The sequence below is a fragment of the Centroberyx affinis genome, unplaced genomic scaffold (assembly GCF_046629955.1).
Source record: "Centroberyx affinis isolate AG114_WGS23_722 - 3 ecotype Tasmania unplaced genomic scaffold, CSIRO-AGI_Caff_v1 ptg000302l_1, whole genome shotgun sequence".
In the NCBI taxonomy this organism is placed as follows: Eukaryota; Metazoa; Chordata; class Actinopteri; order Beryciformes; family Berycidae; genus Centroberyx; species Centroberyx affinis.
Window position 1 is genome coordinate 18,648 of NW_027278980.1, and position 72,089 is coordinate 90,736.

General features: G+C 39.9%; 3 protein-coding genes and 1 long non-coding RNA gene across 4 annotated transcripts; all 4 read left to right on the forward strand.

The window, feature by feature from the left end:
- Window positions 1-8,498: 8,498 nt before the first annotated feature.
- On the forward strand, window positions 8,499-18,399 carry LOC139640890 (NLR family CARD domain-containing protein 3-like). The gene is made up of 8 exons (XM_071515081.1): window positions 8,499-8,628; window positions 9,147-9,902; window positions 10,655-11,671; window positions 11,867-12,698; window positions 13,229-13,405; window positions 14,674-14,847; window positions 16,465-16,511; window positions 16,939-18,399. The coding sequence occupies exons 1-8, from the start codon at window positions 8,499-8,501 to the stop codon at window positions 17,466-17,468; spliced, it is 3,663 nt and encodes a 1,220-aa protein (XP_071371182.1). The 3' UTR covers window positions 17,469-18,399.
- Window positions 18,400-23,872: 5,473 nt separating this feature from the next.
- LOC139640889 (uncharacterized) lies at window positions 23,873-24,634 on the forward strand. The gene is made up of 3 exons (XR_011694957.1): window positions 23,873-24,004; window positions 24,230-24,346; window positions 24,518-24,634. It is a non-coding gene; the product is annotated as an uncharacterized lncRNA (long non-coding RNA).
- A 5,240-nt stretch (window positions 24,635-29,874) lies between these two features.
- Window positions 29,875-39,457, forward strand: LOC139640887 (NLR family CARD domain-containing protein 3-like). Its single transcript, XM_071515079.1, has 6 exons — window positions 29,875-30,414; window positions 31,178-33,107; window positions 33,685-33,861; window positions 35,554-35,727; window positions 37,339-37,385; window positions 37,813-39,457. The coding sequence occupies exons 1-6, from the start codon at window positions 30,018-30,020 to the stop codon at window positions 38,340-38,342; spliced, it is 3,255 nt and encodes a 1,084-aa protein (XP_071371180.1). The 5' UTR covers window positions 29,875-30,017; the 3' UTR covers window positions 38,343-39,457.
- Window positions 39,458-53,281: 13,824 nt separating this feature from the next.
- LOC139640888 (NLR family CARD domain-containing protein 3-like) lies at window positions 53,282-62,452 on the forward strand. Its single transcript, XM_071515080.1, has 8 exons — window positions 53,282-53,376; window positions 53,926-54,666; window positions 55,432-56,445; window positions 56,947-57,796; window positions 58,508-58,684; window positions 59,731-59,904; window positions 60,694-60,740; window positions 61,221-62,452. Exons 2-8 carry the CDS (start codon window positions 54,270-54,272, stop codon window positions 61,748-61,750), a joined length of 3,189 nt encoding a protein of 1,062 aa, XP_071371181.1. The 5' UTR covers window positions 53,282-53,376; window positions 53,926-54,269; the 3' UTR covers window positions 61,751-62,452.
- Window positions 62,453-72,089: the final 9,637 nt, after the last annotated feature.

Consider the following 72,089-nt stretch of genomic DNA (forward strand, 5'->3'; position numbering starts at 1 on the left):
TGAAAGCTGATTGGCTTGGAAGGCTAGTGTGAATTGTGAGTAAGACGGATAATAATAGTGTTCTTGCTGAAGCAACTAGACTAATAAAGCTACTCACCAGGATGGTCTTTGACACTGAGGCCGGGAAGACCCCGAAGAACAGTAGATCTCCTGTGTGCAGTTCAGTCTGCAACAAAGAGAGAAAGAAAGAGAAGAGGGAGAGAAGGAGAAAGAGAGAATGTCCAAGCTTGAGAAATGATCTTGTTTGAAATGAAGCACAAAGAAAAATGCCAAAAACTAGTTATGCAGAGATAAAGCCACGGAAATCAATCTTTCTTTGATTGACAAATTGATTATTTACCTGTGCATCCAGTTTCTCCAGTAAATCTTCCATGTCATTTTGTCCTGCTTGTCCTGGTTTGGCTCTGTATATCTTCAGCAAGCCCCTGGTGTGACTGTCCAAGGCTCAATCAACATGGTTAATGCATGTAAATTCTGCATACACCTGGGGAGGGATAGATAGAGAGAGAGAGGGAGAGAGAGAGAGAGGGTGATACAAAAAAGAGCAATTATATTGATTATAATATGAAAATATGTATGTAAATGTAAAATATGTAAATTCTACATAAACGTGGGGGTGAGGGAGAGAGAGAGAGAAGAGAGAGAGTTACCTGTTCCTAAACTAGCCATCTTTGTTTAAATGTTGACACCAGTGGCTGGTCCTGTAGCTTTGGTCTAGCTATACTAGGCCAAAGCTAGAAATTGATATCCAAGTGGTGGCGCTACGGGTGACACACACACACACTTAAAACTAATTTCGTGGCAGTCTGCTTGATTGTTCAATGTAGTTAAATGCCAACTTTCTCTTACAGAACGCATCTTGGTGGTTCTGTTTTGAGCTCATCTCTAACTGACGTTAGCTTATATTATCACAGAGATAAACTACTTTTCATCCGACATTTGAACCCGCAAAGGAATAACGTTACAGGGGAAATTAGATGCAATTCGTCATATATAGGCTACAAAACAAAACAGTTTGAATCAGACGTTTTACTGAATAAAATTGTACTAACTTGTGGCTTTAACGAAGGGGCTCGGGAAGCACTGTGCCCTGCTATTTCAAATGATGTAACGTTAGTTAGCTAAGGTAGCGTTACATTTAAGGTAAATCAAGCTAACTTACCTTGGAGATTCCACGGTCGGATGAAAACCAAAATGGTAAAATAAAGTGTGTTCTTCTTGAGTTACACAATATATAGACCTTACGCTGGGGTGTATTTCTGAAAGAAACCGAAGCTGAAGAACTCTGATGACTGCGTAAAGTCTGATAAAGCAGCTTGCCTTTAGTTGACTTTTCACTGGTGACGAAGGAGCGGTTATTTTCTTCCTCCTCAACGCGCATGCGCAAACCTGCGCACTTCCTCTGCTTGAATTGCATTTTGAACTTGAACGTGAATTTTTGTTTTCCCTTGTAACACAGTAATTAGGTCTACCATTTGCTTAATATAATTTGCTTCGTTTACTGGCAAAATTTACATGGTCATTACCAAAACATTTTTTTATGTTGTGATTTGTGATTTTCACATCTCATGTCAAATTCACATGTGACTTTGATACAGACTTCATTTTCACCTGTGAAAACCTTTTTTCACATGTGAATAGAGACAACCACATGTGAAAATGTCGAATTCCATGTGACTTAGTAACATACTTTATTTTCACATGTAAAAATTTAATTTCACATGTGAATAAAGCCAATCACCTGTGAATGTTGAACTCACATGTGACTTTGTGACAGACTTCATTTTTACATGTAAAAATTTCGGTTCTTATTTGAATAAAACCAATCACATGTGAAAAAGTCAAATTCACATGTGACTTTGTGACACAGACTTCATTTTCACATGTGAAAACCTTGTTTCATATGTGAATATGACCATCACATGTCAAAAAGTCCATAACGTTGTCAGACGCTTATAATAACAATCTGAGCCTGTCAGTGTCAAAAACAAGCACTTTTAGTGGATGTACATTGATGGTTCGTGTTTGGCTGACCCAATCTCGCTCAATACTGGACCAATTTCAAAAATAGTTGTCCCCATTAATTACTTAGACACAAAAAGTAGGGAAAATAGGGTCCAGGTTGAAAAATACCTAAGTTTAAGATCAGGTTGCATAACAGGATATTAGGAATAAGTATTGCAGCAGAATCTCATGTTATATCGTTGTACGCAGATGCCATTTTATTATATCTATCAAAGCCAGAACAATTGTTACCAGCTCCATTGGAATTATTAGAAAAATATGGATCGGTATCTGGGTTTAAAGTCAACTTGGGAAAAACTGAAGTAATGCCTATTTCTAACTATGACAGTAGCTCACTTCCGTGGGGGTGGGTCTAGGGGAGGGTGCCGTCCTCACAGCGACCTGGCCCCACCTCTGTCGGAGAAAACACTTTTGCAAATCCAGGGGAGGGTTGTAATGTACTGTATTTCACTGTATTGTGTCTTTTGCATATTCCAAAAAATATAAAAAATAATTTTAAAAAATGTAAATTTAAAATATATATATGTATATATATACATATATATATATGTGTATATATATATATATATATATATATATATATATATATAGAGAGAGAGAGAGAGAGAGAGAGAGAGAGAGAGAGAGAGAGATAGATATATATATAAAGAAAAGTGACAGGTCCAAGGATGACTCACTCAACTTAAGTTAAGGAGAATTAAAGACAGAATCAAGGTAGGAAACTTTGATAGTGTTGGTGTGTTGATACAGAGACAAATTCAAAGAAACAGTGAGAAAGAACATGAGTGGAAAACACGAAGTGAAACAAATTAACAAGGGACATGTATTTCACCTCAAAGCTCAGCAGTGATGTTCAAGTTTGTCAATGTAAAATTATCTCTGTGTTGAAGCCCACCACAGCAGCAGAGACCAGACCTATCTAGCAGTGTTTCCATGAACGACGACGACCGACTCAACTTCAGGAAAGATTCAGAGACTGAGCCAAGGTAGGAACTGCTGACAATATGGGTGTGTGTTGTTACAGAGAAATACAGTTCAGTTAGTGATTTTCTACATTTCCCAGAGTGCTTTTGACAACCATACAGAACAGAGCCTGAACTTGCTACATTCAGTATGTGTAGATGGAGGCAGCAATAGCAATACTGCAATAACAATAACAGCAAGAAAGCAAGTTTTTCCAGGGGAGAAAAAATGAGTGTTTGTGTGTGTGTGTGTGCCTAACTTCTTGTCGTTTTTACTACAGAAGCGTCACACATTCATCTGCAGTTCCCGGAGGCCAGTCTGCCCAGGGAGACCAATCAAGCAAGACTCAGAAAAGTATGTTTTATGAATTTGTAGTGACACTGCAATATCAGCTTCCAATCTTTCAATTTTGCAGCATTAAATCATTCAAATTGGAATTCAATAATCCAGTTTGCTTTTGAAAGTTTGTGTACTAATATGCACATTCTCAAAGAAAATCCATTTTACATTTGAATAAGAAAGACTTGCCCAGCTTTATGGTTAATAATTTTCAAATGGCAATTTTTATTTCAAAAGAAAAAAACGTGCAAATTGCGGTTACATTTCCACATTCTGATGCTGCTTCTCTACCAAAATGAAATAGCAATGGCAAATGCATTTACAGGATTATTATCATTGTCTAACGGCCCGTAAGTCATTTTCTCAGCAGCCAGAACTACCACAACAGTCATTCATCCACAGACACCCTTTCCTCTGGTTCTGTGTAACAAACCATCTGGCGCGTCAGGTTACCTTTCCTCTGGAGGTATGGAGAAAGTGGGACAATTCTGCTGCTGCTGCTGCAGGATACTGGCAAAACTTTTTTCACCTAATCTCAAATCATTAGAGTGATAGGGAGAGAAAAAAAATGGCGTGACAATGACTTTGCATAATTTTTTAATTTGCAGTGCGATTCCTGTTGTTGCTTTGGCATTCTGCATCACATTTTGTCATTTGCAACATGTTTCTGTTGTTGTATTTGCTTTGGGTTTTTGTAAGTGTTTTTGAATTTGCATCATTTCCGAAGTTGCAGCATGTTTCTCCTAATGCAATTGCTTTGGGTCGTTTAGGGCATTTGCAACCGTCGGCCACCGTTTCACGGAAAGTTTAATACATCTTATGACACTGTTTTCCATAACAGCTATAGTATTGTTCCAGAATAGGAAACATTCACTGTTTACTGTGAGGTTCCTGTATCATCTGTACTGTATGTTCTTTATTAATTCAGAAAAGAATGCAAAGAAGAAACTCAGAGCAGATCTGAAGAAGAGAATCCTGGATCAGTATGAAGAGGGACTGCATCAAAATGAGATTTACACAGAACTCATCGCACAGTCAGTCAAAAACAACCAGGAGGACCAACCACTAAAACCAATGAAATATGCTGAAATGTTTAAAAATTCAGAGGGAAAGAAAATACGAACAGTGCTAACAAAGGGAGTGGCTGGTATTGGTAAAACATTTCAAGCAAGAATGTTCATGGTGGACTGGGCAAAAGGAAAATCCAACACAAACATAGAATTTTTATTTTCACTCCATTTTGGGGCGTTGAATTCAAGACGAGACGAAGTTCAAAGCTTGGAAGAACTGCTTCATCATTTCTTCAAGGAAACCAAACAAGCTGAAATTCCCAACTATGACAAATGTGAAGTAACATTTGTCCTTGATGGTTTGGATGAATGTCAACTTCCTCTTGACTTTCACAACAATGACGACTTGACTGATATCACACAGCCAGCCTCCATGGATGTGTTACTGACAAACCTCATCAAGGGGAAACTGCTTCCCTCTGCTCGTCTCTGGATAATCTCCCGACCTTCAGCGGTTCAGAAGATTCCTCCTGAGTTCATTGATAAAGTCACAGAATGTCGAGGTAAGAATCTAGCTGCACACTGACATTTTTTCATTTGTGTTCTTCTGCCATTTCTCAAATTGCCATGAGCTGGTGAATTGCAGAGACATCAAATTTGGGCCAATGATAGATATTGATGTGCAAATGCTGTTCAAGAAATATTTACCTAATCGGCCTGATGGGAGCGCTATAACGAAAGGTCAAAATATCCAACTTTGAAATGTTATAACTCCTAGTCCGATTTACACAAAACTTACACATATCCAGCTATCCTTATTCTATAAATTTGCATCAAGGACCACTAAAGTCCACCTAGAATATTTTCAAGCCATTAGAATTTTTTGAAAAACATTTTTAACATCTGCTCCTCCACCATTTTAGCCAGTGCTTGAACTGGAAAAAAATAAGTGCCGGCTTATTAACGTTTGGCGTGTAGCTATATTGGCCAGTATCAGCAAATCATTAAGTATTACATTTTGAAGTTCTACAGTTAATTTAAGATATTATGAGATATTGCTGATGTTCAAAACATAAATGTATTTAATCAAGGAGACAACCATTTCAATTATTAGAGTAAAAAATAATTGACCATCCGTACTAGCTTCGGTGTGTGGTGCAATGAAGTCATCAGGCCTGCAATGGAGAACTGTAAGTAGCTGGGGGGGCGATGAAGACAAGGCCACTCCAGATCTATCAGAGGAGACATGTGGTGGTCTCTTGCTATTAAACTGGCACTCCGTGTTGCCTATGGACTCACACAACAGAGACAGACATGGATAGAAGAGGGAGTTAGAAAAAAAAAGAGAGTAAGCTAGTTATGCAGGTGGCAATGAATTCAGTCAAAAAATATACTGCTGTGTTAGATTAACCAAGTAGGCTATTCCAAAAAAAAAAGAGCAGACAGCTTGTCATCTGATTGAATATTTGATGGTAGCATAAATTCAGCAAGCACTAGACATTTTTGGGAGGACAAACACTGTTATTCATTTATTTTCAGGTTCTTTGACTGCTGTTTCATCAGCATCTCTCTCCTTTAAACATTTACATGTTAGGAAAGTTTGTCCACCTCCCAGAGAGTTCAATTGATGATGGCAGTTTCATAAAGTAGGCCAACCAAACCGTTGATTAGCCATTCCATTCTCTCTCTCTTAGAGAGAGGACATTGCACCAAACTGCATTTAAAACTCTTGTGTTGGCGTACTAACTGGCAAATGTACCTGGTAGACCATCACTTTAAGGCCCATTAAGAATTGTTAGGATCTCCTCTTCAATTCAGAACCCACCCAATACAACAAGAAACATTTGTTTCACTAAATGTTTAACTTTTAGTAGTGGCTTGCTTCCCTCATTCGTGAGACGTTACTGACGCTCTACCAGCCGCTGACAGGGAAAAGCAGGCAGGCGAGAGTGGAACAGGTGATGGGTAATGTAGTTTATTTAGGGTGCGCCAGTGCGCAGGAAAAAGTCAGAGTATGCTAAAGAGTAAAATGTAGAAGTGCCGGTACGGTACTGCGGTACTACCGGTGAGTACCGGCCCACTGGTTGTGCCCACGAGCAACAACAACAAAAAAAATGTTCAAATATATTGCATAACCATGTGTGCAAAGCCATTGTAAGATCGACCCATAGGGTGCACAACAAAGGCCAGAAAACTGTATCTTGTAGTCCAGATGATGAAATTTCATTAAATTTTGTACTCATGCTCTAGGACCACGTAGTAGTGAAATTCTGAAGTTTAGTTGTCATTGGTGAAAGTGGCCATGATCTATGGCATAGTAACCATGTAATAACTTGTAGATCAAAGTACATTAGCAAAATCAGTATCAAACTTGACAGCCTTGTATGGAAAGTCATTTCAAACTTGTACCAAATTTCATGCAATTTGGCCAATAACGGGCGCAACAAATGCCAACAAATTTGATTGTAACGCAAAAACTATTTGTCCAATCATCACAAAATGTACTAAATATGTCTCAAAAATATGTTGAACCATATGTGTCAAATTATTCTAAAATTGGCCAATAGGGGGCACCACAAATGCCAAAAAAGTGCGAGGGCCTAGCATAAGGTTTAGCAAATTCCTGTAAGATATCAAGTGTTACAGACAGGATTTTTTTTTCCAGTAATACAAGTTTTGTGCAAATGCTGCACAACAAATATTAACCCAATTGGCCTAGGGGCTTTAAAGGCCATAACTCCTACACCATAAGTCCGATTTACACAACACTTGCTACACATATCTTTACGCTACAGCTATGCCTCAGAACCACTAACAAATCTTTTCCAGTCAGTCAAGGTTTGAACCCCTTTCATGGCCACTTGCAGCTATGTTTTCTATATGCATTTCTATACAATGATGAGTAATGTTATTATATTTTCTTTCTTAACCTGATCATAATATGTTGAGATACAAACAAGAGGAAGAAAAGTTGGTCAAACTTAGTAAGGGGATCCTGGCAAAGCTTTTTTTTTTTACCTGTTCTCAAGTCGTTATACTGAGATAGGTATAAAAAAAAAAAAAAAAGACAGACAGACCTTAGGAATTGGATCTCAAAGACAGTGTTGCCAACTTGTTTCCAAGGAAAGTAGCTATTGGCTGCTCAAAAAGTCTCTAGAAGTCGCCAGATGATGTAATATGGTGCTTTGCATATCAATATATAACCTACAGTCTCCACTCGCAGCGGAGGGAGGGGGGCTACGCTGTGTGTGGGAAGCGCTGTGATCATCAGACCTTTCTGGATGACAAGTAAGTAGAGCAAACTGGCATCAGCCGTACCAATTTATTGGCAAATGCTTTGGGATTCAACACTTTAACATTGTTCCCCATGGTCAGAAAAAGTCGCCAGATTTGTTGCTAGTCGCTTTTGAGAAATAAAGTCGCCAGGGAGTTCTGAAAAGTCGCTAAATCTAGTGACAAAGTCGCCAAGTTGGCAACACTGCTCCAAGAGAATCCCACAGTTTTTTTTTCTCTTGCCTCTCTGGGCTTCCATACATTTAACTTCAAGTTTAATAAAAATACATCATATGACACTGTTTTCCATAACAGCCATCATATTGTTCCAGAATAGGAAACATTCGCTGTTTACTGTTTTTTTTGAGTCCCTATATGTTTTCTATTAATGTAGTGAAGGATGCAAAGAAGAAACTCAGAGCAGATCTGAAAAAGGGAATCCTGGATCAGTATGAAGAGAAAATGCATCAAAAGGAGATTGACGCAGAACTCTACATTGACCAACAACAACCAAAACCAACCAAATATGATGAAATATTTAAACATTCAGAAGGAAAGAAAATACGAACAGTGCTAACAAAGGGAGTGGCTGGTATTGGTAAAACATTTCAAGCAAGAAAGTTCATGGTGGACTGGGCAAAAGGAAACTCCAACAAAGACATAGAATTTTTATTTTCACTCCATTTTGGGGCGTTGAATTCAAGACGAGACGAAGTTCAAAGCTTGGAAGAACTGCTTCATCATTTCTTCAAGGAATCCAAACAAGCTGGAATTTCCAATTATGACAAATGTGAAGTAACATTTGTCCTTGATGGTTTGGATGAATGTCAACTTCCTCTTGACTTTCACAACAATGACAACTTGACTGATATCACACAGCAAGCCTCGATGGATGTGTTGCTGACAAACCTCATCAAGGGGAAACTGCTTCCCTCTGCTCGTCTCTGGATAATCTCCCGACCTTCAGCGGTTCAGAAGATTCCTCCTGAGTTCATTGATAAAGTGACAGAATGTCGAGGTATGAATCTAACTGCACACTAACAGTGCCTTCAAACATATTTTCATAACTCTAATATTTTATCATGACAGTGGTCAGTGATATGTTTAAGAAATATTTTGACTTGGTAGAATGTCTTCATGTTTTAGCACACACACCTCCAAGGATTGAGTAACAGTGATTACCTGATTACATCAGCATCATTTTACATCAAATAAGTCAGCAAGTGCAGGAAAAACCTGGTATCTATGACAATGACGTATTAAGGAATATCGATACTGTATAAACATATATATATATATAGTTATGAATATTTGTATTATTTTTGCACAATGGCAACATCAACAATTCAAGGGACAGAAAAGTGCATTTACACTTCGTCCCCCCTCCGTCCACTTCATTTAGATATAGTTTACCATGTTCAAAGGACCACTTTTGTTTCTTGATCCAGGCTGTTTTTCAACACTGTAGTGGCTGTTAGCTATTTTAATTTATCTTTTGTTTAGACCTGATAATAATATTTTTTTTTTTTTATTCAGAGTCTATGAAGCGCCAGCAGCAACTAGCATCAAAGCTGAAGAAAAGATTTTTTAAAGAAATCCCTCAAGTTGTAGACACACCTCATCCTAACCAGAAAAACATAGAACACATCATAAAAGAGGAGAGGAGTGGTGAGGTCAATGATGAACATGCAACGGGAGAGACTGAGGCAAAAACGAAGAGACCAGTGACTTCACCAATACAGACCTCTGATATCTTCAAACATGAAAAAGATCAAGCAATCAGAACTGTGCTTACTATTGGAGAGACTGGAATTGGAAAATCCTTCTGTGTACAGAAATTCACACGATACTGGGCTGGAAACGAGACGTCAGCTTTATCTAGGGCTATAGGCTGGCTGACAGACAAATTCTTTGGCAAAGGCAAAGATGCTACAGAACTTGTATTTCTACTCAAGTTCTCTGAACTAAATTGGAAAAAAAAGGAAAAAATCAGTTTGTTGGGACTTCTAAATTATTTCTTTAAAGAAACCAAAGAATCTGTGATCTCCAACTACGAAGAGCTCAAAGTTCTATTTATCTTTGATGGTTTGAATGAATGTCAACTTCCTCTTGACTTCAACAACAATGACAACACCTTGACTGATGTCAGAGAGCCAGCCTCACTGGATGTGCTACTGACCAACCTCATCAAGGGGAATCTGCTTCCCTCTGCCCGTCTCTGGATAACCTCCCAACCTTCAGCCGCCAAACAGCTCCGTGGTGAATTTGTCGACAGGGTGACAGAAATACGAGGTAAGCTTATGGGTGAAGATGAAGGCTGTCAAAGCTTCATCAAGCAGAGTTGAGGGTGCGTTCACACCAAGCATGTATGGAGAGGTTTAGTCAGACTCTGGAGCGTTTACCGATTTAGGCTTGTTTTGTCAGGTGAGAACAATGCCATTGGATCTCAGGTGGCACCAAATAACCACATCAAAACCACCTGAAAATACAAACTGTGGTGCAATTTATGAGTGAGAACGTAATCTGCACACACTACAGGAAACAACCCCTAAATGCAACGTTTTATGGGTATAAGGAGACAGATGTTGATATCTATAGCCAGCAGTTATTCATGCTTGCAAGGTAACAAAATGAGCCGAGGGCAAACAGCAGTGTCAGTTGATGCTTATATTCAGCTTTTTTGTTGTGTGCTATGAACTGGTATGAACACCAGAGATGGTAAATTATGGTAAAGGGCGCAGACATCATCTATCATGCACAGTTAAAGTTACAGGGACAAGAATCACATTTGTTTTGACCCCTCACTGCCAAAATCTCTAACCTCACTGAATTTCAGGTTACTAAAACTGTCCAATAAACAAGCTACTTTTGAGTCCATGTTACTTTTGTGGTTCAGCAGTGTGAACCTACACAAACCAAATACAAAAATGCAAGGAAGTGAACAGCAGGTTTGATCGCACCCTAAACAAACATTTCATCATAACTGTTTACTATTTTGCATCTGCAGTATCTCTTCATTTCCTTTATGTTGTGTTTTCATACAGAGAAGCCTCATATTGTAAGCCAACGGAATCTCAAATCTCAGGTAAAGGCGCAATTTCACCGTGTGTCAGAGGGGATCGCTAAGCAGGCAAATTCTGCTCTTCTGAATGAGATCTACACCGATCTCTACATCATAGAGGGAGATGGTGGAGAGGTAAATAGTCAGCATGAGTCCAGACTGACTCAAGAGGCATTATTCAAACTAGTGAGACAAGAAACCTCTATAACATATTCTGACATCTTCAAACCTGCATCTGGACAAAATAAAGAAATCAGAACTGTGCTAACAAATGGAATAGCGGGCATTGGAAAAACAATTGCTTCACAGAAGTACATGCTGGACTGGGCTGAGGGTGTGGCCAACCAGGACACATTTTATACATTTCCATTTCCTTTCCGGGAGCTGAATTTGAGAAAAGAGGAAGAACACAGTTTGGAGGGACTTATTCATCAGTTCTTCCCGGAAATGAAGACATCAGAAATCTCCAACTATGACAACTACCGAATTCTGATTGTCCTGGATGGTCTGGATGAGTGTCGGCTTGATCTGAACTTCAGTGATAGTCAGCCCTGGACAGATGTGACAAAACCAACCTCAGTGAACACTCTGCTGACAAACCTCATCCAGGGAAATCTACTTTCCAAAGCTCAAATCTGGATCACCTCCCGACCTGCAGCATCCAATCTTATCCCTGCTGAAAATGTTGACCGTGTTACAGAGGTGCGGGGATTCAATGATGAACAAAAGGAGTACTACTTCAGGAAGAGATTCAGCGATGAGGACCTGGCCGAGAGAATCATCTCACATGTGAAGAAATCAAGGAGCCTTTACATTATGTGCCACATCCCAGTCTTCTGTTGGATCACTGCAACAGTTCTGGAGGGCTTGATGAGCAAAAAACAAGAAGTGGACTTGATGAGCACAAACCAAGAAGAGGAGATGCCCAAGACTCTGACTGACATGTACGTGTGCTTTCTTTTGTTACAATGTGGACAGCGTAATGTCAAGTATAGTACAGGTGAGACAGATGAGAAATCTGAGACCAATGAGAGATCTGAGACAGATGAGAGATCTGAGACCAATGAGAGATCTGAGACAGATAAGAGATCTGAGACCAATGAGAGATCTAAGACAGATGAGAGATCTGAGACAGATGGGAGATCTGAGACCAATGAGAGATCTGAGACCGATGAGAGATCTGAGACCAATGAGAAATCTGAGACCGATGAGAAATCTGAGACAGATTCGTGCTGGAATACAGAAAACAAGAAAACCATTCTGTCTCTGGGGAAACTGGCTTTTGAAGAGCTGGAGAAAGGAAACCTGGTCTTCACTGAAGAAGACCTGGCAGAACGTGGCATTGATATCAAAGCAACTGCAGTGTACTCTGGGTTGTTTACACAGATCTCACGAGATGATCGTGGGCTGTACAAACAGAAGCTGTTCTGCTTTGTTCATATGAGCATTCAGGAGTTTCTGGCTGCTGTTCATGTCTTTCTCACATTCAATAACAAAGGTGAAAATGTGTTTACCATACCAGACTCCACAGTTGCAGAGCTGCCTGCATCTGACTTCTATAAGAGCGCTGTGGACAAGGCTTTAAATAGCGATAAGGGAGACTGGGACCTGTTCCTCCGCTTCCTCCTTGGCCTTTCACTGGAGACCAATCAGAGACCTCTGCAAGAGCTGCTGACAAAGACAGAAGACAACAAAAACACAGAAAACAGCTCTGAGACCTACAAAAAAACAACTGAGTACATCAAGGAGAAGATCAGGGGAGAGACCAAAAATGCAGATAAAAACATCAATCTGTTCCACTGTCTGAATGAGCTGAATGACCATTCTCTTGTGGAAGAGATCAAAAAGGGCCTGAGCTCAGGAAGACTCGCATATAAAAAATTCTCCTTCTCCGACTGGTCAGCACTGACCTTTGTGTTGCTGACATCAGATGAGAAGCTGGATGTGTTTGATCTGAAAAAGTACTTGAAATCAGAGCAAGTTCTTCTGGGGATGCTGCCAGTGGTCAAAGTCTCCACAACTGCTTTGTAAGTAATTTCAAATATTTCATTTACCTTGCTATTCAGTCAATAGCTGAGAAGTTAGGTCAATAAGCGGTATGGAACAAAAATGAACACATAAAACTATCAATGACACCATTGTTTACTCATCTTCTGAGGTGTCGAGGTGTTATTTACTTGGTCCTGCTGGTAACACTGGTTTCTTAGGTTTCTGCAAGTGGCAGTATAGTACTTTTGTTGAGATTATGTTCATGTAGATATTTTAAATGCATTGTAATATTTTCTGAAATTGGTATATATTCCATTTATTTACTTCAAGATGGAATCCCATATAGATTATGAAATTGGTTAGAATTTGATGATCTGTCCTTTTGATTAAGTGTTAAAAGGACAGATTGATATTAACAAGGTTGAAAACAATCAAAAGTACAGTAATGAAATTTCTTCGGAGATGCCCTGTTATTTGTTTCAGAGATACTTTGTTATTTTCAGCCAACAAGAGTTTCCCACAGCCTGTATTTCTGAATGGGCCTCTGGTTTTATACATCTTTTCACAGGTTGAGTTGGTGTGACCTTTCCAAGGAAGCCTGTGCAGGTCTGGCCTCCTCAGTCCTCAGCTCCTGCTCCTCTAATCTGACAGAGCTGGACCTGAGTCATAACGACCTGCTGGATTCAGGCGTGGAGCTGCTCTCTGGTGGCCTCAAGAGTCTAAACTGCAGACTGGAGATTCTCAAGTACGTGCATTTTACATTTAGATTTTATAGTGGCAGGTGGCTGATGGTAAAGGTAGAATAAACACAGCTATCATGTATCAAAAATATATTTCAATATTTAATATTTAATAAGCTAACAATTAGATTTTAGGCATTTAGCCTCATCCCGATTTAAAATGAATGCAGCAGTACAACAGGATTAAATTACTGGAGCACCAAAAATACAAACCACCAAGGGTCTCAGCCATTGTGCCTTGAGAATGTAGGTAACAAAATAATCATGGCTATACCTATAACAACCATGTATCCTAATATAAAATGAGGAAAACTCTGTCCGTCTGTCTGTCCGCATCCATTTTGCTCCTCAGTGGGTTGGCCAATCAATCTGAAACTGCACATGGGCATTGAGCATTGGCATAGGCAGGGACTGACGAAGCTGATTTTTCCATTTTCCCAAATTTACGCTGTTTATGCGCATTTTTGGCAAGTCTGCGTGGAGTTGTGGCGCAAGCATCCCCGGGTATGGACTAGTTACAGAGAAATGTTAAGAAAGAAAATGAGAGCTGGAAATGAGAGAGGTAGAAAGGATTAAGACGTTCAAATGTCTGTTAACTATTTGATAATGAATGAGTTTACATTCACAGAGGGGTGGTTAAAGTTTTGTCATGATTTGCCTTCACAGGGAGGTCATGCACAGTGTGATGTGCTGTGTTATAGGTATTATAGGAGCCTACAATGCACACTACATCCCTGACTTCCGCCATAGTCGTTTATACTCCCTGCTTTCACCAAATTTCCACTGTGTAACTTTCCTGCTAACAATCCCTCACAAATACATTCAACCAATAGTGTCATACATGACAGTCATTTAAAAAGGAAAAACTATATTGGATATCCATTTACCATGATTGACCTTTTTGCTTTTTTATACATACATTACTACAAGGGGGAACAAAATATCTGTGATACCTGCAGAAATGATTAAGACCTATTGTATTTTACTCTAAATTGATGGCTGAATGACATAGTAATGTGGGGTTTCCAATTAACACCAATGACATCCATTAGATTGTATACTCTAATTCCACATATTTTACAGGCAATTACAGCATCTGAAATTGAAACAACAGATTGTTGTTGAAATTTAAATAACAGATTTTCATTAACAGTGCATCATTTCCTTTGAAAATAACTAGAGAGAAGCCAATGCTCTAAATGTTTGTCTTGTGTGTGTGTGTGTGTGTGTGTGTGTGTGTGTGTGTGTGTGTGTGTGTGTGTGTGGTCTGCAGGCTATCAGGTTGTCAGGTGACAGAGATTGGCTGTGCTTCTCTGGCCTCAGCTCTGAAGTCCAGAACCCCCAAAGTGAAACACCTGGATCTGAGCTACAATCACCCAGGAGACTCTGGAGTGACGATGCTCTCTGCTATAGCTGAAGATCCACAATTCAGCCTGGAGACACTCAGGTGAAGTGAGGTGTTGGATGTGTGTGAATCTGTGTGTACATTTACACAGCTGAGTGAGCAGCTAGGGGTTCGGTGTCGTGCTGAAGGACATTTTGATAGGACATGTGGCTGATGTGGAGATCAAATCTGTGAGCTTTGGGTACAGCATTTCTCTCCATACACTGTTCCACCCTGCCATCCTAAATCGCGCGTGTGTGTGTGTGTGTGTGTGTGTGTGTGTGTGTGAGGCAGGAGGGATGCGATCACACCTTCAGTTAGTTTTATACTGTCCCAAACATAGTGGAGAAGTCAACTTTGTCTTCGACTTGGGGTTCATATTGACCAAGTTCATGCAGAGTTTTGGTAACGTGTCATCATTGAAACAAATCTGATTTCTGTCCCTGTAACTTCAGCTAAGCATGATGGACTTGTCTGCGCTCTATGCTGTAATTTACCTTCTCTGGTGTTCATACTCTCCTCCCCTCCATCAAATAAAACTGCCTTTCTCTGCCTAACTGATATCCCATTGGTTTAAACCAGAGGTCACTAATAGGCGGACCGCGGTCCGGGTCCGGACCCAGACGTCGTGCTATCCGGACCCGGACCTATAACCGATAAATTATTGAGAATTATTAAATTTTGACGGAGTGTTTCTATTTTAACCGGCGCATCTTTTCTAGCCTTTAAGACACTGACTTAGCGGTCCAGGAAACTCACAGACCAATTGCACGCGTTGTAAATCATCTCACATGATGCTACTCAGCCAATCAAATCTGTGCAGTCAGTGAGTGAGTAGATACAAACACACGGAGAGACGAGAGGAAAAGAGAGAGAAACACTCTCTGGCGTGCTCTAAAAAGAGAAAGGTAGACAGCGAAAACAGAGCCTTTAATGATGAATGGACAGACTCTTACATGTTCATTCTTCCCACGGGCAGTTCAAAACCAGTATGCCTCATTTGTTCCGAGACTGTGGCGATTATTAAAAGCAGCAATGTGAAGCGCCACTACGAGACAAAGCCCAAATCATTCGAGCAAACATACTCACCCAAATCCGATCTGAGGGCACAGAAAATAAACGATCTAAGAGCCCAATATAATACACATTTTTCAAAAGCTCTCTGTTATGTTTTTTATTTTATTATACATTCTTTATTTTACATTTACATAAGAACATATATTAATTATTAGAGTACTTATTATTTATAATCCCTCCAGTTCAATGTGAAAACTGACAATAAATATTGCTGAAATATTATTGAATTGTACTTGATTTATTTGATTTGACAGTCAGTTAACTACATAGCCTACAGATGTTGATACGACTACTAGGCTACTTCAATTTATATGACACTGACTCATAACGCAAGTTAGACATTATGATGTTCCGGACCTTTGCTCGAGGAAGTTTTCTGTAACTGGACCTCTTTGAACTTTAATTGAATACCCCTGGTTTAAACTTTTGAATGATCCCTCCCCTGGCCCAACATCCTGTTTCAATAGGAAATACATCACATTAATGAAGCAAGATGCTCTCAAAATGTGGTTTTATTGTGACTTTAAGAACACATGAAGAAATAGCTGAATATGAGCATCAGTCCAGATGTCTGTGTCTAACACATGTCTGCATTTTGTACAGATTGGACCATGGTGGCGAGCGTCGGTTAAAGCCAGGGATGAAGAAGTGTAAGTCTCTTACTGGAACTGTTCTTCATTATTTCAGCAGCCTTCAGACACCAGGCTGATCACTGACAAGGTTAACTTTAAAATGAGGGTCAAAAATGGAGATTGTGCCTTTGTGGCAAAACTTCACTGGTACTGATACTTCATGCAAGATCAGTTAAAATGTTTGTTTCAACACTGTTGTGTTTTGTTGTCATTTAATTCTGTTATCTAATATAGTTGTCTTTGTTGTCACCTTGATTTTTTGTTGGGACTTTTTAGGTTTTTCTCTCACCTGTAAAAGTGACTAATTAGCATTTGTTCTCTGTTTTATCATCGTATTTATCAACAGCGGTTTTCTTATCACTTTGTTTCGTTTTTACTGTACAAATAAACTAAACTTAAACTAAACCCAAATGCTGAATTATGTGTTTCTCTGTCTCTCTATCAGATGGTGTTGATCTGATGTTTGATGAAAACACAGCAAGCAGGAGGCTGGTTCTGTCCGAAGGGAACAGGAAAGCAAAACGTAAACAGAAGGTGGAAGAGGACGTCCCGTATCCTGACCACCCAGACAGGTTTAACAGGACTCAGGTGCTTTGTGAAGAGGGTCTGACCGGCCTCTGCTACTGGGAGGTGGAGTGGAGAGAGTCGGTCGGCATCGGAGTGGCATATCGAGGGGTCAAACGAAGAGGAGGGGACAGTAGCTGTGGCCTGGGATGCAATAAGATGTCCTGGAGTCTGAATTGCTCGAAGACAGAATACACTGCCTGGCATGAGACGCCCACCAGTATTAAAGTATCTGACCCCTCCCAGAAAATAGCATTGTTTCTGGACTGGGAAGGTGGCACTCTGGATTATTACAGTGTTTTGTCTGGAAAGTTGAGCCACATACACACTTTCAAGGCCAAATTCACTGAGCCCCTCTACCCGGGCTTCTGGTTTAAGAAAGGCTCAGTGTCTCTGTGTCCGATAGAGTAAATCCCTCTTTTATGGGAAAAACTTATAAAAATGAGGGTGGTGATTGTTTTATGCTCCATATGAAACCATATGAAAGTTCTGCAGGCAGCAGATTTGATGCAGCATCTTCATTTCCATATGCATTTCTATACCTATATTATTTTCTTTCTTCACCTGTTCATAAGTCAATATATTGAGATTGCAAGAGGAGAAAAAAATGTTCTTAAGTCAATATATCGATATAAAAAAGGGATACAAGTTTTAGTAGATCTTTTTTTCACTTGTTCTTAAAATTTGAACAGTCTGCTCTTTAGCCAGTGGGCAAGTTGTTAGTGTGAGTCGATGTTAACTGTTGTAAGATTTTCAATATATGTTTATTTCTATGGCAATTTGTCTTGATGAAGTAAATCTCATAAGCACTGATTTAAGGGCTCCATGGGGCCTCAAACTGATATGGTCACTGCCAGGAAGAAAATGCTCTACTGACATGAGCATATGGACAGGAGTAAAGCTGACCACATGTATAGGTAAATCTTTATATCTACATAGTGTTTGTTCTTTTAAAGTCACAAAGGTTTGTGTCTTTCTTCTGTAATTCAACATATTTCTGGTTAATACAAGATGTTGGGGCGGGACATAACGTGATGAGGGACTGTTCAAAAGTGGCCACCTTGGACCATAAACCTTGAAAGCTTGAAGTTGCAGGTTTTATGTGATGGGAGGGGAGGGGGGTTCAAAAGCCTATGATGGTATTATTGGCTGGAATATTTATGTAAACCTACTGGTACGCCATTAAGTAATCTGTAAAACTATGCTGTTCTCCAGGAAGTTAAAATAATGCTTTTGATATATAAATAAACCTTTTATACATTTTTGGGCATTTATTGTTAAATGTGTGTTTGATGTAGAAAGTTAGCTATCAAAATCAATGTGACTTAAATATGTTTTTATGCATGCCATGGAAAAAATTTTTAATTGAACTTAATTTGAATGGGATTGAACTGAACTAATTAAACATAACCATGGTTGGTTAAGTTGCTGTCAAAATGTAACCCTTTTCACACAACTGGTTGCCTTCTTAAAATTACAATTAGTAACGTAACCTGTTGACCTGTTCTGCATATATTTGCAGAACCCGTTGAATATGCAGTTGAATAAACCATTTGTTCCAATCTATGGTCTTTTGGACTTCTTCATGTACTTCATCATCGACAACCATGATTAATTACTATGTGTAAAATTATGTTGTAAAGTTATATTAGATGTGTAAAATTATTTTAGTGTCTGTAAACTCACGTTTGAAATGTGTTTTTCTTACAGCTACAATTTTAGCACTTTCACTAGCACCAGTGAAAATCTTCCTGATACATAATGTACTTACAAGGTTGAAACAATACAATGTAAGTACAAAGTGGACACAAGGCACAGACAGAGGCAACTAACCTCAGTTTGTTTTGCCAAACTGAGGTCATTCCCACATGTGTACATTCAGCCTTGGAGAGTGGGATGTGCCTGGTGACAAGACACTTCTAAATTACTGCATTCATGTGTCACACCATGGTGTAATATAACTTAACTGTCTAACAGACACCAGCATTATGGCTTAGCAAAAAAGCTGGATCAGTCACGTGGCACTTGGCAGGAAAGTCATAATATAAATCAACATTTTTTTAAACATTAATTCATCCAGGAAAGGTTTTTTCTAAACAGACATTTTCGGAACGGCTTTGCTTCACATTAAGCAGCTCAGCTAAAACAGTTTGGGTGAAGTGTCAGACATTGTGATTTCAGAAGTGGACAAAGTGGACACAAGGCACACAACTTGCCAAACTGAGGTTATTCCCGCATGGGTACTTTCAGGATCGGTGCCGGTCTGGGGATCTGGTCTGGGGATCCAAACTGACGACTCTCTGGTCACAAGCCCACTTCTCTCACCTTCAGGCGTCTGCTGTACACATTCATAAGACTGGAGGAGAGTTTTGAAACCACAGGAACATTAACTAACAGACAGGTGATGTAACGGTTATGGCCTTTCATAGTTAGAAATGTTTACCTTTATCAAGCCAATCTGTATGTTTTTTAGACGGAAGAACAAAGTGCCAACTTTCATCAAAATCACACCAGATATCACTTCTGAGCTGAAAACTTTGACTTTTAATTATAGCAGCCTCATTAGGCAAATCAGTGTAATTTCTAAGGATAGATGTGTGTGGTTAGCAAATTTTGTGTTATAGAACTTAAATTGTACTAGTGACCATTTTAACCTTTAATCATAGCATTCTCATTGGGCCAATCACTAAAGTTTTTTAAACACCAGAAAAACAGTGTGAAGATGCTTCATCTCCCCAAGTTTGCTCAAAATCAGACCAGTGGTGTCCAAGATATCACCTGAGATATCATGATTAACAGGTGGACACAGCCCAGTCAATACTCCCCCCATTCCCCATTTTCATTATGAGGGGGACAATAACTTTTAGAAAGATACTATAAAAATGTACCAGCTAAAAGATCAGATCTTATAGTAACATTAAAGAAATAACTAGCGATACTGTAGGAGGTAAAAACTACCATAAAGTATGATAGGATACGATTTAAACTCTTTTGGTGCTTTTTCATTTGGGGTGGATAGTGGTGATGCTGACCCCATATCAGTTAATGATTTGTTTATCTTCATGAATTGTGACTCAACTTTAAATACTACAGTCCTTACTCAAGTGAGGACATTATCTGCCTGTTGATATGCAGCCTGGATCAGTGAGTGAAAGTGAAAGCTCCACTTGGCAGCTCTGCCTGAAAGGAAGGAAGTCAAGCAGCTGCAGACACGGAGAATACAGCATGCATTAGAGAGAGAGGGAACTCGTGAAAGAAGTATATTTGGAGGATTTTATACTTCATCTGCATGGGTATGATTATTATGCTCTGTGTACTTAGTCATGTACATAAATGTGTATGTCTGAGTTAGTGTGTTGCCTGCATGTTTCTTTAGATAACCTTAATCATAACCCTATCATAAGAATAGCTTTATGTGTCTGCAGTATACAAATTACACGTCTAATTAAAGATTTAATAATAAGATATTGCTCATGTCTGCTTATTTGCTCATATTGAGGCCTAGAGCTAGCTTCTGTGCTTCTGTGATTCTGTGTGCATTTCCTGTGTGTTTCCTATAACTGCGTATTTAGATCACAGGCCTAACTTGAATGGCTCTATAGTATGCTCTATTGTATGTCTGTATAGGTACTAATACAGGTAGGACTAAATGTGTTATAGGTTCTTGGTAATGGAAAATTATTATGTTGAGGTAATGCTTTTTAGGTTGTCATTTTAAGTAAAGTAGGCCAAGCTATATCCCTGTTTTGCATCGATCACATGTTTTATTAATCTATAAAATTTGGGTTCTGGAAATAAATTTCATTTATTTTTGCTATGAAGAATTTGATTATTAGCCATAACGTTTTCACGGTGGAGGGTACACCAACCATGAGCTATCAGATTGTGAAACAACTTCCTGTAGAATCTATCTGTCAACCTGATTTAAATTTTGCTGTTAAGGAAATGTGTTTTAGTCCTGAGTTCCTACTACACTACGCACAAGCTTTAGTGATTTCCCATGAATCGGAGAGGTCGCTGTTATCAAAAAAATTTTACCCGCTCCAAAGGTGTGTGTGGTTGGTAGCCAGACCAGAGAAAAGTAGTGGTGTAACGGACCGTAGTTGATCCGTGATCGGTACGGATCCGCCCCCTCATTACATCAATAGAAGGCAGATAAAAGACAAATAAAAAGATAAAATTCATATAAAAGAACAAGAAAAATGCATTGCATTAAAAGAACCAAATCAAGAGTAGCACATTTTTAAATTAATTTAAGCCTAATTTAACCCTTTTTTTTTTTTCTTTTTTCTTTTTTTTCTTTTTGCTGATCCGAAAAATGATCCGATCCGTGACTCAAAACCGTGATACGATCCGAACCGTGAGTTTTGTGATCCGTTGCACTACAGTAACCTGTAGCCTCACTGTGGTTTCAATATCAGACATGATTTCTGTTTTAGGGGTGAGGAGAAAGGGGCGGAAATCATTACAAAACAGTTATCACTATTATATTAGATGATATTATTTAAGGTTAGATTAGATTAGATTATTTTACGTTATCACTGTTAGGGGAAGGGAATCAATGACATCACTTGCAATGCTGTATAGGATGAGTTCTTATTTCCCTCTTAAAAACATAATGTACAGTCTTGTATCCTTGCCTTTTTCTGTTTTTCATATTTTTCTGAATCTGTTGTTATAAGCTTCTGATTTATCTTGTAGCTGATCAGATTTTCTAAAATGTCTATTGAGAAAATAAATGTGAACTTTACTTCTACAACCAGGCCCGCTGAAGAAGGGCCTGGCACATTTCAGCTAGGTAGCATGCTAGCTGCTGTGATGCCTCTGTGCTTACTAATGGTATCAGCTTGTTGTTAAGGTAATCATGGGCCCAGCTTTACATCTCTGTTAGGCTATTGAACTTCCAAGTAGTCATATGATACTGCCCTAGCTCCTAGACTTTCTTTTTCAGTAGATACGCAGGTATACAGGAAAAACGCCTTACTTCTGACACAAAGCTGCTCAGTGAGTGATGGAGGATGACTGTAAAACCACTGAAATCAGTCTCGGTGGAGCACAAAAGGCGGGGAAAACGGCTTCTGAAACCAGTATGTCTGAGGAACACGTCAGGCCCCCAATGACTGAAAAGTAAGTGGAGCATCTACTTCTACATCCACTCAATGTCTTAAGGGGGCATTTTGTTACACCTCAATGTAATGCCATTTTTCTTGATTATGAAGACTAAATACAAGATTAATACAACAATAGAAAATGAAAACAAAACAGTGACAAAAAAGTTTGTCACTGTAAAAATAGTTTTCTGTGTATTGCAGCCCACTACATCTGCAGAGACCAGTCTCACCTGCACCTAGCGGTGTTTCTATGAAAAGTGACTGGTCCAAGGATTACCCACCCAATTTCAGGGAAGGAGATTTAAAGACCGAACCAAGGTAGGAAATTGTAATGATGTTGGTGTGCTGATCCAGATAAATTCAAAGAAAGAGAGAAAAAACGAAGGCAAGCAAATGACAATGTTAAAGAGACAGTAAGATATATTTAATCTCAAAACTCAACAATGTAATTTTGTCACTGTAAAAACATCTTTTGTCTGTGTTGAAGACCACTGCAGCAGAGACCAGTCTCACCTGCACCTAGCGGTGTTTCTATGAAAAGTGACTGGTCCAAGGATTACCCACCCAATTTCAGGGAAGGAGATTTAAAGACTGAACCAAGGTAGGAAATTGTAATGATGTTGGTGTGCATCAACTAAAATTTTAACAGTGATATTCCGGCACATTCTTTCAGAATGCTGATGCTAAAAAAATTTCTTTGAAACAACTCAGTGTAATGCCATTTTTCTTGATTCTGAAAACTAAAAAAAAATTAATACAACAATAGAAAATGAAAACCTTTACAAATTAAGTATGCCACTGTAAAAATATTTTTCTCTGTATTGAAGCCCACTACAGCTGCAGAGACCAGTCTCACCTGCACCTAGTGATGTTTCCATGAAAAGTGACTGGTCCAAGGATTACCCACCCAATTTCAGGGAAGGAGATTTAAAGACCGAACCAAGGTAGGAAATTGTGATGATGTTGGTGTGCTGATCCAGATAAATTCAAAGAAAGAGAGAAAAAACGAAGGCAAGCAAATGACAATGTTAAAGAGACAGTAAGATATATTTAATCTCAAAACTCAACAATGTAAGTTTGTCACTGTAAAAACATCTTTTGTCTGTGTTGAAGACCACTGCAGCAGAGACCAGTCTCACCTGTTTCTATGAAAAGTGACTGGTCCAAGGATTACCCACCCAATTTCAGGGAAGGAGATTTAAAGACCGAACCAAGGTAGGAAATTGTAATGATGTTGGTGTGCATCAACTAAAATTTTAACAGTAATGTTCCAGTACATTCTTTCAGAATGCTGACGCTAAAAAATGTCTTTGAAACACCTCAAGTAATGCCATTTGTCTTGATTCAGAAAACTAAAAAAAAAATTATTAATACAACAATAGAAAATGAAAACCTTTACAAATTAAGTTTGCCATTGTAAAAATATTTTTCTCTGTATTGAAGCCCACTACAGCTGCAGAGACCAGTCTCACCTGCACCTAGTGATGTTTCCATGAAAAGTGACAGGTCCAAGGATTACCCACCCAATTTCAGGGAAGGAGATTTAAAGACCGAACCAAGGTAGGAAATTGTAATGATGTTGGTGTGCTGATCCAGAGAAATTCAAAGAAAGAGAGAAAACAAAGACAAGCAAATGACAATTTTAAAGAGACAGTATATTTAATCTCAAAGCTCAACAACATTACTTTGTTGCTGTAAAAGCATCTTTTGTCTGTGTTGAAGACCACTGCAGCAGAGACCAGTCTCACCTGCACCTAGCGGTGTTTCCATGAAAAGTGACTGGTCCAAGGATTACCCACCCAATTTCAGGGAAGGAGATTTAAAGACCAAACCAAGGTAGGAAATTGGGATGATGTTGCTGTGCATCAACTAAAATTTTAACAGTGATGCTCCAGTACATTCTTTCAGAATGCTGATGCTAAAAAATGTCTTTGAAACACCTCAAGTAATGCCATTTTTCTTGATTCTGAAAACTAAAAAAAAATGAATACAACAATAGAAAATTAAAACCTGTACAAATTAAGTTTGTCACTGTAAAAATGTTTTTTCTCTGTATTGAAGCCCACTACATCTGCAGAGACCAGTCTCACCTGCACCTAGTGATGTTTCCATGAAAAGTGACTGGTCCAAGGATTACCCACCCAATTTCAGGGAAGGAGATTTAAAGACCGAACCAAGGTAGGAAATTGTGATGATGTTGGTGTGCTGATCCAGATAAATTCAAAGAAAGAGAGAAAACAAAGGCAAGAGAATGATAAGGTGAAAGAGACAAAATAAGAGATATATTTCATCTCAAAGCTCAACAATGTTAGTTTGTCGCTGTAAAAACATATTTTGTCTGTGTTGAAGCCCAATCCAGCAGCAGAGACCAGTCTCACCGGCACCTAGTGATGTTCCTATGAAAAGTGACAGATCCAAGGGTGACCCACTCAACTTCAGGAAAGCAGATTTAAAGACTGAACCAAGGTAGGAAACTGTGATGGTGTTGGTGTGTTGACAGAGACAAATTCAAAGAAATTCAAAGAAATTAACAAGGGACATGCATGTCACCTCAAAGCCCAGCAGTGATGTTTAAGTTTGTCAATGTAAAATTATCTTATCACTGTGTTGAAGCCCACTCCAGCAGCAGACCCCAGTCTCTCCTCTACCTGGCAGTGTTCCCATGAACAGTAACAGGTCCAACGATGACCCACTGGACTTCTGGAAAGAACCACAGACTGACCCAAGGTAGGAAATGCTGACAATATGGGTGTGTGTTGTTACAGAGAAGCTAGTCCATACCCGGGGATGCGCACGCCACAGCTACGTGCAGACTTGCCAAAAATGTGCATAAACAGCGTAAATTTGGGAAAATGGAAAAATATGCTTTGTCAGTCCCTGCCTATGCCAATGCTCAATTCCCATGTGCAGTTTCAGATTGATTGGCCAACCCATAGAGGAGCAAAATGGATGCAGACAGACAGACAGACAGACAGACAGACAGAGTTTTCCTCATTTTATAGTAGGATACAGTTGAGTTGGTGATTTCCTACATTTCCCAGAATGCCTTTTGACAACCCCTACAGAACAGAGCCTGAAATTGCTGCATTCAGTATGTGTAGGTGGAGACAGCAATACCGACAGTAAGAGAGCAAGAGCGACATTTTCCAGTGGAGAAAAAATGACACACATGTCTTGTGGCTGCATTGCATTCTGGTCTATGAGGTACAGAAATTGGAATCTCTGCCTATTCAATGATTGTTGAACGTCGGTGCAAAATGGTAAATCTAGAAAGAAGTCCTTGCTCTTTGATTCTGAGGGACTGACACAAAAACCTGACATTTTTCGTTAAAGGATAACGCTGGTGTTTGTAAATACATTTCTTATCGCCAACAAATCCTATGAAAATAACAAAATCAACAATGCGTTTGCTCTACTCCCATTACTTTCCGACTTCCCACGTTTCCTTTTTAGCCTTCAATCCAGAAGTCATTGGCTCCAACTGTAAGATAAAAACCTTTAAACACAGCTCACAAAGACATAGTTTCAATTTTAAAAATAGCTAACTGTTACCATGAAAAGTCAGGCTATTGTACTTATTACCAAATCAAATTCAAATGGGAACAAATTCTTCATTACGCCAGGGAATATTTTCGGTGCTATGGAACTACTTTCCTGAGATGAAAAATGTGTTTACGGTCGGCTTATTAAATTGATTTTGTTATTTTCATAGGATTTGTTGACGGTAAGAAATGCATTAAAAAACACCAGCCTTATCCTTTAATGTTTTAGCTCGCTGAAACATTGTCTGCTAATCATACTCCATTGTAGCTGCACTGGAAATATCTTGATGTGATATTGCGTCATCTACATTTACATTATCTGTAGAATTAAGAAAAATACACAACCAAACAAAAACACCAACACCAAATGCAATGTACATCACTGCTGTTTTTTTAACAGTGATAAAAGTGTTTCAGGGTGGATTTTTCCTTTGAGGCCACTGAGCAAGGGTAGCAATTACTAACCCTGGACAAGTGTTTGTGTGTGTGTGTGTGTGTGTGTGTGTGTGTGTGTGTGTGTGTGTGTGTGTGTGTGTGTGTGTGTGTGTGTGTGTGTGTGTGTGTGTGTGTGTGTGCGTGCCTAACTTCTTGTCGTTTTGACCACAGAGGCCAGTCTGCCCAGGGAGACCAATCAGGCAAGACTTGGAAGGGTAAGTTTACAAAGAAACAATGAATTTGTACTGACACTGCAATATTAGCTTCCAATTTTCCAAATTTAAAATTCCAATTAAAACTGGAATTCAATAATCCAATTTGCTTTTGAATGTTCATGTACTAGTAGGCACATTCTCAAAGAAAATCCATTTTACATTTGACTTTCAAAGACTTGCCTAGCTTTATAGTTAATCATTTTCAAATGGCAATTTTAATTTCTGCAAATTTGCAAGTAGATTTCCACATTCTGACGCTGTTTCTCTACCAAAATGAAATAGCAATGGCAAATTCTTTTACATTATGATTATCATTATCATTGTCTACTGGCCCATCAGCAGTGTTGTCAAAACAGGACCCATGGGTGTTCCCGTGGCAAGCTAAGCTTTATTCAGCAGACAGAACTACCACAACAGTCTTTCATCCACAGACACTCTTTCCTCTGGAGGTATGGAGAGAGCAGGAGAATTCAGCTGCTGCTGCAGGATAATGGCAAAACTTTGTTCACCTGTTCTCAAATCATTATACTGAGACAGGGAGAAAAATAATTGGACTGAAACAGGATCCCCCAAGAGAATCCCGCAATTTTTCATTCCATGCGTTTCACTAAAGTTTAATACATCATATGACACTGTTTTCCATAACAGCTATAATATTGTTCCAGAATAGAAAACATTCACGTTTACTGCTTTTTTTGATGTTACTGTATCATCTGTACTGTATGTTCTTTATTAATTCAGAAAATGATGCAAAGAAGAAACTCGCAGCAGATCTAAAGAAGATAATCCTGGATCAGTATGAAGAGGAAATGCATCAAAATGAGATTTACACAGACCTCTACACTGTAAAATCAGGGAAAAATAAAAAGGAAGACCAACAACTAAAACCAACCAAATATGATGAAATATTTGAAAAGTCATTCAAAGCGGGGAAAAAACGAACGTTGCTAACAAAGGGAGTGGCTGGTATTGGTAAAACATTTCAAACAAGGATGTTCATGGTGGACTGGGCAAAAGGAAAATCCAACACAAACATAGAATTGTTATTTCCACTCCATTTGGGGAAGCTGAATTCAAGACCAGACAAAGTTCAAAGCTTGGAAGAACTGCTTCATCGTTTCTTCAAGGAATCCAAACAAGCAGCAATTCCCAACTATGACAAGAGTGAAGTAACATTTGTCCTTGATGGTTTGGATCAATGTCAACTTCCTCTTGACTTTCACAACAATGAGGACTTGACTGATATCACACAGCCAGCCTCAATGGATGTGTTACTGACAAACCTCATCAAGGGGAAACTGCTTCCCTCTGCTCGTCTCTGGATAATCTCCCAACCATCAGCAGTTGAGAAGATTCCTCCTGAGTTCATTGATGAAGTGACAGAATGTCGAGGTAAGAAACTAGCTGAACACTATCAGTGCCCTATAACATATTATCATAACTCATACTCCCAAATAGATAATTCTTCATCATGACAGTGGTTAGTGGATATGTTTAAGAGATATTCTGAATTGGTAGAATGTCTTCACATTTTATCACACACTCTTCCAGGAATTCAGAAACAGTGATTACCTGATTATACATGAGTATCTTTACAGTTACATTTCCACATTCTCATGCTGTTTCTCTACCAAAATTAAATACAATGGCAAATGCTAACATTATTATCATCTACGGCCCGTCAGTCATTCAGTAGATGTGATGTGGCATCTTCATTTCTATACCATGTTACATACAGTACATACAGTAATGTTGCTATATTGTATTTTCTTTCTTCACCTGTTCGTAAGTCAATATATTGAGATAAAAACGAGAAAGAAAATTGGTAGAACTTAGTAATGGGATCCTGGCAAAGCTGTTTTTTTCACCTGTTCTCAAGTCATACTGAGATATTAGACAGACCTTAGAAATTAGATCCCCAAGAGAGTCCAATCCAATTGTTTTCTCTCGCCTCTCTGGGCTTCCATACATTTAACCAAGTTTAATAAAAAAAACATCACGACACTGTTTTCCAAAACATTCACTGCTTACTGTGTTTCTGAAGTCTCTGTATCATCTGTACTGTATGTTCTCTATTTATTTAGAGATGGACGCAAAGAAGAAACTCGCAGTAGATCTAAAGAAGAGAATCCTGCATCAGTATGAAGAGAAAATGCGTCAAAAGGAGATTGACGCAGAACTCTACATCGACCAACAACAACCAACACCAACCAAATATGATGAAATATTTAAACATTCAGAGGGAAAGACAATTCGAACAGTGCTAACGAAGGGAGTGGCTGGTATTGGTAAAACATTTCAAGCAAGAAAGTTCATGGTGGACTGGGCAAAAGGAAAATCCAACAAAAACATAGAGTTGCTATTTCCACTCCATTTCAGGGAGCTGAATTCAAGAAGAGATGAAGTTCAAAGCTTGGAAGAACTGCTTCATCATTTCTTCAAGGACGCCAAACAAGCTGAAATTCCCAACTATGACAAATGTGAAGTAACATTTGTCCTTGATGGTTTGGATGAATGTCAACTTCCTCTTGACTTTCACAACAAAGACTTGACTGATACCAGAGAGCGAGTCTCGATGGATGTGTTACTGACAAACCTCATCAAGGGGAAACTGCTTCCCTCTGCTCGTCTCTGGATAATCTCCCAACCTTCAGGGGTTGAGAAGATTCCTCCTGAGTTCATTGATAAAGTAACAGAATGTCGAGGTATGAATCTAGCTGCACACTGACAGTAACAAATTTGTATAACTCATACTCTAAAAATAGACACAATTCTTCATCATGACATTGGTCAGTGGATGTGTTTAAAGAGATGTTTTAGCACACACACCTCCAGGAATTGAAAAACAGTGATTACCTGATTATTACATCAGCATCATTTTATGTCAGACTGGAAATATTTTTTCTTTTTGTTTTACTTTTCATATACATATACACACACATATACATATATATATATATATATATATATATATATATATATATATATATATATATATACTGTATATATATATATATATATGTATACAGTATAGTTATGAATCTTTTTATTATTTTTGCACAATGGTAACATCTTCAACAATTCAACAGAGACAGAAAGGTGACTGCATTTACCTCTCGCCCCCCCTCCACTTCATTTAGATATAACAGTCATAACCCTCAACAACCTCAACAATTTTAATTTACTTTTGTTACTTGATCCATGCTGTTTTTCAACACTGCAGTGGCTGTCAGCTATTTCACTTTATCTTTTGTTTAGACCTGATAATCAATAATGTGCTCAACTCTGGTTTTGCTTTTGTTTTTTTATTCAGAGTCTGTGAAGCGCCAGCAGCAACTAGCATCAAAGCTGAAGAAAAGGTTTACTGAAGAAATCCCTCAAGTTGTAGACAAACCTCATCCTAACCACAAAAACATAGAACACATCATAAAAGAGGAGAGGAGTGGTGAGGTTGATAAAGGACGTGCAACGGGAGAGACTGAGGCAAAAACGAAGAGACCAGTGACTTCACCAATACAGACCTCTGGTATCTTCAAACATGAAAAAGATCAAACAATCAGAACTGTGCTTACTGTTGGAGAGACTGGCATTGGAAAATCCTTCTGTGTACAGAAATTCACACGAGACTGGGCAAAAACTTCAGCTTTATTTAGGGCTATGGGCTGGTTGTCAGACAAATTGGGCAAAGGCAAAGATACTACAGAACTTGTATTTCTACTCAAGTTCTCTGAGCTAAATTTGGGAAAAGAGGACAAAATCACTTTGGTGGGACTTCTCAATCATTTCTTTAAAGAAACCAAAGAATCTGTGATCTCCAACTATGAAGAGCTCAAAGTTCTGTTTATCTTTGATGGTTTGAATGAATGTCACCTTCCTCTTGACTTTGACAACAATAACTCCTTGACTGATGTCAGAGAGCCAGCCTCACTGGATGTGCTACTGACCAACCTCATCAAGGGGAATCTGCTTCCCTCTGCCCGTCTCTGGATAACCTCCCGACCTTCAGCCGCCAAACAGCTCAGAGAAATTGTCGACAGGGTGACAGAAATACGAGGTAAGCTTATGGGTGAAGATGAAGGCTGTCAAAGCTTCATCAAGCAGAGTTGAGGGTGCGTTCACACCAAGCGTGTATGGAGAGGTTTAGTCAAACTCTGGAGCGTTTACTTATTTAGGCTTGTTTGGTCAGGTGAGAACAATGCCATTGGATCTCAGGTGGCACCAAATAACCACATCAAAACCACCTGAAAATACAAACTGTGGTGCAATTTATGAGTGAGAACGTAATCTGCACACACTACAGGAAACAACCCCTAAATGCAACATTTTATGGGTACAAGGAGACAGATGTTGACATCTATAGCCAGCAGTTATTCATGCTTGCAAGGTAACAAAATGAACTGAGGGCAAACAGCAGTGTCAGCTGATGCTTATATTCAGCTTTTTTGTTGTGTGCTATGAACTGGTATGAACACCAGAGATGGTAAATTATGGTAAAGGGCGCAGACATCATCCATCATGCACAGTTAAAGTTACAGGGACAAGAATCACATTTGTTTTGACCCCTCACTGCCAAAATCTCTAACCTCACAGAATGTCAGGTTACTAAAACTGTCCAATAAACAAGCTACTTTTGAGTCCATGTTACTTTTGTGGTTCATTTGTAATTAGGCAGTGTGAACCTAAACAAACCAAATACAAAAATGCAAGGAAGTGAACAGCAGGTTTGATCGCACCCTAAACAAACATTTCATCATAACTGTTTACTATTTTGCATCTGCAGTATCTCTTCATTTCCTTTATGTTGTGTTTTCATACAGAGAAGCCTCATATTGTAAGCCAACGGAATCTCAAATCTCAGGTAAAGGCGCAATTTCACCGTGTGTCAGAGGGGATCGCTAAGCAGGCAAATTATGCTCTTCTGAATGAGATCTACACCGATCTCTACATCATAGAGGGAGATGGTGGAGAGGTAAATAGTCAGCATGAGTCCAGACTGACTCAAGAGGCATTATTCAAACTAGTGAGACAAGAAACCTCTATAACATATTCTGACATCTTCAAACCTGCATCTGGACAAAATAAAGAAATCAGAACTGTGCTAACAAATGGAATAGCGGGCATTGGAAAAACAATTGCTTCACAGAAGTACATGCTGGACTGGGCTGAGGGTGTGGCCAACCAGGACACATTTTATACATTTCCATTTCCTTTCCGGGAGCTGAATTTGAGAAAAGAGGAAGAACACAGTTTGGAGGGACTTATTCATCAGTTCTTCCCGGAAATGAAGACATCAGAAATCTCTGACTATGACAACCACCGAATTCTGATTGTCCTGGATGGTCTGGATGAGTGTCGGCTTGATCTGAACTTCAGTGATAGTCAGCCCTGGAGAGATGTGACAAAACCAACCTCAGTGAACACTCTGCTGACAAACCTCATCCAGGGAAATCTACTTTCCAAAGCTCAAATCTGGATCACCTCCCGACCTGCAGCATCCAATCTTATCCCTGCTGAAAATGTTGACCGTGTTACAGAGGTGCGGGGATTCAATGATGAACAAAAGGAGTACTACTTCAGGAAGAGATTCAGCGATGAGGACCTGGCCGAGAGAATCATCTCACATGTGAAGAAATCAAGGAGCCTTTACATTATGTGCCACATCCCAGTCTTCTGTTGGATCACTGCAACAGTTCTGGAGGGCTTGATGAGCAAAAAACAAGAAGTGGACTTGATGAGCACAAACCAAGAAGAGGAGATGCCCAAGACTCTGACTGACATGTACGTGTGCTTTCTTTTGTTACAATGTGGACAGCGTAATGTCAAGTATAGTACAGGTGAGACAGATGAGAAATCTGAGACCAATGAGAGATCTGAGACTGATGAGAAATCTGAGACCGATGAGAGATCTGAGACCAATGAGAAATCTGAGACAGATTCATGCTGGAATACAGAAAACAAGAAAACCATTCTGTCTCTGGGGAAACTGGCTTTTGAAGAGCTGGAGAAAGGAAACCTGGTCTTCACTGAAGAAGACCTGGCAGAACGTGGCATTGATATCACAGCAACTGCAGTGTACTCTGGGTTGTTTACACAGATCTCACGAGATGATCGTGGGCTGTACAAACAGAAGCTGTTCTGCTTTGTCCATATGAGCATTCAGGAGTTTCTGGCTGCTGTTCATATCTTTCTCACATTCAGTAACAAAGGTGAAAATGTGCTTACCATACCAGACTCCACAGTTGCAGAGCTGCCTGCATCTGACTTCTATAAGAGCGCTGTGGACAAGGCTTTAGATAACGCTAACGGAGACTGGGACCTGTTCCTCCGCTTCCTTCTTGGCCTTTCACTGGAGACCAATCAGAGACCTCTGCAAGAGCTGCTGACAAAGACAGAAAACAGCTCTGAGACCAACAAAAAGACAGAAAACAGCTCTGAGACCTACAAAAAAACAACTGAGTACATCAAGGAGAAGATCAGGGGAGAGCTCAACAATGCAGATAAAAACATCAATCTGTTCCACTGTCTGAATGAACTGAATGACCATTCTCTTGTGGAAGAGATCAAAAAGGGCCTGAGCTCAGGAAGTCTCGCATATAAAAATTTCTCCTCCTCCCAGTGGTCAGCACTGACCTTTGTGTTGCTGACATCAGATGAGAAGCTGGATGTGTTTGATCTGAAAAAGTACTTGAAATCAGAGCAGGTTCTTCTGGGGATGCTGCCAGTGGTCAAAGTCTCCACAACTGCTTTGTAAGTAATTTCAAATATTTAATTTATCTTGCTATGCAGTCAATAGCTGAAGTTAATAATTTTTACAGGTCAATAAGCGGTATGGAACAAAAATGAACACATAAAATGACTGTCAAATAGTGATTCTATCTGTTTATTGGCCTCTATCAATGACACCGTTGTTTACTCATCTTCTGAGGTGTTGAGGTGTTACTTACTTGGTCCTGCTGGTAACACTGGTTTCTTAGATTTCTGCAAGTGGCAGTATAGTACTTTTGTTGAGATGATGTTCATGTAGATATTTTAAATGCATTGTAATATTTTCTGAAATTTGTATATATTCCACTTATTTACTTCAAGATGGAATCCCATATAGATTATGAAATTGGTTAGAATTTGATGATCTGTCCTTTTGACTAAGTGTTAAAAGGACAGATAGATATTAACAAGGTTGAAAACAATCAAAAGTACAGTAATGACATTTTTTCCGAGATGCTCTGTTATTTGTTTCAGAGATACTTTGTTATTTTCAGCCAACAAGAGTTTCCCACAGCCTGTATTTCTGAATGGGCCTCTGATTTTATACATCTTTTCACAGGTTGAGTTGGTGTGACCTTTCCAAGGAAGCCTGTGCAGGTCTGGCCTCCTCAGTCCTCAGCTCCTGCTCCTCTAATCTGACAGAGCTGGACCTGAGTCATAACGACCTGCTGGATTCAGGCGTGGAGCTGCTCTCTGGTGGCCTCAAGAATCAAAACTGCAGACTGGAGATTCTCAAGTAAGTGCATTTTACATTTAGATTTTATAGTGGCAGATGGCTGATGGTAAAGGTAGAATAAACACAGCTATCATGTATCAAAAATATATTTCAATATTTAATATTTAACAAGCTAACTATTAGAATTTAGGCATTTAGCCTCATCACGATTTAAAATGAATGCAGCAGTACAACAGGATTAAATTACTGGAGCACCAAAAATACAAACCACCAAGGGTCTCAGCCATTGTGCCTTGACAATGTAGGTAACAAAATAATCATGGCTATACCTATAACAACCATGTATCCTAATATAAAATGAGGAAAACTCTGTCCATCTGTCTGTCTGTCTGCATCCATTTTGCTCCTCAATGGGTTGACCAATCAATCTGAAACTGCACATGGGCATTGAGCATTGGCATAGGCAGGGACTGACGAAGCTGATTTTTCCATTTTCCCAAATTTACGCTGTTTATGAGCATTTTTGGCAAGTCTGCATGGAGTTGTGGCGCAAGCATCCCCGGGTATGGACTAGTTACAGAGAAATGTTAAGAAAGAAAATGAGAGCTGGAAATGAGAGAGGTAGAAAGGATTAAGCCGTTCAACTGCCTGTTAACTATTTGATAATGAATGAGTTCACATTCACAGAGGGGTGGTTAAAGTTTTATCATGATTTGCCTTCACAGGGAGGTCATGCACAGTGCAATCTCAGAACCCATCGTCTGTCCGTCTGATGACGATTAGACTCTAGGGGCGATGGCCAATATTTTGGGGTTTCCAGCGTAGCCAGCGGACATCCAGGCCAAGACTTCCTCTTCCGTGCGGCGGTCAAGAGACGACGTCTACGACCGGATTGTTTCACAAGTTTTTTAGGTCTGGAGGACATTTCAGCTAATCTCTATAAACAGATATCTGCATATGAGACGTCGTCTCTCAATTCCAATTCCATTCTCGTGTCTCAAGTTGCTAATCGGACTGTAAACAATGACCGGCGCACGGAAGAGGAAGTCTTGGCCTGGATGTCCGCTGGCTACACCGGAAACCCCAAAATATTGGCCGTCACCCCCAGAGTCTAATCGTCGTCAGACGGATAGACGATGGGTTCCGAGATTGTGCACAGTGTGATGTGCTGTACTATAGGAGCCTACAATGCACACTACATGACTTGACTTCCACCATAGTCGTTTATACTCACTGCTTTCACCAAATTCCCACTGTGTAACTTCCCTGCTAACAATCCCTCACAAATACATTCAACCAATAGTGTCATACATGACAGTCATTTAAAAAGGAAAAACTATATTGGATATCCATTTACCATGATTGACCTTTTTGCTTTTTTATACTGTTAGAGACCTCACATTACTACAAGGGGGAACAAAATGTCTGTGATACCTGCAGAAATGATTAAGACCTATTGTATTTTACTCTAAATTGATGGCTGAATGACATAGTAATGTGGGGTTCCCAATTAACACCAATGACATCCATTAGATTGTATACTCTAATTCCACATATTTTACAGGCAATTACAGCATCTGAAATTGAAACAACAGATTGTTGTTGAAATTTAAATAACAGATTTTCATTAACAGTGCATCATTTCCTTTGAAAATAACTAGAGAGAAGCCAATGCTCTAAATGTTTGTCTCTTGTGTGTGTGTGTGTGTGTGTGTGCGTGTGTGTGTGCATGTGCGTGTGTGTGGTCTGCAGGCTATCAGGTTGTCAGGTGACAGAGATTGGCTGTGATTTTCTGGCCTCAGCTCTGAAGTCCAGAACCTCCAAAGTGAAACAGCTGGATCTGAGCTACAATCACCCAGGAGACTCTGGAGTGACGATGCTCTCTGCTATAGCTGAAGATCCACACTTCAGCCTGGAGGCACTCAGGTAAAGTGAGGTGTTGGGATGTGTGTGAATCTGTGTGTACATTTACACAGCTGAGTGAGCAGCTAGGGGTTCGGTGTCGTGCTGAAGGACGTTTTGATAGGACACATGGCTGTTGTGGGGATCAAATCTGTGAGCTTTGGGTACAGCATCTCTCTCCATACACTGTTCCACCCTGCCATCCTAAATCGTGTGTGTGCGTGTGTGTGTGTGTGTGTGAGGCAGGAGGGATGCGATCACACCTTCAGTTAGTTTTATACTGTCCCAAACATAGTGGAGAAGTCAACTTTGTCTTCGACTTGGGGTTCATATTGACCAAGTTCATGCAGAGTTTTGGTAACGTGTCATCATTGAAACAAATCTGATTTCTGTCCCTGTAACTTCAGCTAAGCATGATGGACTTGTCTGTGCTCTATGCTGTAATTTACCTTCTCTGGTGTTCATACTCTCCTCCCCTCCATCAAATAAAACTGCCTTTCTCTGCCTAACTGACATCCCATTGGTTTAAACCAGAGGTCACTAATAGGCGGACCGCGGTCCGGGTCCGGACCCAGACGTCGTGCTATCCGGACCCGGACCTATAACCGATAAATTATTGAGAATTATTAAATTTTGACGGAGTGTTTCTATTTTAACCGGCGCATCTTTTCTAGCCTTTAAGACACTGACTTAGCGGTCCAGGAAACTCACAGACCAATTGCACGCGTTGTAAATCATCTCACATGATGCTACTCAGCCAATCAAATCTGTGCAGTCAGTGAGAATGATACAAACACACGGAGAGACGAGAGGAAAAGAGAGAGAAACACTCGGAGTAATTCACATGGCGTGCTCTAAAAAGAGAAAGGTAGACAGCGAAAACAGAGCCTTTAATGATGAATGGACAGACTCTTACATGTTCATTCTTCCCACGGGCAGTTCAAAACCAGTATGCAGTGGCCAGTATGCAGTGGCGATTATTAAAAGCAGCAATGTGAAGCGCCACTACGAGACAAAGCACAAATCTTTCGAGCAAACATACTCACCCAAATCCGATCTGAGGGCACAGAAAATAAACGATCTAAGAGCCCAATATAATACACATTTTTCAAAAGCTCTCTGTTGTTTTGGTTTTTTTTATGCATTTTTTATTTTACATTTACATAAGAACATATATTAATTATTAGAGTACTTATTATTTATAATCCCTCCAGTTCAATGTGAAAACTGACAATAAATATTGCTGAAATATTATTGAATTGTACTTGATTTATTTGATTTGACAGTCAGTTAACTACATAGCCTACAGATGTTGATACGACTACTAGGCTACTTCAATTTATATGACACTGACTCATAACGCAAGTTAGACATTATGATGTTCCGGACCTTTGCTCGAGGAAGTTTTCTGTAACTGGACCTCTTTGAACTTTAATTGAATACCCCTGGTTTAAACTTTTGAATGATCCCTCCCCTGGCCCAACATCCTGTTTCAATAGGAAATACATCACATTAATGAAGCAAGATGCTCTCAAAATGTGGTTTTATTGTGACTTTAAGAACACATGAAGAAATAGCTGAATATGAGCATCAGTCCAGATGTCTGTGTCTAACACATGTCTGCATTTTGTACAGATTGGACCATGGTGGCGAGCGTCGGTTAAAGTCAGGGATGAAGAAGTGTAAGTCTCTTACTGGAACTGTTCTTCATTATTTCAGCAGCCTTCAGACACCAGGCTGATCACTGACAAGGTTAACTTTAAAATGAGGGTCAAAAATGGAGATTGTGCCTTTGTGGCCAAACTTCACTGGTACTGATACTTCATGCAAGATCAGTTAAAATGTTTGTTTCAACACTGTTGTGTTTTGTTGTCATTTAATTCTGTTATCTAATATAGTTGTCTTTGTTGTCACCTTGATTTTTTGTTGGGACTTTTTAGGTTTTTCTCTCACCTGTAAAAGTGACTAATTAGCATTTGTTCTCTGTTTTATCATCGTATTTATCAACAGCGGTTTTCTTATCACTTTGTTTCGTTTTTACTGTACAAATAAACTAAACTTAAACTAAACCCAAATGCTGAATTATGTGTTTCTCCGTCTCTCTATCAGATGGTGTTGATCTGATGTTTGATGAAAACACAGCAAGCAGGAGGCTGGTTCTGTCCGAAGGGAACAGGAAAGCAAAACGTAAACAGAAGGTGGAAGAGGACGTCCCGTATCCTGACCACCCAGACAGGTTTAACAGGACTCAGGTGCTTTGTGAAGAGGGTCTGACCGGCCTGTGCTACTGGGAGGTGGAGTGGAGAGAGTCGGTCGGCATCGGAGTGGCATATCGAGGGGTCAAACGAAGAGGAGGGGACAGTAGCTGTGGCCTGGGATGCAATAAGATGTCCTGGAGTCTGAATTGCTCGAAGACAGAATACACTGCCTGGCATGAGACGCCCACCAGTATTAAAGTATCTGACCCCTCCCAGAAAATAGCATTGTTTCTGGACTGGGAAGGTGGCACTCTGGATTATTACAGTGTTTTGTCTGGAAAGTTGAGCCACATACACACTTTCAAGGCCAAATTCACTGAGCCCCTCTACCCGGGCTTCTGGTTTAAGAAAGGCTCAGTGTCTCTGTGTCCGATAGAGTAAATCCCTCTTTTATGGGAAAAACTTATAAAAATGAGGGTGGTGATTGTTTTATGCTCCATATGAAACACTTCCATAGCTCTGCAGGCAGCAGATTTGATGCAGCATCTTCATTTCCATATGCATTTCTATACCTATATTATTTTCTTTCTTCACCTGTTCATAAGTCAATATATTGAGATTGCAAGAGGAGAAAAAAATGTTCATAAGTCAAAATATCGATATAAAAAAGGGATACAAGTTTTAGCAGATCTTTTTTTCACTTGTTCTTAAAATTTGAACAGTCTGCTCTTTAGCCAGTGGGCAAGTTGTTAGTGTGAGTCGATGTTAACTGTTGTAAGATTTTCAATATATGTTTATTTCTATGGCAATTTGTCTTGATGAAGTAAATCTCATAAGCACTGATTTAAGGGCTCCATGGGGCCTCAAACTGATATGGTCACTGCCAGGAAGAAAATGCTCTACTGACATGAGCATATGGACAGGAGTAAAGCTGACCACATGTATAGGTAAATCTTTATATCTACATAGTGTTTGTTCTTTTAAAGTCACAAAGTTTTGTGTCTTTCTTCTGTAATTCAACATATTTCTGGTTAATACAAGATGTTGGGGCGGGACATAACGTGATGAGGGACTGTTCAAAAGTGGCCACCTTGGACCATAAACCTTGAAAGCTTGAAGTTGCAGGTTTTATGTGATGGGAGGGGGAGGGGGGTTCAAAAGCCTATGATGGTATTATTACTGGAATATTTATGTAAACCTACTGGTACGCCATTAAGTAATCTGTAAAACTATGCTGTTCTCCAGGAAGTTAAAATAATGCTTTTGATATATAAATAAACCTTTTATACATTTTTGGGCATTTATTGTTAAATGTGTGTTTGATGTAGAAAGTTAGCTATCAAAATCAATGTGACTTAAATATGTTTTTATGCATGCCATGGAAATTTTTTTTAATTGAACTTAATTTGAATGGGATTGAACTGAACTCATTAAACATAACCATGGTTGGTTAAGTTGCTGTCAAAATGTAACCCTTTTCACACAACTGGTTGCCTTCTTAAAATTACAATTAGTAACGTAACCTGTTGACCTGTTCTGCATATATTTGCAGAACCCGTTGAATATGCAGTTGAATAAACCATTTGTTCCAATCTATGGTCTTTTGGACTTCTTCATGTACTTCATCATCGACAACCATGATTAATTACTATGTGTAAAATTATGTTGTAAAGTTATATTAGATGTGTAAAATTATGTTAGTGTCTGTAAACTCACGTTTGAAATGTGTTTTTCTTACAGCTACAATTTTAGCACTTTCACTAGCACCAGTGAAAATCTTCCTGATACATAACGTACTTACAAGGTTGAAACAATACAATGTAAGTACAAAGTGGACACAAGGCACAGACAGAGGCAACTAACCTCAGTTTGTTTTGCCAAACTGAGGTCATTCCCACATGTGTACATTCAGCCTTGGAGAGTGGGATGTACCTGGTGACAAGACACTTCTAAATTACTGCATTCATGTGTCACACCATGGTGTAATATAACTTAACTGTCTAACAGACACCAGCATTATGGCTTAGAAAAAAAGCTGGATCAGTCACGTGGCACTTGGCAGGAAAGTCATAATATAAATCAACATTTTTTTAAACATTAATTCATCCAGGGAAGGTTTTTTCTAAACAGACATTTTCAGAACTTCACATTAACCAGCTCAGCTAAAGCAGTTTAGGTGTCAGACATTGTGATTTCAGAAGTGGACAAAGTGGACACAAGGCACACAACTTGCCAAACTGAGGTTATTCCCACATGGGTACTTTCAGGATCGGTGCCGGTCTGGGGATCTGGTCTGGGGATCCAAACTGACGACTCTCTGGTCACAAGCCAACTTCTCTCACCTTCAGGCGTCTGCTGTACCCATTCACAAGACTGGAGGAGAGTTTTGAAACCACAGGAACATTAACTAACAGACAGGTGATGTAACGGTTATGGCCTTTCATAGTTAGAAATGTTTACCTTTATCAAGCCAATCTGTATGTTTTTTAGACGGAAGAACAAAGTGCCAACTTTCATCAAAATCACACCAATGATGAATGAGATATCACTTCTGAGCTGAAAACTTTGACTTTAAATTATAGCAGCCTCATTAGGACAATCAGTGTAATTTCTAAGGATAGATGTGTGTGGTTAGCAAATTTTGTGTTACAGAACTTAAATTGTACTAGTGAAAATTTTAACCTTTAATCATAGCATTAACATTGGGCCAATCAGTAAAGTTTTTTAAACACCAGAACACAGTGTGAAGATGCTTCATCTCCCCAAGTTTGCTCAAAATCAGACCAGTGGTGTCCAAGATATCACCTGAGATATCATGTTTAACAGGTGGACACAGCCCAGTCAATACTCCCCCCATTCCCCATTTTCATTATGTGGGGGACAATAACTTTTAAAAGGATACTAAATAAAAATGTGCCAGCTAAAAGATCAGATCTTATAGTAACATTAAAGAAATACATAGTGATACTGTAGGAGGTAAAAACTACCATAAAGTATGATAAGATACGATTTAAACTCTTTTGGTGCTTTTTCATTTGGGGTGGATAGTGGTGATGCACGAATTATGACTCAACTTTAAATACTACAGTCCTTATTCAAGTGAGGACATTATCTGCCTGTTGTTATGCAGCCTGGATCAGTAAGTGAAAGTGAAAGCTCCACTTGCCAGCTCTGCTTGAAAGGAAGGAAGTCAAGCAGCTGCAGACACGGAGAATACAGCGTCGATTAGAGTGAGAGGGAACTCGTGAAAGAAGTATATTTGGAGGATTTTATACTTCATCTGCATGGGTATGATTATTAATTCTTTTTTTAGATAACCTTAATCATAACCCTATCATAAGAATAGCTGTATGTGTCTGCAGTATACAAATGACACATCTAATTAAAGATTTATAATGGGAAAGATATTGCGCATGTCTGCTTATTTGCTCATATTGAGGCCTTGCACTAGCTTCTGTGCTTCTGCGATTCTGTGATGTGTATTTCCTGTATGTAACTGTCTGCGTATTTAGATCACAGGCCTAACTTGAATGGCTCTATAGTATGCTCTATTGTATGTCTGTATCAAGGAGGTTCTATATTAACAGTTAGTTGATCTGTCAAAACTAAATGTGGACCTGGTTCACAGCAGCCACAAACGCTTCTGTTTAGAAACACAGTGTAACTCTGACTGGCAGCTAGACTCACAGTCCCTACCATGCAGCAGGTTCACCACACAGCACCATACAATACTGTCATGAAACTGAATTAGAAATCACGTGCAGGGCAAGTTATTTAAAATCGTTTATTTAAAAAAAAATTAAAAGAACATAACGTTAATTCACAACGAAATACAAAAGTGATGAATAGCATGTAATGTCAGACTAGCTGGGTTCGCCAGACAGACTGTGGAGTACATGTCAAGTAGCCTAGGCTAAAAACAAGGCTAACAGTTAGCTTGCTGTCTACATCTCCATGTCATGAACAAGCACAGAAAACACACCTCATCCCAAACCTCAGTTTCCGGTGATCTGTTATCTGTACATATTAAATACCGGTGGGCTACTGATGTAAAATACTTAATATCTTGATAAAAGCGAAGCCGGACTGTAGGAACACAGCTGACAGACGGAGCAGCAGAGGAAGCAGGACGCTCGTCCCCGATGCAGAGCTCAGAGGCGCGTGCTTAGCTCGTACCCTGGGGTGACGTCACACACAAAAAACAGCCTTTTAAACGGCTCTGAGTGATTTAAAAAAAAATCGGCCTTCATGATTAAAAAATACATAATTGAAAGAGTGTTTTAAGGTCTTGTGTGGTGTTGTAGGTATCTTCTGAACAGTTTTAGAGGACTGTCTTTTACAATGGCCGTCTATGGGAAAAACGCTTTTTGGGCCGCAGGTGAATTTTAGGCTGCAGTACCACCGTTGGCCACCATGTCAAATTGGCAGCAAGGCTTAGACCTGCCGCCTGGGGGCTGGTCTGTATAGACATACACGGTTCAGCACACATGTGAACCGCGGATTAATTGCAAAGTTTAACCATCATAGTGTGAAATACAGTTTTACTGCCGCTGTTACTTTTTAAAGTAATAATTCCCCAAATCTGGATGCAGAGTTGCAGTGAAAAGCTACAGACAAGACAGATGCGCGCTGTGTTTTACTCTGAAGCGCAGTGATTGCGGATGTGATTAGGGAAGAAAAGGACGAGCGACTGATTTAAAAGCCGTCGCTTTCGCCTCCATTGAGTGAAATCCCGTAGGCTGTGACTTCGGGCATTTTCAGTGGTGAAACTGGGAAACTGGGCATGTCATCATGCTTGTCATCATTGAAATAGATCACACGATTGTTATGTTTATTGCAACTTCGGCAACATGCTGCCTTCCCTTTATGGCGCAGGGAAAGGGTCAAAATTAAGACTACTGAGAAGCCGGCGGAGGCTATATCCCTGCCGAAGCTAGCTACTGATCTGGCCAATGATAAGCCGGCGCTGGTAACTGAGAGGCCAGCGGTGGGAAATGAGAAGCCGACTACTCATTCGACCAAGGTGTAGCTCCATGCGTCTTACCTAGCAACCCACTGGATCGGCTACTGGCTTGGCTGGTCATTAGCTTCCGAGGCTGGTAACTAGCACGCCGGGGCTAGCAACCCACTGGATCGGCTACTGGCTTGGCTGGTCATTAGCTTCCGAGGCTGGGAACTAGCACGCCGAGGCTAGCAACCCACTGGATCGGCTACTGGCTTGGCTGGTCATTAGCTTCCGAGGCTGGCTACTAGCACGCCGAGGCTAGCAACCCACTGGATCAGCTACTGGCTTGGCTGGTCATCAGCTTCCGAGGCTAGCAACCGGCTGGATCAGCTACTGGCTTGGCTGGTCATTAGCTTCCGAGGCTGGCTACTAGCATGCCGAGGCTAGCTAGATTAGCTACAGATTTGGCCGGTCACTTTGTTCTTTTGTATTTTATTGGCGGATTGGAGCCAAATGCGGCACGTTAGCGCCACCAACTGTAGACAAATGGGATTTATCTAGATTCTTTCAATTGGTCTGTTTTTTGTTAATTAAAAAAAGTATTCTTTCTCCTCCGTTTCCGGCAGCGTAGTCACCGACTTTCCTTTGCTGACAGTTTATGTGCGGCATATATTTATATGTGTATATGTGTACTCCTGTTTCTTATTTTTATGTAATTGTGTTTTAAAGTTTTCCCTCTATGTTCCTCATATACATTTGTGTCCTTAAATTTGATATAACGTGCTGCGATTATTTACCTGAATGTTTGTATATTATCCTTTTGCTAATAAAAAAATAAAAAAAATAAATGTGCGGCATTGCTGCTTAGAACGTGCATGTGCACAAAAATATCTTGACTTCAAAATATGTTGAATTGTAGGCTACTCTACATTTCAGACCATACAACTGACAAGAAAATGTTATGTTTAATAGTTAATAAAGACCATTGGCCATTACATTTAAACCTACCATTACAGTAATCACCCATTATATTTAAACCTACACTAGTTAGTTTACCCAGTGAAGCCTAGCTGTCAAGTTGCCTTTTCTGTGGGTTATGAATATGAATGTATAGTCCAACTGATTATGTCTGAGAACGATCTGGTACAGCAGGGTTCGCCTAGATGGACAGTGTAATAGATTCATGTAGACAGGCTAGTAATCGTTCTCTTTTGTAAAAAGTAACTTTTAGTCTGAGTACATTTTAAATGAGTTGCTTTTTACTTTTACTGAAGTCGATTTTTACACCAGTACTTTTACTTCAACGTGGGTAAAATATCGGCAAAGTAACAGTACTCGTACTTGAGTAGGACATTCTACTAGTCTTTCCACCACTGTTAATAAATTACGTTTTGTCTGAGATGCCCCAGCAGCTGTGCCGGTTGTTGACCGGCTCGATAGACTTACAGTGTTTATGGTGACATCTATTGGCAGTTAAACGAAACTGCAGCTTACATGTAGTCCAATGCAGATCTAATAGCCTGTCTACATGAATCTATTACACTGTCCATCTAGGCGAACCCTGCTGTACCAGATCGTTCTCAGACATAATCAGTTGGACTATACATTCATATTCATAACCCACAGAAAAGGCAACTTGACAGCTGGGCTTCACTGGGTAAACTAACTAGTGTAGGTTTAAATATAATGGGTGATTACTGTAATGGTAGGTTTAAATGTAATGGCCAATGGTCTTTATTAACTATTAAACATAACATTTTCTTGTCAGTTGTATGGTCTGAAATGTAGAGTAGCCTACAATTCAACATATTTTGAAGTCAAGATATTTTTGTGCACATGCACGTTCTAAGCAGCAATGCCGCACATTTATTTTTTTATTAGCAAAAGGATAATATACAAACATTCAGGTAAACAATCGCAGCACGTTATATCAAATTTAAGGACACAAATGTATATGAGGAACATAGAGGGAAAACTTTAAAACACAATTACATAAAAATAAGAAACAGGAGTACACATATACACAAATATATGCCGCACAAACTGTCAGCAAAGGAAAGTCGGTGACTACGCTGCCGGAAACGGAGGAGAAAGAATACTTTTTTTAATTAACAAAAAACAGACCAATTGAAAGAATCTAGATAAATCCCATTTGTCTACAGTTGGTGGCGCTAACGTGCCGCATTTGGCTCCAATCCGCCAATAAAATACAAAAGAACAAAGTGACCGGCCAAATCTGTAGCTAATCTAGCTAGCCTCGGCATGCTAGTAGCCAGCCTCGGAAGCTGATGACCAGCCAAGCCAGTAGCCGATCCAGTGGGTTGCTAGCCTCGGCGTGCTAGTAGCCAGCCTCGGAAGCTAATGACCAGCCAAGCCAGTAGCCGATCCAGTGGGTTGCTAGCCTCGGCGTGCTAGTAGCCAGCCTCGGAAGCTAATGACCAGCCAAGCCAGTAGCCGATCCAGTGGGTTGCTAGCCTCGGCGTGCTAGTAGCCAGCCTCGGAAGCTAATGACCAGCCAAGCCAGTAGCCGATCCAGCCGGTTGCTAGCCTCGGCGTGCTAGTTCCCAGCCTCGGAAGCTAATGACCAGCCAAGCCAGTAGCCGATCCAGTGGGTTGCTAGCCCCGGCGTGCTAGTTACCAGCCTCGGAAGCTAATGACCAGCCAAGCCAGTAGCCGATCCAGTGGGTTGCTAGGTAAGACGCATGGAGCTACACCTTGGTCGAATGAGTAGTCGGCTTCTCATTTCCCACCGCTGGCCTCTCAGTTACCAGCGCCGGCTTATCATTGGCCAGATCAGTAGCTAGCTTCGGCAGGGATATATCCTCCGCCGGCTTCTCAGTAGTCTTAATTTTGACCCTTTCCCTGCGCCATACCAATCCGCCAATAAAATACAAAAGAACAAAGTGACCAGCCAAATCTGTAGCTAATCTAGCTAGCCTCGGCATGCTAGTAACCAGCCTCGGAAGCTAATGACCAGCCAAGCCAGTAGCTGATCCAGCCGGTTGCTAGCCTCGCCGTGCTAGTTCCCAGCCAAGCCAATAGCTGACCCAGCCGGTTGCTAGCCTCGGAAGCTAATGACCAGCCAATCCAGTAGCCGACCCAGTGGGTTGCTAGCCTCGGCGTGCTAGTTCCTAGCCTCAGTAGCTGGCTTCGGCAGGGATATAGCCTCCGCCGGCTTCTCAGTAGTCCTTATTTTGACCCTTTCCCTGCGCCATAAATAAAAAGATAAAATTCATATAACAGAACAAGAAAAATGCATTGCATTAAAAGAACCAAATCAAGAGTAGCACATTTTTTAATTAATTTAAGCCTAATTTAACCCTTTTTTTTTTTTGCTGATCCGAAAAATGATCCGATCCGTGACTCAAAACCGTGATACGATCCGAACCGTGAGTTTTGTGATCCGTTGCACCCCTAGAGGAAAGTAACGTCAGTCGGCTAGTAACCTGTAGCCTCATGGTTTCACTATAAGACATGATTTCTGTTTTAGGGGTGAGGAGAAAGGGGCGGAAATCATTACAAAACAGTTATCACTATTATATTAGATTATATTTTTAAGGTTAGATTAGATTAGATTATTTTACATTATGACTGTTAGGGGAAGGGAATCAATGACATCACTTGCAATGCTGTATAGGATGAGTTCTTATTTTCCTCTTAAAAACATAATGTACAGTCTTGTATCCTTGCCTTTTTCTGTTTTTCATATTTTTCTGAATCTGTTGTTATAAGCTTCTGATTTATCTTGTAGCTGATCAGATTTTCTAAAATGTCTATTGAGAAAATTAATGTGAACTTTACTTCTACAACCAGGCCCGCTGAAGAAGGGCCTGGCACATTTCAGCTAGGTAGCATGCTAGCTGCTGTGATGCCTCTGTGCTTACTAATGGTATCAGCTTGTTGTTAAGGTAATCATGGGCCCAGCTTTACATCTCTGTTAGGCTATTGAACTTCCAAGTAGTCATATGATACTGCCCTAGCTCCTAGACTTTCTTTTTCAGTAGATACACAGGTATACAGGATAATTCCTCACTGGCTTGTTGATTGGCTTTCAAGGCTCAAAATAAGGATCCTTTTTGTTTGGTGTCGGTTTTCATGCTCTGCTACAGCTACTATGCAGTACTGGCTTATTGTAGTCATCCCATGTAACATTGAATGTATTTCACTCAGGGCTCAACAATGAGTGTGTCTGGGGAAAGTGACAAGAAGGTCACTGTCCTTGACATGAGTCAGTATGGCGAGAGAAAGAAGGAAGCGGCCTTGAAAGCCTAAACGCAAGGTCACTAAACTCAAAGTCAAGGTGGGGGCATCGCATCTAAAGCAAGCCCATCTAGAATACAACAAGAGGACTTGGCTAGAGGACTCTGCTGCTACTGTAAAAGTACTGTCTGGTGAAAAAGAGGAAAAACGCCTTACTTCTGACACCAAGCTGCTCAGTGAGTGATGGAGGATGACTGTAAAACCACTGAAATCAGTCTCGGTGGAGCACAAAAGGCGGGGAAAACGGCTTCTGAAACCAGTATGTCTGAGGAACACGTCAGGCCCCCAATGACTGAAAAGTAAGTGGAGCATCTACTTCTACATCCACTCAATGTCTTAAGGGGGCATTTTGTTACACCTCAATGTAATGCCATTTTTCTTGATTATGAAGACTAAATACAAGATTAATACAACAATAGAAAATGAAAACAAAACAGTGACAAAAAAGTTTGTCACTGTAAAAATAGTTTTCTGTGTATTGCAGCCCACTACATCTGCAGAGACCAGTCTCACCTGCACCTAGCGGTGTTTCTATGAAAAGTGACTGGTCCAAGGATTACCCACCCAATTTCAGGGAAGGAGATTTAAAGACCGAACCAAGGTAGGAAATTGTAATGATGTTGGTGTGCTGATCCAGATAAATTCAAAGAAAGAGAGAAAACAAAGACAAGCAAATGACAATTTTAAAGAGACAGTATATTTAATCTCAAAGCTCAACAACATTACTTTGTTGCTGTAAAAGCATCTTTTGTCTGTGTTGAAGACCACTGCAGCAGAGACCAGTCTCACCTGCACCTAGCGGTGTTTCTATGAAAAGTGACTGGTCCAAGGATTACCCACCCAATTTCAGGGAAGGAGATTTAAAGACCAAACCAAGGTAGGAAATTGGGATGATGTTGCTGTGCATCAACTAAAATTTTAACAGTGATGCTCCAGTACATTCTTTCAGAATGCTGATGCTAAAAAATGTCTTTGAAACACCTCAAGTAATGCCATTTTTCTTGATTCTGAAAACTAAAAAAAAATGAATACAACAATAGAAAATTAAAACCTGTACAAATTAAGTTTGTCACTGTAAAAATGTTTTTTCTCTGTATTGAAGCCCACTACATCTGCAGAGACCAGTCTCACCTGCACCTAGTGATGTTTCCATGAAAAGTGACTGGTCCAAGGATTACCCACCCAATTTCAGGGAAGGAGATTTAAAGACCGAACCAAGGTAGGAAATTGTGATGATGTTGGTGTGCTGATCCAGATAAATTCAAAGAAAGAGAGAAAACAAAGGCAAGAGAATGATAAGGTGAAAGAGACAAAATAAGAGATATATTTCATCTCAAAGCTCAACAATGTTAGTTTGTCGCTGTAAAAACATATTTTGTCTGTGTTGAAGCCCAATCCAGCAGCAGAGACCAGTCTCACCTGCACCTAGTGATGTTCCTATGAAAAGTGACAGATCCAAGGGTGACCCACTCAACTTCAGGAAAGCAGATTTAAAGACTGAACCAAGGTAGGAAACTGTGATGGTGTTGGTGTGTTGACAGAGACAAATTCAAAGAAATTCAAAGAAATTAACAAGGGACATGTCTGTCACCTCAAAGCCCAGCAGTGATGTTTAAGTTTGTCAATGTAAATTATCTTATGTCTGTGTTGAAGTCCAGACCTATCTAACAGTGTTTCCATGAACAGTGACAGGTCCAACGATGACCCACTGGACTTCTGGAAAGGACCACAGACTGACCCAAGGTAGGAAATGCTGACAATATGGGTGTGTGTTGTTACAAAGAAATACAGAGAGAGAGAGAAGAACAGAGAGAGAGAGAGAGAGAGAGGGAGGGAGAGAGAAAGAGAGAGAGAGAGAGAGAACACAAATGGAAGATGAAGGTCAAAGAAATTGACAAAGTAGATGTATTTCATCTCAATGCTCAGCAGTGATGTTTAAGTTTGTCACTGTAAATTATCTTATGTCTGTGTTGACCCCAGTCTCTCCTCTACCTGGCAGTGTTCCCATGAACAGTAACAGGTCCAACGATGACCCACTGGACTTCTGGAAAGAACCACAGACTGACCCAAGGTAGGAAATGCTGACAATATGGGTGTGTGTTGTTACAGAGAAGCTAGTCCATACCCGGGGATGCACGCGCCACAGCTACGTGCAGACTTGCCAAAAATGTGCATAAACAGCGTAAATTTGGGAAAATGGAAAAATATGCTTTGTCAGTCCCTGCCTATGCCAATGCTCAATTCCCATGTGCAGTTTCAGATTGATTGGCCAACCCATTGAGGAGCAAAATGGATGCAGACAGACAGACAGACAGACAGACAGACAGAGTTTTCCTCATTTTATAGTAGGATACAGTTGAGTTGGTGATTTCCTACATTTCCCAGAATGCCTTTTGACAACCCCTACAGAACAGAGCCTGAAATTGCTGCATTCAGTACGTGTAGGTGGAGACAGCAATACCGACAGTAAGAGAGCGAGAGCGACATTTTCCAGGGGAGAAAAAATGACACACAACTTGTCTTGTGGCTGCATTGCATTCTGGTCTATGAGGTACAGAAATTGGAATCTCTGCCTATTCAATGATTGTTGAACGTCGGTGCAAAATGGTAAATCTAGAAAGAAGTCCTTGCTCTTTGATTCTGAGGGACTGACACAAAAACCTGACATTTTTCGTTAAAGGATAACGCTGGTGTTTTTAAATACATTTCTTATCGTCAACAAATCCTATGAAAATAACAAAATCAGCAATGCGTTTGCTCTACTCCCATTACTTTCCGACTTCCCACGTTTCCTTTTTAGCCTTCAATCCAGAAGTCATTGGCTCCAACTGTAAACTAAAAACCTTTAAACACAGCTCACAAAGACATAGTTTCAATTTTAAAAATCGTTAACAGTTACCATGAAAAGTCAGGCTATTGTACTTATTACCAAATCCAATTCAAATGGGAACAAATTCTTCATTACGCCAGGGAATATTTTCGGTGCTATGGAACTATTTTCCTGACATGAAAAACGTGTTTACGGTCGGCTTATTAAATTGATTTTGTTATTTTCATAGGATTTGTTGACGGTAAGAAATGCATTAAAAAACACCAGCCTTATCCTTTAATGTTTTAGATCGCTGAAACATTGTCTGCTAATCATACTCCATTGTAGCTGCACTGGAAATATCTTGATGTGATATTGCGTCATCTACATTTACATTATCTGTAGAATTAAGAAAAATACACAACCAAACAAAAACACCAACACCAAATGCAATGTACATCACTGCTGTTTTTTTAACAGTGATAAAAGTGTTTCGGGTGGATTTTTCCTTTAATTGAGGCCACTGAGCAAGGGTAGCAATTACTAACCCTGGACGAGTGTTTGTGTGTGTGTGTGGGGGTGTGTGTGTGTGTGTGTGTGTGTGTGTGTGTGTGTGTGTGTGTGTGTGTGTGTGTGTGCCTTCTTGTCGTTTTGACCACAGAGGCCAGTCTGCCCAGGGAGACCAATCAGGCAAGACTTGGAAAGGTAAGTTTACAAAGAAACAATGAATTTGTACTGACACTGCAATATCAGCTTCTAATTTTCCAAATTTAAAATTCCAATTAAAATTGGAATTCAATAATCCAATTTGCTTTTGAATGTTTGAATGTACTAGTAGGCACATTCTCAAAGAAAATCCATTTTACATTTGACTTTCAAAGACTTGCCTAGCTTTATAGTTAATAATTTTCAAATGGCAATTTTAATTTCTGCAAATTTGCACAAACATTTGCAAATTTGCAAGTAGATTTCCACATTCTGACGCTGTTTCTCTACCAAAATGAAATAGCAATGGCAAATTCTTTTACATTATGATTACCATTATCACTGTCTACTGGCCCATCAGCAGTTTTGTCAAAACAGGACCCATGGGTGTTACCTTGGCTAGCTAAGCTTTATTCAGCAGACAGAACTACCACAACAGTCATTCATCCACAGACACTCTTTCCTCTGGAGGTATGGAGAGAGCAGGAGAATTCAGCTGCTGCTGCAGGATACTGGCAAAACTTTGTTCACCTGTTCTCAAATCATTATATTGAGATAGGGAGAAAAATAATTGGACTGAAACACGATCCCCCAAGAGAATCCCGCAATTTTTCATTCCATGCGTTTCACTAAAGTTTAATACATCATATGACACTGTTTTCCATAACAGCTATAATATTGTTCCAGAATAGAAAACATTCACGTTTACTGCTTTTTTTGATGTTACTGTATCATCTGTACTGTATGTTCTTTATTAATTCAGAAAATGATGCAAAGAAGAAACTCGCAGCAGATCTAAAGAAGATAATCCTGGATCAGTATGAAGAGGAAATGCATCAAAATGAGATTTACACAGACCTCTACACTGTAAAATCAGGGAAAAATAAAAAGGAAGACCAACAACTAAAACCAACCAAATATGATGAAATATTTGAAAAGTCATTCAAAGCGGGAAAAAAACGAACGTTGCTAACAAAGGGAGTGGCTGGTATTGGTAAAACATTTCAAACAAGGATGTTCATGGTGGACTGGGCAAAAGGAAAATCCAACACAAACATAGAATTGTTATTTCCACTCCATTTGGGGAAGCTGAATTCAAGACCAGACAAAGTTCAAAGCTTGGAAGAACTGCTTCATCGTTTCTTCAAGGAATCCAAACAAGCAGCAATTCCCAACTATGACAAGAGTGAAGTAACATTTGTCCTTGATGGTTTGGATCAATGTCAACTTCCTCTTGACTTTCACAACAATGAGGACTTGACTGATATCACACAGCCAGCCTCAATGGATGTGTTACTGACAAACCTCATCAAGGGGAAACTGCTTCCCTCTGCTCGTCTCTGGATAATCTCCCAACCATCAGCAGTTGAGAAGATTCCTCCTGAGTTCATTGATGAAGTGACAGAATGTCGAGGTAAGAAACTAGCTGAACACTATCAGTGCCCTATAACATATTATCATAACTCATACTCCCAAATAGATAATTCTTCATCATGACAGTGGTTAGTGGATATGTTTAAGAGATATTCTGAATTGGTAGAATGTCTTCACATTTTATCACACACTCTTCCAGGAATTCAGAAACAGTGATTACCTGATTATACATGAGTATCTTTACAGTTGCATTTCCACATTCTCATGCTGTTTCTCTACCAAAATTAAATACAATGGCAAATGCTAACATTATTATCATCTACGGCCCGTCAGTCATTCAGTAGATGTGATGTGGCATCTTCATTTCTATACCATGTTACATACAGTACATACAGTAATGTTGCTATATTGTATTTTCTTTCTTCACCTGTTCGTAAGTCAATATATTGAGATAAAAACGAGAAAGAAAATTGGTAGAACTTAGTAATGGGATCCTGGCAAAGCTGTTTTTTTCACCTGTTCTCAAGTCATACTGAGATATTAGACAGACCTTAGAAATTAGATCCCCAAGAGAGTCCAATCCAATTGTTTTCTCTCGCCTCTCTGGGCTTCCATACATTTAACCAAGTTTAATAAAAAAAACATCACGACACTGTTTTCCATAACAGCCATCATATTGTTCCAGAGTACAAAACATTCACTGCTTACTGTGTTTCTGAAGTCTCTGTATCATCTGTACTGTATGTTCTCTATTTATTTAGAGATGGACGCAAAGAAGAAACTCGCAGTAGATCTAAAGAAGAGAATCCTGCATCAGTATGAAGAGAAAATGCGTCAAAAGGAGATTGACGCAGAACTCTACATCGACCAACAACAACCAACACCAACCAAATATGATGAAATATTTAAACATTCAGAGGGAAAGACAATTCGAACAGTGCTAACGAAGGGAGTGGCTGGTATTGGTAAAACATTTCAAGCAAGAAAGTTCATGGTGGACTGGGCAAAAGGAAAATCCAACAAAAACACAGAGTTGCTATTTCCACTCCATTTCAGGGAGCTGAATTCAAGACCAGGCAAAGTTCAAACCATGGAAGAACTGCTTCATCATTTCTTCAAGGACGCCAAACAAGCTGAAATTCCCAACTATGACAAATGTGAAGTAACATTTGTCCTTGATGGTTTGGATGAATGTCAACTTCCTCTTGACTTTCACAACAAAGACTTGACTGATACCAGAGAGCGAGTCTCGATGGATGTGTTACTGACAAACCTCATCAAGGGGAAACTGCTTCCCTCTGCTCGTCTCTGGATAATCTCCCGACCTTCAGGGGTTGAGAAGATTCCTCCTGAGTTCATTGATAAAGTAACAGAATGTCGAGGTATGAATCTAGCTGCACACTGACAGTAACAAATTTTTATAACTCATACTCTAAAAATAGACACAATTCTTCATCATGACATTGGTCAGTGGATGTGTTTAAAGAGATGTTTTAGCACACACACCTCCAGGAATTGAAAAACAGTGATTACCTGATTATTACATCAGCATCATTTTATGTCAGACTGGAAATATTTTTTCTTTTTGTTTTACTTTTCATATACATATACACACACATATACATATATATATATATGTATACAGTATAGTTATGAATCTTTTTATTATTTTTGCACAATGGTAACATCTTCAACAATTCAACAGAGACAGAAAGGTGACTGTGCATTTACCTCTCGCCCCCCCTCCACTTCATTTAGATATAACAGTCATAACCCTCAACAACCTCAACAATTTTAATTTACTTTTGTTACTTGATCCATGCTGTTTTTCAACACTGCAGTGGCTGTCAGCTATTTCACTTTATCTTTTGTTTAGACCTGATAATCAATAATGTGCTCAACTCTGGTTTTGCTTTTGTTTTTTTATTCAGAGTCTGTGAAGCGCCAGCAGCAACTAGCATCAAACCTGAAGAAAAGGTTTACTGAAGAAATCCCTCAAGTTGTAGACAAACCTCATCCTAACCAGAAAAACATAGAACACATCATAAAAGAGGAGAGGAGTGGTGAGGTTGATAATGGACGTGCAACGGGAGAGACTGAGGCAAAAACGAAGAGACCAGTGACTTCACCAATACAGACCTCTGGTATCTTCAAACATGAAAAAGATCAAACAATCAGAACTGTGCTTACTGTTGGAGAGACTGGCATTGGAAAATCCTTCTGTGTACAGAAATTCACACGAGACTGGGCAAAAACTTCAGCTTTATTTAGGGCTATGGGCTGGTTGTCAGACAAATTGGGCAAAGGCAAAGATACTACAGAACTTGTATTTCTACTCAAGTTCTCTGAGCTAAATTTGGGAAAAGAGGACAAAATCACTTTGGTGGGACTTCTCAATCATTTGTTTAAAGAAACCAAAGAATCTGTGATCTCCAACTATGAAGAGCTCAAAGTTCTGTTTATCTTTGATGGTTTGAATGAATGTCACCTTCCTCTTGACTTTGACAACAATAACTCCTTGACTGATGTCAGAGAGCCAGCCTCACTGGATGTGCTACTGATCAACCTCATCAAGGGGAATCTGCTTCCCTCTGCCCGTCTCTGGATAACCTCTCAACCTTCAGCCGCCAAACAGCTCTGTGAAATTGTCGACAGGGTGACAGAAATACGAGGTAAGCTTATGGGTGAAGATGAGGCTGTCAAAGCTTCATCAAGCAGAGTTGAGGGTGCGTTCACACCAAGCGTGTATGGGGAGGTTTAGTCAAACTCTGGAGCGTTTCCTTATTTAGGTTTGTTTGGTCAGGTGAGAACAATGCCATTGGATCTCAGGTGGCACCAAATAACCACATCAAAACCACCTGAAAATACAAACTGTGGTGCAATTTATGAGTGAGAACGTAATCTGCACACACTACAGGAAACAACCCCTAAATGCAACGTTTTATGGGTATAAGGAGGCTATAGATGTTGACATCTATAGCCAGCAGTTATTCATGCTTGCAAGGTAACAAAATGACCCGAGGGGAAACAGCAGTGTCAGCTGATGCTTATATTCAGCTTTTTTGTTGTGTGCTATGAACTGGTATGAACACCAGAGATGGTAAATTATGGTAAAGAGCGCAGACATCATCCATCATGCTCAGTTAAAGTTACAGGGACAAGAATCACATTTGTTTTGACCCCTCATTGCCAAAATCTCTAACCTCACAGAATTTCAGGTTACTAAAACTGTCCAATAAACAAGCTACTTTTGAGTCCATGTTACTTTTGTGGTTCACTTGTAATTAGACAGTGTGAACCTAAACAAACCAAATACAAAAATGCAAGGAAGTGAACTGCAGGTGTGATCGCACCCTAAACTAACATTTCATCATAACTGTTTACTATTTTGCATCTGCAGTATCTCTTCATTTCCTTTATGTTGTGTTTTCATACAGAGAGGCCTGATATTGTCAGCCAACGGAATCTCAAATCTCAGGTAAAGGCGCAATTTCACCGTGTGTCAGAGGGGATCGCTAAGCAGGAAAATTCTGCTCTTCTGAATGAGATCTACACTGATCTCTACATCATAGAGGGAGATAGCGGAGAGGTCAATAGTCAGCATGAGTCCAGACAGATTCAAGAGGCATCACTCAAACCAGTGAGACAAGAAACCTCTATAAAATATTCTGACATCTTCAAACCTGCATCTGGAGAAAATAAAGAAATCAGAACTGTGCTAACAAATGGAATAGCGGGCATTGGAAAAACAATTGCTTCACAGAAGTACATGCTGGACTGGGCTGAGGGTGTGGCCAACCAGGACACATTTTATACATTTCCATTTCCTTTCCGGGAGCTGAATTTGAGAAAAGAGGAAGAACACAGTTTGGAGGGACTTATTCATCAGTTCTTCCCGGAAATGAAGACATCAGAAATCTCTGACTATGACAACCACCGAATTCTGATTGTCCTGGATGGTCTGGATGAGTGTCGGCTTGATCTTAACTTCAGAGATAGTCAGCCCTGGACAGATGTGACAAAGCCAACCTCAGTGAACGCTCTGCTGACAAACCTCATCCAGGGAAATCTACTTTCCAAAGCTCAAATCTGGATCACCTCCCGACCTGCAGCATCCAATCATATCCCAACTGAAAATGTTGACCGTGTTACAGAGGTGCGGGGATTCAATGATAAGCAAAAGGAGGAGTACTTCAGGAAGAGATTCAGCGATGAGGACCTGGCCGAGAGAATCATCTCACATGTCAAGAAATCAAGGAGCCTTTACATTATGTGCCACATCCCAGTCTTCTGTTGGATCACTGCAACAGTTCTGGAGGGCTTGATGAGCAAAAAACAAGAAGAAGGGGACTTGATGAGCACAAACCAAGAAGAAGAGATGCCCAAGACTCTGACTGACATGTACATGCACTTTCTTTTGTTACAATGCAGACAGGGTAATGTCAAGTATAGTACAGGTGAGACAGATGAGAGATCTGAGACCAATGAGAGATCTGAGACCGATGAGAGATCTGAGACCGATGAGAGATCTGAGACAGATGAGAGATCTGAGACAGATGAGAGATCTGACACAGATGAGAGATCTGAGACCGATGAGAGATCTCAGATCAATGAGAGATCTGAGACCGATGAGAGATCTCAGACAGATGAGAGATCTGAGACCAATGAGAGATCTGACACAGATGAGAGATCTGAGACCAATGAGAGATCTCAGACAGATGAGAGATCTGAGACCAATGAGAGATCTGAGACCGATGAGAGATCTGACACAGATAAGAGATCTGAGACAGATGGGAGATCTGAGACCAATGAGAGATCTGAGACAGATGAGAGATCTGACACAGATAAGAGATCTGAGACAGATGGGAGATCTGAGACCAATGAGAGATCTGAGACCAATGAGAGATCTGACACAGATAAGAGATCTGAGACAGATGAGAGATCTGAGACAGATGGGAGATCTGAGACCAATGAGAGATCTCAGACAGATTCATGCTGGAATACAAAGAACATGAAAACCATTCTGTCTCTGGGGAAACTGGCTTTTGAAGAGCTGGAGAAAGGAAACCTGGTCTTCACTGAAGAAGACCTGGCAGAACGTGGCATCGATATTACAGCAACTGCAGTGTACTCTGGGTTATTTACACAGATCTCACGAGATGATCATGGGCTGTACAAACAGAAGCTGTTCTGCTTTGTTCATATGAGCATTCAGGAGTTTCTGGCTGCTGTTTATGTCTTTCTCACATTCAGTAACAAAGGTGAAAATGTGCTTACCATACCAGACTCCACAGTTGCAGAGCTGCCTGCATCTGACTTCTATAAGAGTGCTGTGGACAAGGCTTTAGATAACGCTAACGGAGACTGGGACCTGTTCCTCCGCTTCCTCCTTGGCCTTTCACTGGAGACCAATCAGAGATCTCTGCAAGAGCTGCTGACAAAGACAGAAAACAGTTCTGAGACCTACAAAAAGACTGAAAACAGCTCTGAGACCTACAAAAAAACAACTGAGTACATCAAGGATAAGATCAGGGGAGAGCTCAACAATGCAGATAAAAACATCAATCTGTTCCACTGTCTGAATGAGCTGAATGACCATTCTCTTGTGGAAGAGATCAAAAAGGGCCTGAGCTCAGGAAGTCTCGCATATAAAAATTTCTCCCTCTCCCAGTGGTCAGCACTGACCTTTGTGTTGCTGACATCAGATGAGAAGCTGGATGTGTTTGATCTGAAAAAGTACTTGAAATCAGAGCAGGTTCTTCTGGGGATGCTGCCAGTGGTCAAAGTCTCCACAACTGCTTTGTAAGTAATTTAAAATATTTAATTTATCTTGCTATGCAGTCAATAGCTGAAGTTAATAATTTTTACAGGTCAATAAGCGGTATGGAACAAAAATGAACACATAAAAAGACTGTCAAATATTGATTCTATCTGTTTATTGGCCTCTATCAATGACACCATTGTTTACTCATCTTCTGAGGTGTTGAGATGTTACTTACTTGGTCCTGCTGGTAACACTGGTTTCTTAGGTTTCTGCAAGTGGCTGTATAGTACTTTTGTTGAGATTATGTTCATAGTAGATATTTTAAATGCATTGTAATATTTTCTGAAATTGGTATATATTCCACTTATTTACTTAAAGATGGAATCCCATATAGATTATGAAATTGGTTAGAATATGTTCATGTAGATATTTTAAATGCATTGTAATATTTTCTGAAATTGGTATATATTCCACTTATTTACTTTAAGATGGAATCCCACATAGATTATGAAATTGGTTAGAATTTGATGATCTGTCCTGTTGACTAACTGTTCACCTAGTGTCCATCCCCAGTCTGTTCAAACTGTTGATATTAACAAGGTTGAAAACAATCAAACATACAGTAATTAAATGATTCTTGGATATGCTCTGTTATTTGTTTCAGAGATACTTTGTTATTTTCAGCCAACAATAGTTTCCCACAGCCTGTATTTCTGAATGGGTCTCTGGTTTTATAAATATTTTCACAGGCTGAGTTGGTGTGACCTTTCCAAGGAAGCCTGTGCAGGTCTGGCCTCCTCAGTCCTCAGCTCCTGCTCCTCTAATCTGACAGAGCTGGACCTGAGTCATAACGACCTGCTGGATTCAGGCGTGGAGCTGCTCTCTGGTGGCCTCAAGAGTCTAAACTGCAGACTGGAGATTCTCAAGTAAGTGAATTTTACATTTACATTTTACAGTGGCAGGTGGCTGATGGTAAAGGTAGAATACACAGAGCTATCATGTATCAAAATAAACTTAAATATCTAATCATCAAACCTCATCCCAGAGCGACGTAAAATGAATGTTGCAGTACAATAGGATTAAATTACTGGAGCACCAAAAAAAACAAACCACCAATAGTAAAGAGTGCAAGGGTCTCAGTCATTGTGCCTTGACAATGTAGGTAACAAAATAATCCTAGCTATAACAACCATGTATGACAGAGAAATGTTAAGAAAGGAAATGAGAGCTGGAAATGAGAGAGGTAGAAAGGATTAAGCCGTTCAAATGTCTGTTAACTATTTGGTAATGAATGAGTTTACATTCGCAGGGGGGTGGTTAAAGTTTTGTCATGATTTGCCTTCACAGGGAGGTCATGCACAGTGTGATGTGCTGTACTGTAGGAGCCTACAATGCACAATTTACATCCCTGACTTCCACCATAGTCGTTTATACTCCCTGCTTTCACCAAATTTCCACTGTGTAACTTTCCTGCTAACAATCCCTCACAAATACATTCAACCAATAGTGTCATACATGACAGTCATTTAAAAAGGAAAAACTATATTGGATATCCATTTACCATGATTGACCTTTTTGCTTTTTTATACATACATTACTACAAGGGGGAACAAAATGTCTGAGATAGCTTCAGAAATGATTATACTCTATTGTATTTTCCTCTAAATTGATGGCTGAATGACAAAGTAATGTGGGGTTCCCAATTAACACCAGTGACATCCATTAGATTGTATACTCTAACTCCACAGATTTCAGAGGCAATTGCAGCATCCAACGGGTTGTTGAAACAACAGATTGTTGTTGAAATTTAAAGATTTTCATCAACAGTGCAGCATTTCCTTTGAAAATAACTAGAGAGAAGCCAATGCTCTAAATGTTTGTCTCTTTCTTTGTCTGTGTGTGTGTGTGTGTGTGTGTGTGTGTGTGTGTGTGTGTGTGTGTGTGTGTGTGTGTGTGTGTGTGTGGTCTGCAGGCTGTCAGGTTGTCAGGTGACAGAGATCGGCTGTGCTTCTCTGGCCTCAGCTCTGAAGTCCAGAACCTCCAAACTGAAACAGCTGGATCTGAGCTACAATCACCCAGGAGACTCTGGAGTGGCAATGCTCTCTGCTATAGCTGAAGATCCACACTTCAGCCTGGAGACACTCAGGTGAAGTGAGGTGTTGGGTGTGTGTGAATCTGTGTGTACATTTACACGGCTGAGTGAGCAGCTAGGGGTTCGGTGTCGTGCTGAAGGATGTTTTGATAGGACACATGGCTGATGTGGAGATCAAATCTGTGAGCTTTGGGTACAGCATTTCTCTCCATACACTGTTCCACCCTGCCATCCTAAATCGTGTGTGTGTGTGTGTGTGTGTGTGTGTGTGTGTGTGTGTGTGTGTGTGTGTGAGGCAGGAGGGATGCGATCACACCTTCAGTTAGTTTTATATTGTCCCAAACATAGTGGAGAAGTTAACTTTGTTAGGTTCATACTGACCAAGTTCATGCAAACCAGGGTTTGTAAACAAAAGTCACATGGACTCACAAGTAGCTCATTTATTGGACAGAGTTTTGGTAACCTGTCTTCCTGCCAGGTCAGAGATTTTGGAAGCCAGTGAAGTTGAAACAAATCTGATTCCTGTCCCTGTAACTTCAGCTAAGCATGATGGACTTGTCTGCGCTCTATGCTGTAATTTACCTTCTCTGGTGTTCATACTCTCCTCCCCTCCATCAAATAAAACTGCCTTTCTCTGCCTAACTGATGTCCCATTGGTTTAAACTTTTGAATTATCCCTCCTCTGCCCCAACATCCTGTTTCAACAGGAAATACATCACATTAACGAAGCAAGATGCTCTCAAAATGTGGTTCTATTGTGACTTTAAGAACACATGAAGAAATAGCTGAATATGAGCATCAGTCCAGATGTCTGTGTCTAACACATGTCTGCATTTTGTACAGTTTGGACCATGGTGGCGAGCGTCGGTTAAAGCCAGGGCTGAAGAAGTGTAAGTCTCTTACTGGAACTGTTCTTCATTATTTCAGTAGCCTTCAGACACCAAGCTGATCAATGACAAGGTTAACTTTAAAATGAGGGTCAAAAATGGAGATTGTGCCTTTGTGGCCAAACTTCACTGGTACTGATACTTCATGCAAGATCAGTTAAAATGTTTGTTTCAACACTGTTGTGTTTTGTTGTCATTTAATTCTGTTATCTAATATAGTTGTCTTTGTTGTCACCTTGATTTTTTGTTGTTTTGTTTGTTAATTTCTTTCTGTTTTGTGTTGAGGTGAGATGTTCAAGCTGTTAAGCTCATTGGGGTTTTTTAGGTTTTTCTCTCACCTGTAAAAGTGACTAATTAGTATTTGTTCTGTTTTTATCATCGTATTTATCAATGGTGGTTTTCTTATCACTTTTTTACTGTACAAATAAACTAAACTTAAACTAAACCCAAATGCTGAATTGTGTTTCTCCGTCTCTCTATCAGATGGTGTTGATCTGATGTTTGATGAAAACACAGCAAGCAGGAGGCTGGTTCTGTCCGAAGGGAACAGGAAAGCAAAAACTAAACAGAAGGTGGAAGAGGACGTCCCGTATCCTGACCACCCAGACAGGTTTAACAGGACTCAGGTGTTTTGTGAAGAGGGTCTGACCGGCCTGTGCTACTGGGAGGTGGAGTGGAGAGGGACGGTCGGCATCGGAGTGGCATATCGAGGAGTCAGTCGAACTGGATGGGACAGTAGCTGTGGCCTGGGATGCAATGAGATGTCCTGGAGTCTGAATTGCTCGCAGAAAAAATACACTGCCTGGCATGAGACGCCCACCAGTATTAAAGTATCTGACCCCTCCCAAAAAATAGCATTGTTTCTGAACTGGGAAGGTGGCACTCTGGATTATTACAGTGTCTCATCTGGAAAGTTGAGCCACATACACACCTTCAAGGCCAAATTCACTGAGCCCCTCTACCCGGGCTTCTGGTTTAAGAAAGGCTCAGTGTCTCTGTGTCCGATAGAGTAAAAAAGGGAAAAGGTCTTGTAAAAATGAGGACGGTATCGTTTCAATCCCTCTTTTATGGGAAAAAGTGGGGTAGTGATTGTTTTATGCTCCATATGTAACACTTCCATAGCTCTGCAGGCAGCAGATTTGATGTGGCATCTTCATTTCCATATGCATTTGTATACCGCGATGAGTAATGTTACTATATTATTTTCTTTCTTTATAACTCAATATATTGAGATCGCAAGAAAAAAATGTTCATAAGTCAATATATCGATATAAAAAAGTGATACAAGTTTCAGTAGAACTTAGAAAAAGGATCCCAATAAATCTTTTTTTCACCTGTTTACAAAATTTAACAGTTTGCTCTGTAGCCAGTTGGCAAGATGTTTGTGTGAGTTGATGTTAACTGTTTTTTAACTGTTATTTCTATGGCAATTTGTCTTGATGAAAGTAAATCTCATAAGCACTGATTTAAGGGCTCCATGGGGCCTCAAACTGATATGGTCACTGCCAGGAAGAAAATGCTCTACTGACATGAGCATATGGACAGGAGTAAAGCTGACCACATGTATAGGTAAATCTTTATATCTACATAGTGTGTTTGTTCTTTTAAAGTCACAAAGGTTTGTGTCTTTCTTCTGTAATTCAACATATTTCTGGTTAATACAAGATGTTGGGGCGGGACATAACGTGGTGAGGGACTGTTGAAAAGTGGCCATCTTGGACCATAAATCTTGAAAGCTTGTTGCAGGTTTTATGTGATGGGAGGGGGAGGGGGGGGGTCAAAAACCTATGATGCTATTATTGGCTGGAATATTTATGTAAGCTTACTGGTATGCCATTAAGTAATCTGTAAAACGCGGTTTTCCAGGAAGTTAAAATAATGCTTTTGATATTAAAATATGAGAAAATAAGCCTTTCATACATTTTTGGCCATTTATTGTTAAATATGTGTTATGATGTGGGAAGTTAGCTATCAAAATGAAAGTCATTTTTATTTCAATGTGACTTAAATATATTTTGTTATGCCTGTCATGGAAATTGTCTTGTTTTTGTTTTTTTATTGAACTTAATTTGAATGGAATTGAACTGAACTCATGAAACATAACCATGGTTGGTGAAGTTAATGTCAAAATGTAACCATTTTCACACAATTAATTACCTTAAAATTACAATTAGTAACGTAACCCACTGAAATACTGATTTAGGCTACTGTTTGACTTAGCACCTCAATAATATACAGTATTAGCACTTGAAATGAATGTAAAATAAAGTTTTGTCACACATGGTGTTACAACATATTTTTGCAACATGGTTGAACAAACAAGTTGACAAGAAAATTACACTTCAAATAAGTCTCATGAGAAGCCTCCTTTTCTCCCCTTTCCGTCTATTTTCATCCATTTGTGGAGACAGCTGTGTGTCTTGCTAGCTAGACCCAGCAAACATTGGCAAGTGTAACCCAGTTGTATAACACTTAGGTTAGGTAGCTAGCTAGCCACTGTTAGAAGTAAAAAAAATCTAATAACATGACATAGGACCCCCCAAGTTTAGATTTCTCTTTCTTATGGGGGGGTCCCGTGTCTCTTTTCTTTCCTCTTCCGTGTTGCCAGCGCGAAATGGTTAAGTCAACGAGGCATGACTATAAACAGAAAGTAGTGTCACATTGAAGTAGAGTGGTAGAAAGTAAGGGTGTTGTGGTCGAGGTGGTGGATGGGCATGTGCACATTTTCCTTCAATGCCAGCAACCGTGGTTCAACTCTCAGCTTCTACAAAGGAGGGTTACGGGTTAGGGTTAGTCAAATTAAAATTTTTAGCAAACTTTTTTCTTATTCAACCATGACCTACGCATTTCCCAAACCATAACCAAGTTGTTTTAGTTGCCTAACCACAACCTTAACCCAAACCTTAACCAAAGTTGTTCTACTTGCCCAAGCCAACCTTTAGCTGAAAATGCTGTGTCCAATTTGTGCTATTGTCACAGAATAGAATTCATGGTGGAGGAATGTAATTTTCACATCACTCATCAGCACTTGGTTATCGTAGTGTGAACACACAGTCTGCGTTTCCACAGATGGTGATAATCAAAAGTGAAAGGAATAAAATGTTTACATGTTATGATAGCCTGTGCAATATGGGAGTAAGACAGGCATCAGGTTTTTCTAATCAAGTTACGACATTTATACGCATCAACCCAGAAGTCTTTGTGCATGTAAATGTTGCCAGTGTCACACACTCAATGGGGTTTCATCAGGTCTGCCTTTGTCTTGTTTGGTAGTATTACAGACTATTCTGTAGGAGGGAAGACAGGGAGAAAGGAAAATAGAGAGAGAAACAGAGAGTAAGTAACCAAGGAATAATAGAATACAGTACTACCACTCTGGTGGACTATGTGGCTTTTATGTGGCCTTTTAGTTTTTATAGTTATTACCTATTAGTGATACAAGGGGAAACAGTGGGGAAAGGGAGCTTTTCCCACTGTTTCCCCTTGTATCACTAATTTTTCTCCATTTTGCTCCTTCTCACCCTCTCTCTCCTTCTCTCGCTCTCACCTCCTTCACTCTGTATCCCTCTCCCTCTATTTCTATTTGTCCCTCTCTGTCTTCCTCCTTCCCTTCTCTCTCTCACTTCCTCTTTCTCTCCCTCCTTCCCTTCTCCTCCTTTGCTCTCACTTTTTCTCTGTCACTCTCGCACATTCAATCTCTGTCTGTCTCTCTCTCTCTCTGTCTTTCTCAGAACCTAATTACAATCTACCAGCTGTCAGAGACGATTTATTTTCCTTTCCCTCCATTTGGATCCAAACGAAAAAGTCCTGCTTCTCAGGTCCACACACACACACACACACACACTCACACAGGTGCCATGGGTTTTGTTGTACTGTGTTACGTAGAGAGGAAGCCTGGTCAACAGAGAAAAATAAATGGGTGAGTGAATACAGCTGCAGTGTTCAGGTTCCAGATCCAGCACACACACAAACGCACACACACACACACACACACAAATCATACACATGCACAAGCACACGCGTACAGTATATACACACATACAAACCCGTGCATGCATGCACACTTACAAATGCACGTACAAATACACACACGTACAAATGTGCACACAGTGGACTTGAGTAGCAAATGATGAGATGTTGAAACAGTACAGTATTTCTTCTACTACTACTGCTATTTCTACTAGTACTACTACTTCTATAAGTACTATGACTACTACTACTGCTACTACATCAACTACCTAGTATACAGTAGCAAACACATAGTACACTCTACCAACCACCTAGTACATCGTAGTAACCACCTACTACATCCTAGCAACCACCTATAGTATATCCTAGCCACCACCTAGTAACACCCTAGCAACCACCTAGTACATCCTAGCAACCACCTTGTAACACCCCAGCAACCACCTAAAATCCCTAGCAACCAATTAGCAGCCATTTAAATGTTAGGTTTTCTTGTACTTCCAGCTGCTTACAGCTAGCCCACACATTTCTACAGGAAATGTATTTTCTAGCTCTCTTTAATGGAGAAGAGAAGAGAAAAGAAGAAGCAGTTAGAGAAGAGAAGAACAGCGCCTAATTATCTTCTGTAGCCACAGTTTTCAAACTTTTTAGTTGTCTGCATTTTTAAGATCATACTATTGCACAACCCAAACCTGATACTTAAGGCTAATGTGTAGATCTATGTATCAAAAATGTTCCTCTGCTTTTCAATCTACAAATCAACAAGCTTACTATATTTCATCCAGTCCACCTTAGACTGCAGGGATTTAGGACTGCTATGGTTACATGACATAGCCAATGACTTTTGACACCGATTTCCTCAGAGTAATTTGGGAACCAGTTTTAACCTTCCCACAGCTAACTATTTGGTCTCCAAACCAAACACTGGGAAACAAAGGTTTATAGCAAGAACATTCGTAAATCTTTTCAGCTCAAATGAGAATTTACGTTCTTGTCCTGAAGCCAATGAACATAATACTCCTAACATACAGGGGACCCACTTAAAGTAAGTCCAGGACCAATTTCCAATCACACTTTCCAAAAACAGTTAGTAAAAAGAAGGTAAGAGCCCTTGTCTTGAGCTGTAATTGCTTTGCTATGAAGCAAGTAAGAGATGTGATAGCCATCGTTTCAGAAGTGAGGGGGACACATTTTGTTTTTACCAGCGGAATAAGCCTCTCCAATTACATTTAAAAATTTCTTGTGACAAGATTCAAATATTTAGTGAGATCCTATAGGCTTAAGTGAAAAGCAATGGTGAAATTGAAAATAAATTGTGAAAAGCATACCTAAAATTGTAATAAATACCATGATTATCAGACAGCTACTTAGCCTACATAAAGCCTATCTATAACAAGCTAACGTTAAATATCAAGCAGAATATGAACTTCAAAGTCATCTTATCCTATAACGTTAGCTATTTGACCAGACTCCTCACCTGAGCAAAATCAGCTGCTGCTCCTATTAACAATGCAGCAGAACATGTGAAACAATGGTAAAATTTTGATAAAGTGTTAATCCTAAATTGTAATAAATACCATGATTGTCAACCTGCTACCTGTACGAAGCCATGCTAACAGTAGCTAGCTAGCTAGCTCCACAGCAGAACGGCGTATAGAAGAAAATAGAACTGGGTTAAGGCTGTTTGTGCCACTACACGTGGGTTTTAACCCAGTTCTATTGTAACATGCACAAGCTCTGTCTATGTTTTTAAGAATTTCACCATGAAATAGCCATCTGAATAAAGGCTTTTAAACTTTTTGCCAGAAGAGTGCCTTGGACCTTTCTTCTTTTTTGAACTTTTGTGTTCCCTACCAAAGAGCACCTTTATCTCACCTGTTTGAACTTCCGAGCACTCTGGACCTTTTCTTTTTGAGTATAATGAAGTTGAGTCTACTTTTTGTAACTTTGGGAGAGACAAGGTTGTGTTCACATAACCAAGACTCTCACACACACACACACACACACACTTGAGCAGAATACCACAGACTTTCAAACGCTCATCAAACACAGTCAATGAATGGCACCATTTTCTTTCAACTCCTGCCTCTCTTTCACAGCCAAATTTATGTGCATGTCTGCATGTGTGTGTGTATGTTTGTGTGTGTGTGTATGTGTACGTGTGAGTAACTGAATATAGGCGATAATGAATTACGCCCGTGAAGAGCAGGCCTGAATGAAAGCTGGAGAGAGGGAAGGAGAGAGGGGAGGGGAGGTGTGAGTATTGAAAGGAGATGTCAGGAACAATGTAGCGACCAGCACATGGGAGGCCTCTTTGCACAAACTACTTCATTGTTTTTATAAACCTAATTCTTGACCAAATCTTTGACCAAGCTTCAAAAGGACTCACAATTAAACATTTAAGCACTTTACAAATTAGTTCTGGGCCCACAACACACATCACAGCCATGGAGACCTTGTAAACAACAGTTTCCACTTCTCCTTTCTCGTCTTCTCTCCACCTCTCTTTCATCCATTCAGGATCTTTCCTGTTTCTGCTCCTTTCACTCCGCACTATTGATCTGCTGCTGCTAATTGACAACACATTCAGAGTGCCTCCCACTTTGCTCTCTTTCGCCCCTCTCTCTCTTTCTCTCTCTCTCTGTCTGTCTCTTTCATTCTGTCTCTCTCTCTAAAGATTTATTTTGATTAGAGAACTCCTTGTCCAAGCTTTGAGTGAATAAACCAGTGTTTGTGTGGGTTTGTTGAATGGAGACAAGGGACTGTGTGTGTGTGTGTGTGTGTGTGTGTGTGTGTGTGTGTGTGTGTGTGTGTGTGTGTGTGAGTGAGTGAGTGAGTGAGTGAGAGAGAGAAGGTTGCTGCTTTTGAACTGCAATAAAACTGAAGTGAAAAAACATATAGATCTTTCCTGCATTGCTCAAAACTCTCTCTCTCTCTCTCTCTCTCTCTCTCTCTCTCTCTCTCTCTCTCTCTCTAACACACATGCAGAGGGAGAGCTGCAAGACCCCTCCATATGGTTATACACACACACACACACACACACACACACACACACACGCATACATACAAAGATAGAAACACACACACACACACAATACATATCCACAAAAAGACACACATGCCCCGAGCCTTAATACATACCAGCAATCAGAATCAGTCATTAACCCATTAATAAAATTTCCTTTCCTCCACTAAGCCAAGAGTGAACCATGGTAAGGTACACACACACACACACACACACACACACACACACACACACATATACGTAATGCAAAAGCCAGACCAGGGCAGCCAGCTAGCGCACCACCCAGCTAAATATCCCCTGGACACGAATAAATCCACCCCGGCTTCAACAAGTGTCCATTCAGGGACGGCTCCACCCCACACAGTATGGGACTGCAGGGGCCGCAGATCCACTAATCGCTGCTCGGTTCTCCGGACCAGACCAACTGTCAGGAGACAGAGGCTGAATCAAAAAGGTACAGTATGCTGTTGCAGGGATGTGATCAGGATAACAAAGAAGCACTGAGATACAGTGGAGAAGCAGGAAGGCAGGGACCCACATAAGAAACAAATGTCTCTAACAATATGAATTATTGAACAGAATTATATCTCTTGTGTTTGCCTTGCTTGGCTTATTCACAAAAAGAAATTTGGTAAGGTAAGGGGGGAAATCTGAAAGCATTAAGAGTTAATATATCCATTCAACTTTAGACCTAATAATTCTCACCTCAGCCTTCTCTTTCTGTCATTAAATAGAACTGAAGGAGCATATTGCAACACAAACTCATGTCTCTCAGTTAACTGGTTACACATCATTTGTTGCACCATCTAATCACAAAAAATATAAATTTTTACAAACATTTCATCTCACAGGAAGAAGAGTAGTACACCAGTAATTCAATGCTGCATGCAAAAGTGTGACCTCTATACTGGCTACATCACATCTGTGTACTCGATTATGTTGTATCACATCACCCTGACGCATGTTGAGGTGGTGGGAGTGTGTGTATTTAACACTCTAGTGAGTCCTTTGGTAGTTCAGCGGTAAACACTGCCTCAGAACCATGACGCCATGTGAGCAGGGATTTCCTGTTTGTGGAACCCAGAAGCGACTCATCACCTCCGATCAGAAACCTGAGCTAACGGCCTCGGGGATCTCATTGGCTGAGCTGCGTCACCAGAGAACGTTCTAGAATGTCTGAAGGGTTTGGAACTCTGAACGATTCATTCTAACAGAGGCTTTTCGGGTGATGTAACGCGCCCTCAGGCGGCCATATTGGAGGGCCACAGATTTTAGGTAATGATAGCTGGGAAGAGCTGATTGCATTTCTAAATGTGGCCTACAACTTTAATTTCTGTGCTGTTTTTGGGACTGGGAACTGATTATTTCATTACTCATAAATCTGATCAATTTTGTATTTACATGATGTGAGCTGGCAAATAATAATATCTGGTTAGTTAACTATTACATTACTTAATTTTACTACTTTTACTCATTACTCATTAGATTTGCACACTAGCTAAAGCGTTAGTAGTGGCTAGTGTTCACATGTTAACAATAACATTAGTTGCATTGTTAAATTAGCCTAAACTAGCATTTAGTAACTATCAGTGGTGGAAAGTAACTAAGTACATTTACTCAAGTACTGTACTTAAGTACAATTTTGAGGTACTTGTTGCTACTTTGTACTTATACTCCACTACATTTTAGAGGGAAATATTGTACTTTTTACTCCATTACATTTATTACATAGCTATAGTTACTATTTACTTTTCAGATCAATATTTTATATTTAAAACATTTGATCATCTTTATAAAATAACTATAAAATAGCATTGTTATAGATTAGACTACCCAAAAGTATAGCTAAATTGTTAAGATTAGCTTCACGTTGACAACTTTAAAATGCTGCTTACATGTACATGTATGTCAATAAATCAGTATTAATATTCCAATAATTTATGAAAAATATAACTCTCTAAATGGGGACAGTTTGCATAATGAGTACGTTTACTTTGATACTCTAAGTACATTTTGCTGCCAATATTTATGTACTTTTACTTAAGTAAGATTTTGAATGCAGGACTTTTACTTGTAATGGAGTATCTTTACATTGTTGTATTGCTATTTTTACTGAAGTAAAAGATCTCAGTACTTCTTCCACCACTGGTAACTATATTTAAAGGACCCTGCCTTAAGCCAAAATAGTAGAGGAATGGATTAGGAAATGCCCAGTAGACTATGTGAAGTACTGTGGAATGAGAACATACTGTTGTCAGACAAAAGCCAAATGTCTCCAAATCTTTTTATCTTTTTTTTTTTTACAATGGATTTTCAACAGGTTCCATGGGCCAAAGGATCATGAAACTTCCACATCATATAAATTACTGTCTGAAACTTCAATTCAAGAATAGAAAAAGGAAAACACAAAAACTAGAGTTACATTTTTAGCTGACTGCAGCACTATGCCTTTTGGTGGATGCTTTCCAGTGTGAATACATACAGTTTTAATATGGGTGTCTCCAGTGGGAATCAAACCCCTAACCCTGCTATGTGCCACACACTGAGCTCTGCAGCACCACATTCTTTCCCCGCCCACAGAGAGAGACGCTACACTCCGGCCCATGAGCATCATTTAAAGAAAGCAGGATTTAGTTCATGGTTTACTCTCCTGTTTCCTTTCACTCTCTAAGAAAACAACCAAGGCAGCCTACTGCTTCTCTTAAAAAAAAACCTTTATCTGAAGCTACTGGCGCCCCGGACCACTCAAACACACCGCTTATCACACACACTTATCATACACACACACTCTGCTTGACACACACACTTTGTCACTCATAATACTGAATGTGCGTATTATAAACACATTCGGACCACTCATACTTAAATATGCAGTAGATTTAAACTAAACACAAGAAAAATCAGATTTTTAACCCTTTGTTGCACAGATGTAATCTTCTAACCATCATATAAAACACTTAAAACTGATTTTTCCTTAACAGCAGGGTTACAATCCGATTTTCTAAATGCAGCCATACAATGGTACCCATTGTACAAGTCTCCACCCAGGCTCCCATCATACAGTATATTGTAAATGTGTAGTTTTTTCTGTCCCACACATTCACACACATATTGTCATCAATATGGTTTCATCAGAGTGTACACACACACACACACACACACACACTCATAATCCCATTTGTTTCCTCTTTAACACAGCACACACAAGAGGAAAGTATTGAAATACACCGTTGCACAATCAGTTAACTCAAGGTTTTTTGGGCTGGGTTTTGGCAGTGTGTGTGTGTGTGTGTGTGTGTGTGTGTGTGTGTGTGCGTGTGTGTGTGCGTGTGTGTGTGTGTGTGTGTGTGTGTGTGTGTGTGTGTGTGTACAGGAGGGGGATTTGGAGGGGGTTAAGTTGTTCCCAGGTGCCTGGAAGGGGTCTAAAAGTCTAAATGTTTCCAGTGGAAGAATTTAACCTGTGAACTCCATAGGAAAGTGGCTTTCATTCATCAGTAAGAAACTGGACACACACACGCACACACACACATTAAGATACACACATGGGCAAATACTCTCTAATACACACATTAATAAGTACATAAGGGAATACTGCACACACACACATTTCTCACACACAGTTTGCCATGGTGATTCATGAGTAGACGGTGCTGCGGGTGACATGATCGTTTCCCTGAAGGCCCGACGGTAACCTTTGACCCCTGCAGTGGCAAATAAGCAGTTTAGCTCTCCCTCAGAGAGGTCACCTCCGTACAGTCGTCTGTGTATCCTCTTCTTCTTTCACCTCGGCCTTTTCCATCCATCGCTCCTCACCTTCCACTCACCTTTACTCTCTGCCTTCTCCTTTCCTTCTCATTTCCTCACGACTTTTTCTTTGTCTCCGTCACGCCGACTCAAAGAGGACACATACCAAAAAGAGAGTCGGCAAGAATTATGAGCTTCGGGAATGTCCGTTTGTTGTCCAGAGGTGCACAACTGCTCATTTCCAAGTCTGATATATGTAAACTCATGAACTAATAATTAGCATTTTCCCCATCTGCTTGTTTTAGTCTGATGGCTGACTTCACAGAAGAGCTGTAAACATGTAGTGACATTTGTGAATATATAGGAGAATATGTGAATATATGAGATGAATCAACCGAAGAGAGTTATTATAATATTGTGTATATTGGTGTCTTCAAATCATAAATATAACCCCTCGATATCTCTCAATTTCCTCTCTGTTCTTTCTCAGTTTTCTCTCTCTTCATCGTCCTCTCCAGTTTTCCTCTTCGGAGTTAGAAATTTAGAAAACTTTACTTGGGCTAATTTGGGTTTGGTGAAAAAGAGACAGAACACAGGCAACAGGAGACAAGAAAAAT

What these genes read in the sequence shown, in the direction of transcription:
- LOC139640890 (XM_071515081.1), top strand. Translation starts at nt 8,499, where the DNA reads ATGGATGTGTTGCTGACAAACCTCATCAAGGGGAAACTGCTTCCCTCT. An exon ending in AAAGTCTCCACAACTGCTTT is followed by an intron (nt 12,699 to 13,228) that starts GTAAGTAATTTC and finishes ATCTTTTCACAG; the next exon opens with GTTGAGTTGGTGTGACCTTT. An exon ending in TTCAGCCTGGAGACACTCAG is followed by an intron (nt 14,848 to 16,464) that starts GTGAAGTGAGGT and finishes CATTTTGTACAG; the next exon opens with ATTGGACCATGGTGGCGAGC.
- LOC139640887 (XM_071515079.1), top strand. Translation starts at nt 30,018, where the DNA reads ATGGGCTGGTTGTCAGACAAATTGGGCAAAGGCAAAGATACTACAGAA. An exon ending in CAGGGTGACAGAAATACGAG is followed by an intron (nt 30,415 to 31,177) that starts GTAAGCTTATGG and finishes GTTTTCATACAG; the next exon opens with AGAAGCCTCATATTGTAAGC. An exon ending in AAAGTCTCCACAACTGCTTT is followed by an intron (nt 33,108 to 33,684) that starts GTAAGTAATTTC and finishes ATCTTTTCACAG; the next exon opens with GTTGAGTTGGTGTGACCTTT.
- LOC139640888 (XM_071515080.1), top strand. Translation starts at nt 54,270, where the DNA reads ATGGGCTGGTTGTCAGACAAATTGGGCAAAGGCAAAGATACTACAGAA. An exon ending in ACAGGGTAATGTCAAGTATA is followed by an intron (nt 56,446 to 56,946) that starts GTACAGGTGAGA and finishes GATCTGAGACAG; the next exon opens with ATGGGAGATCTGAGACCAAT. An exon ending in TGCAGACTGGAGATTCTCAA is followed by an intron (nt 58,685 to 59,730) that starts GTAAGTGAATTT and finishes TGTGGTCTGCAG; the next exon opens with GCTGTCAGGTTGTCAGGTGA.